Genomic DNA, 72,089 nt, shown 5'->3' with positions numbered 1-72,089 from the left:
CTACCAAAAGACAAAGGAGGCAAACAGTTGCTCTGGGTCAGAGCCCCATACATGCTGCTTCTGTGATCATCTGCATGCCATTCTAGGGGAGGACCCTACCACTACCCCACCACTGTCCGTGGACACCTGCAAGGAGGGAATCTCATGCAACAGGGAGGAGGATTTTGTGGATGAGGAAGAGGAGGAGGAGAATGCACAGCAGGCAAGGGGTGAATCCATTCTCCCCAGCAGCCAGGACCTTTTCATCGCCCTGGAGCCAAAACCCTCCCAAGGCGGGATCCCTGACCCTGAAGTTGGAGAAGGCAGCTCTGGTGAGTGCACATTTGTAACTACAGTACAGGGTTTAAAAGCAATAGTGTTTAATGTTTGATTTGCCCTGAAGACTTGGGATGCATTCACGGCCAGTACAGCTACTGGAAAAGTCTGTTAACGTGTCTGGGGATGGAGCGGGAATCCTCCAGGGACATCTCCATGAAGCTCTCCTGGAGATACTCTGAAAGCCTTTGCAGAAGGTTTCTGGGGAGGGCTTCCTTATTTCATCCTCCACAGTAGGACACTTTACCACACCAAGCCAATAGCAAGTAGTCTGGAATCACTGCAGCACAAAGCATAGCAGCGAATGGTCCTGGGGTTTGTTTGCATTCAAGCAACATTTGGTCTTCATCTTTCTGTGTTAGCCTCAGGAGAGTGATATCATTCATGGTCACCTGGTTGAAATAGGGGAATTTTTGTACAGGAATAGTAAAAGGACCCCGTTCAGGCTGAGTTGTTTGTGCTTGGCTAAAAGGGATCATCCCGGAGAATAGCCACACAGCGGGGCGAGGGGTGAAGGGATCATCCCAGAGAATAGCCATGCGGTGGGGTGGGGGGAGGTGTGTGCTGCACATCCACCCAAAAAACACAGCCCCTCCTTTTAAATGTGAAACCCAACTGGCATTGCGTGCTGTGGGAAAGGATGGCGCTGCAGTTTGAAACCATTCCCACATGTTATGAAAGAGGAAGAAGCCATCCCCACATACGAAAAGGCTTACCATGCCTGCCTGGAAACTGAATTCTGTTGCCCAGCCGTGTGTGATGTGTCGCCACACTGGCAGGCGCTCAATATAAAAGGTAAAATGCGACCTTGTACCTAAAGCACATGTGCTGTCTACTGTGAATTGCTTGATTCACTTGATTGAAAGAGTCTCCCTTTTGTTCTCAGAAATGTATCATCTTAAATTTTACTCTCCCTTTTTATCTCCCCCCAGATGCAAATGTTTCTTTGCTCCCCCTATCATCTCCATCCCTGAGGTTATCGCAGATTAGAAGGCAAAAAAAACGCACTCACGATGACATGTTTTCCGACCTCATGCAGTCCTCCCCCACTGATAGCTTAATGCAAGGAGGCATTCAGTGGCAGAGGCCAGGAAAGCATTAAGTGAGCGTGAAGAGCAGAGGAAGGAGGCGATGCTGAGGCTAATGGGGGAGCAAACGGACATGATGAAGCATCTGTTGGAGCTGCAGGAAAGCCAACAAGACCACAGACCCCCCGCTGAATCCATTGTATAACCGCCTGTCCTCCTCCCCGAGTTCCATATCCTCCTCACCCAGACGCCCAAGAACGCGGGGTGGGAGGCTCCGGGTATCTAGCCACTCCACTCCAGAGGATGGCCCAAGCAACAGAAGGCTGTCATTCCATCAGTTTTAATTTGTAGTGTGGCTACAATAAGCAATGTGGCCTTATCCTTCCTCCTCTCGCACCCCACCCCACTCGGGCTACCTTGTCAGTTATCTCACTTTTTTTTTTAATTAATAAAGAAAGAATGCATGGTTTCAAAACAATAGTTACTTTATTTCCTTTGCCAGCTGTGATCGAAGGGGGGAGGGTGGTTGGATTACAGGGAATTAAAATCAACAAAGGGGGCAGGTTTGCATCAAGGAGAAACACACACAGCTGTCACACCATAGCCTGGCCAGTCATGAAACTGGTTTTCAAAGCCCCTCTGATGCGCAGCATGCTTACCTGTGCTCTTCTAATTGCCCTGGTGTCTGGCTGCTCAAAATCGGCCTCCAGGGGATTTGCCTCAACCTCCCACCCTGCCATAAATGTCTTCCCCCTTACTCTCACAGATATTATGGAGCACACAGCAAGCAGTAATAACAATGGAAATGTTGGTTGCGCTGAGGCCTAACCTAGTCAGCAGACAGCGCCAGTGAGCTTTTAAACGTCCAAAGGCACATTCTGCCACCATTCTGCACTTGCTCAGCCTATAGTTGAACTGTTCCTTACTACTGTCCAGGCTGCCTGTGTATGGCTTCATGAGTCATGGGAACAAGGTAGGCTGGGTCCCCAAGGATAACTATTGGCATTTCAACATCCCAGACCAGAAAATTACCGTTGGGGAAGTAAGTCCCTTCTTGCAACTGCTCAAACAGCCCTGAGTTCCTAAAGATGCGAGCGTCATGCACCTTTCCCGGCTATCCCACGTTGATGTCGGTGAATGTCCCTTGTGATCCACCAGTGCTTGCAGCACCATTGAGAAGTACCCCTTGCGGATTATATACTGGTTGGCAAGGTGGTCCGGTGCCAAGATAGGGATATGTGTTCTGTCTATTGCCCCACTACAGTTAGGGAAACCCCTTGCAGCAAAGCCACCCACTATGACCTGCACATTTCCCAGAGTCACTACCCTTGATAGCAGAACATCAGTGATTGCATTGGCTACTTGGATCACAGCAGTCCTCACAGTAGATTTGCCCACTCCAAATTGATTCCCGACTGACTGGTAGCAGTCAGGCGTTGCAAGTTTCCGCAGGGCTATTGCCACTTGCTTCTCAACTGCCAGGGCAGCTCTCATCTTGGTATTCCAGTGCTTCAGGGCAGGGGAAAGCAACAAAGTCCGAGGAAAGTGGCCTTATGCATGTGAAAGTTTCGCAGCCACTGTGTATCATCCCATATTTGCAGCACTATGTGGTCCCACCAGTCTGTGCTTGTTTGCCGGGCCCAGAATCGGCATTCCACAGTATCAACCAGCCCTGCTGCCACCATGATGTCCCAATTGCCACAGCCCATGCTTTCAGGAATGTCTGTGTCCATGTCCTTATCACAATCGTCCTCGTGCTGGCGTCTCTTAGCCAGGTTCTGCACATACTCCAGGATAATGTGTGAGGTGTTTACAATGGTCGCAACAGCAGCGGTGAGCTGAGTGGGCTCCATGCTTGCTGTGCTATGGCATCTGCATGGGTAACCGAGGAAAAAAGGTGCAAAATGATTGCCTGCAGTTGCTTTCATGGAGGGAGGGAAGGGAGACTGACGACATGTACCCAAAACCACCTGCGACAATGTTTTTGCCCCATCAGGCATTGGGAGCTTAACCCAGAATTCCAATGGGCAGAAGAGACTGTGAGAACTGTGGGATAGTTACTCACAGTGCACCGCTCCGTAAGTCGATGCTAGCTACAGTATTGAGGACACACTCTGCCGACTTAATGCGCTTAGTGGGGACATACGCAATCAACTGTATAAAATCGATTTCTAAAAATTGACTTCTATAAAATTGACATAATTTCGTAGTGTAGACATATCCTTAGGTTGGCTTAATAATGCTGCTCAGGGGTATGGATTTTTCACACCCCTGAGTGACACAATTAAATCGACCCAATTTTCTAGTGTGGACCAGACATAAGTGCCCATGAAAGGGAATTGCACTGATATAATTAGATCAGTTTCTGAGGTCTGGCCTACACAAGGAATTTACACCACTATAGCTAGTCTGTCAGAGGTATAAAATATCCAGACCCCTCAAAGGTGTGGCTATACTGACCTAACCCCCGGTGTAGACAGCTCTAAGTCAAAGGAAGATTCTTCCATCAACCTAGCCCAGGGAAGTGGATTTACTATAGCGATGGGAGAAGCCCTCCTGTCGGCATAGGTCGCGTCTATACCGTGGCTATAGCGGCGCCGCTGCAGTGTTTAAAGTGTAGACATACCCTAAACCAATTTAGTTAAATTGGTACCATTTTCTCATGTAGCCAGGACTATACCAATGCAATGCACCCTTCTAATAAGGGCGTGGCTACACTTCCATTTTATAGCGCTCTAACTTGCTGGCTCCGGGGGGTGAAAAATCACCCCCCTGAGCGCAGCAAGTCAGAGCGTTATAAAGCGTTAGTGTAAACGGGTTCTGAGCGCTGGCAGCTGTGCGCTCGCGTGCAACCACATTCACACTTCAAAGCGCTGCCGTGGGAGCGCTCCCGGGAGAGTGCTTTGAAGTTTCCAGTGTAGCCATGCCACAAGCAAGGCCTCAGTGTTGTGGTGGCTTTGTTTATCTTCCTATTCATGTTGGCTTGCTTTAGCTGTTTGTTTACCTACGAATAATATGTTTAATTGAATGTTTTTAACATTCACTGTCATTCTAAAGGGCTACTAATTACTGATTCATTCAGGGGGATACAACAGCAGGAGGTGTAAAGCACGGAACAACTGTGAATGTATTGGACAGTCCATGCTGGAGAATCAATATAATTGAAAGCTAGTGTAAGGATAAAACAACCTGCTATTTTATTTTTTGCAAAATTCAGCATTAAGAGAATTAAGAGATTCAGAAATTGTTGTAGTTTTCTCAGCTTGTAGAGTAGTCATTCTAAGACCCTAAATTGCTGCTATCATGTTGACAGTGTGATTAGCACTGTATGAGACTCAAGTCCCTGTTGCAACTTAAAGTCTGAATATATAGAGAAGGATCAGGCTCAGATGCATTGGAGAACCTGGAGCAGGTCTAGATGGCCCTGCAGGTGGTGCTAACTTGTGGCCCAATTCTCCAACCTTTACTCGCATTGAGTAGCACTTACTCATGTGAGCAGTTAATGGAATTCCTTGTGACAGTAACGGTGCTCAGTGCAAGAGCTGGAGAATTAGACCCATACGATGCCTACACTGTCATTGCTGTGGAAATTTCCTACCATAGCATGATGCTGGAAGCACGAGTGTAGTCAGCTTAGACTTTTTTTGCCATCACGCTGTCTAGAGCTGCTCTGAGCAGGTGTATGGGACATGCTGGTAAAAATGCCTTGAACCCTGAGTACAACGGTGCTCTCTGCATCACTGCCACCCAGGAAGGGAAGCTGGCTTGATTACTGAGGAGGGCAGTGAAGTACATGCACCCTATTGCCTGGGAAGCTATTCTTGTGTTACCCGACTACACAAAGTGTACCCACAAAATATGGTGGATAAATACTCATTATAAGAAGTTACTGTTTCTAATAAATTTTTTTTTTCTCTTTTTAAGGCTTTTTACATGGATGCCAACCTTTCAATGAACTTGAAACCAGTCCTAACATATCATGAAAAGCAAAGGAATGTAAATGTCCTGCAATACATGGGCATTCAAAGTGCTAACTGTTCTCTCTGACACAGTGTGTTGCAACTCTAGCCTATGAGGCATATAGTTAAATGAGCACCATTGTCTGAGTCTTTTAAGAAACCTGGGCTGTTTCTTAGAACTTGATCAATAGCTGAGATACAGTGGTGAAGTATTTCAGCCCTTCCCCTTTTAATCTTTTTTTTCTTTTCTTTTTTTCCCCTGTTTCCAAGACTAGCTCCTGTGGCTTTACAGTCCCTAAGAAATGGTTCCAGTCTTTTTCCAGATGCCTCTTTAGAAATTTGCACACTTGAACCATTGTGCAGAGCAGTTCCTATTTTAACCTGCTAAAAGTTTGACAGCACTTGAAATACTCTCTCTGAAATCTCTTTATTTTTCCCCACTGTGATTTTGTTTTTTCTTGCAAAGATTTCTTTGTCACATCAGGTTAACTCCAGCCTCTGAGACCTTTTGTTAGACAAAAGAAGAGAAAGTATTTAGAGTGGCCCTTTATATACTTCTGAATTCCAATTATCTCCCCCGTGAGAAACAACATGCTATCTTGGGGCTGCTCAAATAAATCACTTGGGAAAACACTTTTCCTCCTTTGCTGCTGGTTTGGAGCTGTACAAGGAGGAAATATTTGGTCTGATCCTGCTCCTACTACAGTCTAAGTCTAAATTTCCATTGACTTCAGTGAGATCATTCCAATTCTCTCTGTGAATATTGATTCTAGGAAAAATGTCAGTTTTCTTCCTAAATTAGTTTGCCACACATCTAAGATGACTACATCAGAAGCTTCAGGAATCTCATAGTTCTAGAATTTGAGGTAAAGTGGCAAAATTCCCATGATTTAATTATCATCTATTTTTCTGGGGAATAGGAAGCCATCAAATTGGCTTCAATGGAATTATTTGCCCGAGTAGGTGTTCACCATTGTGAGTAAGAGTTGTACAATCTACCACATAGCTTCTGTAAAAACAAATTTTACAAAGCCTAAAATCAATAGAAATGTCTCCATTGTCTTTTTATTTCACTGGAGACTGTTGTTTGTGAAACAAATAAACATTTGCCTACAGTCTTTCCTGGTCAAGCACAGCATCTTTCTAAATGAAACTGACTTCACTGAGTCTTATTGTCCAAGAAACTCAAAGAGCAAATAAAAAAGCCCAGTGTTGATTGTAATCTGGGTTTTAAATTATTCTGTTCTAAAAAGCCAAAGGTGCAATTAGTAACATAGGCTAAGAAATGTGTTTACAACATATGAATTTAACATTGTCCCTTTTATTCACAAATCAAGTGCGGCATGGTGGGAGCCTATTTATGCTGTGCCATCATTGGGCCTCACCTCTGAACTGCAAAGAGACCATACCTAGAACAGTTCATTCCCTCTACCCATGGACTCCTCTTTGCTGCAGCTGCCAAGAAGGGTGCCAGCTAGTGCCATCCGTGATGAAGGTTTTGTGATGTGACCCCAGCCTGTTGGGAACTGCTCTGAGACCATCGATTTATTTCACATCCAGCAGTCCATTGAACAGCTTCTAGACGGTAAGAGTATGTGATAGCTGGTGATCTGCATTACTGACTTAGATGTGAAAGGGCTTGATCCCTGATCTAGCCATTTTTTACTACCCTTAAGCCACAGAGTCTAGAAAACTGCCTTAAATGGGTAGCTAGTGATTCCCCTTATGTAGGGAAATCTCAAGTTGATGTAGAGATGTTTATTCTTTGTTTGTACAGCACCTGGTACAATGGAGTTCTGGTCCATGATTGTGACTCCTAGGTGCTACGGTACTAAATAGTACTAATCAATAATAATAAATATGCTGGCTCTATGCCACTCCCGTTCAGCCCTCTGACGTACGAGTGTGCCAAGGATGATCATGGGCTTGTGGAATGGTCCCTGAGGCAGTGTTACAGCAAGTTTAGGATAGAACAGCCTTGAAGTTTCTTTAATTAATGCTGGAAGCCAAACCAGTCCCCAGCTTCCCCAGGATCAGAGGTTCTCAAAGATGGCTTTAAGTCACTTTTTCCCTGTCCCCCCGAAATTCTGTATCAAATATAGTTTGACCAAACCTGAAGATCTGGTCCAAAAACTCCAGGTCCTACTACTAACCAATCCTCTGAGCCAGCCAAGACCACATTTCATAGCATTTAGTTTTCTATTGTTTATAATGATTGGCTATATAGACGCATTGGGATTTCTGTTCTTGACAATTGGATATCCCAGACTTTTGCAAAGATGAATTTTGCAAATCTTCTGTGTAACTTGGATGACCATCTTATTTTGCTCTTCCATGGGTATGTTTTTCTTTGGCTATCTTGGAGAGTTTTAACAGAAGTTTGCAAAGGGTGGAGGAGGGAAGGCATTGCCCAGAAAAGAGAAGGGAATGAAGCACAAAGAGGTGGGAATCTCCAAAACTAACAACTGAGACCAATTTCCCTGAAAATCCAGCTCCAGGTATCTAAATTACAGCAGCGTCTAGTTACATCCTCAAATGGCAATACAATCATATCGAGCACATCACTGGAAAATCCTAATCTTCACTCTAGCCGCAACGTGGCTATCTCCAGAGAGTTTTCTACAAGCTTGCATTCCAAAAGGAAGGCAATATTAGAGAGGTGTTCCAGGGGACAGGCTATGGAATGCCATCTTAGGAACTACAGATTTTTTATAAAAGTATTGAGCAACCTTTGGTTCAGAAGTCTGAATTTTGATTTTAGGAGTACTGCACAAGAAAAGCTCCTTCTTCTGTTTTATAGGTATGTCAATTAGAGTTTTCTGTTTATTTTAGTATGTAATAATTCATCTGTGTAATAACTATCCAAGGATTTCTGTGATAGTTACACAGGAATTGTGTATGCATGGGGCATGACTTTATACAATCAAAGGTCTCTGTTCTAATCTTAGATGATATGCATCACAACATACCCCTTTCAGATAAACCACTGTTGTCCTGTTTGCACACATGCAGTAGAAGACTGTCCAAATTGCATAGTGGTCCCATATACCTGAAATGTAGAATCTGGTCCCTAATATTTGTGCCTAACACTTTACCAGATGTTGGTTATTTGCCATAGGAGTGACGCGCATACCAATACCAGTGATGTGCATACCAGTACTGCATGAGTGCTTTGACTGCAGACACTATACTGGACAAAGTATGGGTCAACCCACTCTATTGCTTACTCACATTTGTGTTATTTATGAAGGCACCCCTAGATACCCAGAGCTTGGAAGAGAAGGGCTGGGGCAGGCATGCTGATATATCCCAATTCCAAGGGCTGTAATTATGTATGTACATTTTTACTTTGTTAATATGTTTTTCATTAATAACAGTGGGCTCAATGACAGGTTTCAGAGTAACAGCTGTGTTAGTCTGTATTCGCAAAAAGAAAAGGAGTACTTGTGGCACCTTAGAGACTAACCAATTTATTTGAGCATGAGCTTTCGTGAGTTACAGCTCACTTCATCGGATGCATACTGTGGAAATTGCAGAAGACATTATTATATACACAGACACCATGAAACAATACCTCCTCCCACCCCACTCTCCTGCTGGTAATAGCTTATCTAAAGTGATCATCAAGATGGGCCATTTCCAAACCTGGATTTGTGCTGGAAATGGCCCATCTTGATGATCACTTTAGATAAGCTATTACCAGCAGGAGAGTGGGGTGGGAAGAGGTATTGTTTCATGGTGTCTGTGTATATAATAATGTCTTCTGCAATTTCCACAGTATGCATCCGATGAAGTGAGCTGTAACTCACGAAAGCTCATGCTCAAATAAATTGGTTAGTCTCTAAGGTGCCACAAGTCCTCCTTTTCTTAGTGGGCTCAATCTAATTCCCACTGAAATCAATGGAAAGATCCCCCCATAGGATTTCAATGAAATGGGCTTAATATGTATATTTTCAAAAATTCTTTCATTTCAGCTTGGTCAGGATAATGATCATCTGACCAGGAAAGTAGCCAAGAGCAACACCCATTCCTATATAAGGAATAGTTTTATTTGCAGGGCTGGCTCTAGGCACCAGCAAACCAAGCACGTGGTTGGGGTGGCACATTTCAAGGGGCGGCATTCTGGCCTCCCCCTCCCCCGCCCTTTTGTTGTTGTTGTTTGTTGTTGCTTGGGCAGTTGTGCTCTTGGAGCTTGGGGTGGCAAATTTTTTGCTTGGGGCAGCAAAAAACCTAGAGCCAGCCCTGTTTGTCTGAGACAGAAGGGTTTGCAAAGGAATAAGAACAGCATATGGCAACGAAGAAGTGTGTTTATGCTAATATAATAACATATCATACAGAATATTCTCTACTAAACTTCTTGAGGGAAATGGGAGAAAAGAGCAGCAGTTAAGTCTGGGCTGGTAAAATGCCTCTTGCCGTGCACTTGCTCTGTCTCTGGGACAGCGGCACCAAGGTATGGTAGGTCCTATTCCCTCCCTCATCTTCACTGTCTGATTATGCCATGCTTCTAAGCAGGTCGGGTGGTCAAATCAGAAGGATAAAATTCAATTTTTTTACAGCTAGTTCACATGTGGACCTTGTCCATGCATTGCAGAGGAACTAGGTGAGCTACACAAGCTTTTAAAAATGGCTGTTGCTAGTAGGTCTCTAGCACAGCTTTCCCACAGCAGTGGGGGCAGGGATCTTCTTTTCGTATGGGAACCATACTGTTGTGAAGCTAATCTAATGGCTTACTATGTGGTCTAGTCGATAGTGTGGTGTAGCTAGCATCTTGGACACAAATACCCTCTCCGGGAAACTGTGCTCGAACTATACCAGCTGCAACTGGATAGCTGTACCTGGCGTGGCTGTGCTGTGGACAAAGAAGGCGCTAAGGGAAACTGGCGATTGTGGTGTTCATTTCAAGGTAGTTCTCCATTCACTTATTGTACTTAGTTTTCTTCTTACATATGGGATTTGGTTTAAATTTTAATTTGCCATTTGTCTTTTTGGCTTTTTTGAGAAGGCCAGATGTATTTGGTTTGTTGGCTTGTCTTTTTTCTTTTGGGGGGGAAAGGAAATATTATTGTCTGGAATGATTTGTCCCCACCACCACCATGCTGTTTTCTTCTGGGCTTTTGAGTTGGGGTTTTGGGGAGGTGCTCTTTTAAATCTTTGTTATGTTGGTGTCTATGCATACTGAGGTTGCTTTTTAGCACAAATTTCCACAAGAGTGTTGCACCACACAGTGGCTGTTTTTATAATTCTGAGATTTCCCTATCGTCCCCAGAGCCCTTGGTACAACACATGGAAGTTCACATCACCTCCCTACTCCCACTTTTTTGCACTCATGCATGCTAGTCTCTGCCTTAAGAGAGGTGACAGTCTGGAAAAGTGGGAGTGAGGCACTTAAGGACAGACCTGCTGTGGCAGGACTGTGTGGTTAAGCTTGCAGAGTCCATGCTTGAACTAGTCTGATTCCTGCAAATACACTTCTCTCTTTCTTACATTCAACAGCATTAAATTTAAACAAACAGACCCCAACTGGAAAAAACAACTCAGAAACGGGTATTGTATATGCAGGTTTTACTCCTCTTGAATAGTAAATTGTCTGCTGCAATTTGTGTCTTCCTCAGAGCAAAAGAAAAATTGTGTGTGTGTGTGGTGTGGAAAAAATGTAGCCATTTTCTTATATGGTAAATTACAAAGAATTCTGCCTATATTTGTAGTAATGCGTCTGTAAAATGTAGATGATTTTCCAATAAATTGCAACCTAAAATCTTAAACATGTGCACTGTGTGACTACAGTACATAACAAACCTGGTAAAGTCAGCTGGCAGTTTCTCCCAGGTCTGTGAAAAGTCCCTCCTGCAGCAGTATCTGGCAGGGCTGTAATATGATGATGTTCCTCTGAATGTTCCAGCTGGAAGTAGAAAATGATGATAGTCAGGGATTTCTTAGATGCAATTTTGTTTAGTTACAAAGATTGTACAAAATCTTGTGTCTCTGAACACAGATGGAATCAATTTCTTTTGCTCGTAACACCCAGAGCACTCTTTTCAGCCTACAGTCCTGACACAAAACCTCTTTTTTTTTTTTTTTTTGAGGGTCAGCCACTGTACTTCCAGCTGCTCCTTTTGGCTCTTTCTCTCTCTCCCAGACTTCTTTCTTGTCCCTTCTGAGTTTCTTTGTGTTATGCCTTCCTGCACACCGCCCCCACCCATAACAGTACTCAGCAAAAGCTCTTGTATGGGTTCACACATCTTTTTTCTTAGGTGGGGCGTGGGGCATATGCTTACAGTTATGATAGTCAAAGAGTGAGTTCACACCTATCCACCTCAATCCTTAACAAGGTTTCACCCATCTCGTAACACTAAATTAAATGAAGGAGACACTGTGCATTCTCTTGGCTGGAGGCAAGGTACCAGTCTGAAATTGCTTCAGCGAAGGGAGAATTGGAAATAAAAAGCAAAAATATTGAAGATATTAGCACTTTCACATGTTGCCAACTCTTATAATTTTATCATGAGTCTTGCAGTAGTTAGTGCTTTTCTTAAAGCCCTAGCTGCTAGAATCAAGAAGCTCAGGCTTTGTCTACACTACCAAGTTTTGTCGACTACACTTAGATTGACAGCCAAAAGTTGACTTAATAAAAATTGGAAAAGCTTATTCACACTAGCCCCCTCTGGTGACAGATCATGTCCACATTGGGGGCATCGTCACTGACAGTGTGAGCAATGCACTGTAGGTATGTATCTCACAGTGCAGCGCAACATCTTCTGTCCCTAGGAGTTGTGGGAAGGCGGAGCTGATCGCGGTGCATCTTGGGACTGTGCTAAATGTCCCATCATGCATTTCTTTGTGTCCCAGCCCTCCACTGGCTTGGCTTCTAGCTTTCTTTTGCACCATTTTTTCAATGGCCATTCTTTGCTGTGCACCCCGGCATCTATAGTGAGAAGGGATGGATCCTGCACTTCTGTCCTATGCTCTGTTAAGCATCATGAGGACATCGTGCATGACAGTGCAGGTAATCGTGAAATTACTGACAGAGGAAGACTCGCAGGCACCCGACATTCTGCATGATATGGATAGCTGCAACTTTAAATTGCTTTTGGCATTCACAGAGCAGCTGCATAGGGTAAAATGTCACTTTTGGGCTAGGGAAACCAGCACTGAATGGTGGGATCGCATTGTCAAGCAGGTGTGGGATGAAGAGCAGTGGCTACAGAACTTTCGGATGCGTAAAGCCACCTTCCTGGAACTGGATGCTGAGCTGGCCCCAGACTTGTGGCACAAGGACACCAGAATGAGAGCTGCCATCTCAGTAGAGAAACATGTGGCCTTGCAACCATCTCAATAGAGCATGAGCTGGCCCAGACTGTGGACCTTCAGGAAGCAGTTCAAATCTTTGCATGGAAGAGGGCATGGAAAGCACCACTTTGATTATTCAAACAGATAAAAATGCCAGTGTTTACTATGTAGACAAGAAAAGTTACATTTGCTGTTCAGGAGTTTGAAAGTTAAGTGTTACTTAAAATTTTTGAACAAGGCATTTTAAGTTGTTAGTTCTCCTTTATTGGGGTAGGTAGCAGAGCAGTACCATGAGAGGAGGAGAACAGGAAGAAGGCAGAATTGAGACCTTTCAAAGTTTTGGCCCAAGCGAGGGAGCATGGGGGCATCATTTGAGCTCCCCGCCTGAGGTGTCAAAATGTTGTGGGCCGGCCCTGAAGAACATTTCTTCTTTGCTGCATCTTGGCCTCTTTCTTATCTGGCAGAGATGGTCGCCAGGGGTGCATGGGGTGTTCCTGATGGCCACATCTGGTGAAGCACAGGGGACAGTGCACAGATGTGGGATTGTTAAATTCAAGCACATCACTGAAACATTTCACTTACATGCACCTTTTGCAACATACCAATCACTTTCTCACAGACCCTTGCTGTTTTGGGCAGGGGTGGGTGGGGTGGGGTGCTGCACCTGGACTGAAGAACATACAGTCTTTGCAGGGGTTGCGATGCAGCTTAACAGGTAAATAATTCTAAAATTATCCCACACTATTCCACAGGCAGATATCATTCTACCAGACTTCTCACTGCTGAGGGTAAGCAGGGAAACCAGGGTACAACTACTGCATGCTCATGGCTTCCGCCCTGCTCTATATGCAGCTCACCTGTGTGCTGCTTTGGTTCCTGCCCAAGTGATTGCTGAATGGTGCGGGACAGTGTCCTACAATGGGGGAAGGAACAAAGCTGCACTACCACAGAACCATGCGGCAGAAAATTACTGAGTTCCTCCAGGAAACTTTCCTGGAGATCTCTCTGGAGGATTCCCATGAGATCTCGGCATGCATCAACACCCTGTTCTGCCGTACTACACGGGGACATGTCTAGCCCACAGAAACACAGCCAGCCTCCCACATTTCTATGCCCTGAACCCACCTCTGCCCTACAAACGCCACAGCCACTTACCAGCAGGGGCGGCAGGTTTGTGTAATTTTTGGTGGTGCCCAGAAGGGTCGAAGTCCTGCCCCCGCCCCCACGCCTGCCTAAGGCTCTGGAAGGGAGTTTGGCTGCGGGAGGGGTGAAGGCTCTGGGAGGGAGTTTGGGTGCTGGGTGCAGGATCTGGGCTGGGGCAGGGAGTTGGGGTGCAGGAGGGGGTGTGGGCTCTGGAAGGGAGTTTGGGTGCGGGAGGGGGTTTGGAGTGCAGGCTCTGGGAGGGAGTTTGAGTGCATGAGAGGTGCAAGCTCTGGGAGGGAGTTTGGGTGTGGGAGGAGTGCGGGCTCTGGGATGGAGTTTGGGTATGGGGTGCAGGCTCTGGGCTGGGGCAGGAGATTGGGGTGCGGGAGGGGGTGAGGAGTGTGGCGCTTACCTCAGGCGGCTCCTGAAAGCAGCCCGCACACCTCTCTGGCAGTGGCCCCTAGGCTGGGCGACAAAACTTGGTAGTGTAGACAAAGCCTGAATGAGAATTTCACCTGAAAAAAGTTTATAGCCCTGATGGCTGCAGAGAAAAGCTTGAAAATTTCACTCAAATGCATCCTAATGGCTTAGAAATTAGAATGCAAATAAAAATAACATTTTTAAAAATCTCATGGTTTTTAAGCCAATTTCATAATTGTCAGGACCCTGACTCATAACTCTTGAATGCTTTATGTTGGCAGTACTGCATCCCAATTACTTTTGAACCAAGGTCAATATGGAGAAAAGTCTGAAATGGAGAAGTGATTAACAGAGAGCAGAGTTAGGAAGAATGCCTCTGTCCCTCCCTCCCCTCCAAAACACAGATTGGAGAGCAACAGGGACACTGTGATGCACTGTTGAATAGGTGGAGAACCAAGGCAGAAGAAAAAGAAAAGGAATACTTGTGGCACCTTAGAGACTAACCAATTTATTTGAGCATAAGCTTTTGTGAGCTACAGCTCGCTTCATCGGATGCATGCCGTCATGCATCTGATGAAGTGAGCTGTAGCTCACGAAAGCTTATGCTCAAATAAATTGGTTAGTCTCTAAGGTGCCACAAGTACTCCTTTTGCTTTTGCAGATACAGACTAACATGGCTGCTACTCTGAAAAAAGGCAGAACAGTAGATCGAGCAAAGCTGCCTGTGATAGTTTGATTCTGCTCCACCCACACCAGCTGGTATGGAAAGAGACTTTATTTTTTTGAGTAGCATGTCCCCTGAGAGACAGCCACCTTTCTAAATGAAGGCTGCATGCTCCCTTTCTGTCCTCCTGTAACAAACCCAAGGTATTTTATATACACAGACACCATGTTCAGCAGCAGGGTGGGAACCCAGGATCTTCAGCACCAAAAGCAGAAGCCTCTATTACTTCAGCTAAACAAATAACTTTGTTAGTAAGGCTATGATATAATCACAGGTATTTTTAGCAAAAGTCATGGACAGGTCACAGGCAAGAAACAAAAAATCATGACCCAAGAACTGTCCATGACTTATACCATAAATAGCCCTGATTGAATCTTGGGGGGGGAGGGGGGAGGGAAGGAAGCCCTGGGGGGCCCGCTGCCGCTCTGGCCGCCACTGGGCGGGGGGAACTGCTCCGGCCACCCTGGGACTGCTGCCAGGAGCCACTGAGCTGCAGCTGCTCCTGCCGCCCCTAGGAACACTGCTTAGGCGGTCTCTGGGGCCAGCCGCACTGGCCGCTGCTTGGGAGGTCCCTGGGGCCAGCTGCCCAGGGCCACCAAAGCAGCAGCCGGTGTGGCTAGCCCCGGGCCACTCCAGGTGTGCCTGGCTGGGAGGCCGCCTGAGTGGCTGGCTGCAGAATGCCTCCAGTACCAGCCGGTGTGGCTGTCCCCAGGGCCGCCTGAGCTTAGGTGGCTCTGGGGTCAGCCACACCGGCTACTGCAGAAGTCATGGAGGTCGCAGGAAGTCACGGAATCCATGACTTCCGCGACTTCTGTGACAAACACAGAGTCCTAGTTATGAGTATGTAGGAGACTTGTATCCTTGGTGCTAGCCACTAAAGGGAAACATGTTCCCTCAGGTCTTACTCTGGCCTGTGTATTGGTCTCTACTGTCACCACTCCCAGTTGTATCCCAGCAGTACCACTGTTTTAAAGAATTTTTTTAAAAGGGAAAAGTATATAAACAAACCACAAAAATCCCATGTAATATATCTATAAATGCATTTTATTTATTGGTTCTCCACTTGCATTTTTCTTAGGAAGGAAGTGAGGCTCCCACTGCATATGACTAAGCATAAAATTAAAATGTAACATCAAGATGGAAGAAGAAATGATACAAGGCACTGGTGGGTGGGTGGCTGGTAGGAAGAGAATAAGGAGCAAGTGCAGGATTCCAAATCCTATATTTGCTTAGGACAGCAATGCAGCTATGATCCCTTTTTCTCTCCCTTGCCCACCATGGAGGGAAGAGCGTAGCCAAGGCATACAGTCCAGCCAGAATCCTGTACATCTGAAATGGCACTTTGATGTACAGATCAGATAACTGCAGTTGACATCCAAATTGTGAAAAAATGAAGGCCAGTTGTAAATCTAAAAAGCAGTAAGCATAATTGTTAACGAGTAGGGCTCCATGTCTGTCGCGAATATTGTGGAAGTCATGGATTCTGTTACTTTCCGCAACTTCCATGACTTATGTAAGGGGCCAGGGTGGCTGACCCCAGAGTCACCTGAGCAGCTGGCTCTGGGGCCAGCTGCTCAGGTGGCCCCCGGGACAGCCACACCAGCAGCTGCTCTGGTAGCCCCCGGCAGTAGTCCTGGGGCAGCCGGAGCTGCCGCAGTCCATGGCCCCAGGCAGCAGTCATTGGGTGGCCATCCGCAGTCCGTGGCCCAGACCAGTCTGCAGTGGTCCCTGGGCAACTGGCTGGAGTAGCTGTGGTCCGCAGCCCCCAGCAGCTGGTGCCACTGGCCCCGGGCATCCCCCCTCAGTCTCTCCCTAGCAGCAGCCCCCAGGATGCTGCCCCCCAGCACCCTCTCCCAAGATTTAATCACAGGTATTTTTAGTATAAATCATGGACAGATCACGATCTGTGAATTTTTGTTTATTGCCCATGACCTGTCCATGACTTTTACTAAAAATACCTGTGACTAAATTGTAGCCTTTTTAATGAGGTATTTGGATGTAAGAAAAGTAGAGTACTTCATTGGTAATTTGCTGGTTACTAATATGCTGCTGTGCAGAGATCTTCATGCTCTAGGGAGGTGAGATTATTAAATCTTCATTCTCTCTATATATATTCCCAGCCACATACTGCAAAACATGTCAAAACTGAACTGGAGAATAAAATGAGTTTGACTGCCACCCTAGTATATTTCACTATTGTCAAATGAAGTGTTCTTTCAAATTATTCTTCTGATTTCTGAATGCTATTTATTTATTTCTGAGGAGCTATGTTCTCAGGGAAGGAGCAGGGCAAAAGTTTCAGGAACTGTGGGGCTGTGTACAATAGTTCCCAGAGGATCCCTGGGTTCTGTGGGTCTTACACTCCCAACCCTCTTCCTCAACAGGGGAGCATGTGAAGGAAAAGCTCATGGAATTTACTGAGCTCTCTGTCTACCTCCTGTGGGTTTGACTGTGGGAATGTACCATGTGGCCATTCCATCACAGAATGAGTTTGACCCTTCCCTCCCACTCTAGTGTCTGATGTAGTTTTTTGAATGTAGCGCAAAGGCAGTAATATGGCAGTATAGGAAATGCCAGACTATGGTTCTGATCAGTCTTGAAATTAGATCCACGTGTGCATCTGGGCCCACTGAAGTCAGTGGGCTCTGGATGGTTGTGTTGGTCTGCCTGCTTGAAGAATCAGGGTCTGCTTATATCTAATTGAAATGGAGGAATTAGATTTCAAATTCTAGAAATAAGAATGATTCCAGGTTTCCCCCCACTCCCGCATGGAATATTGTATTGAAATGTGAGAGAAGAAATCCAAGTGGTTAGTCTCCTAAAATGTCAAATGAAAGAGCCCTGTGTTAATAATGTCGCTCAAATCCACTGGTGTTAGCAGCACTGGTCCCTTGGAATACAGATAGGCTTCTGGAAATCTTTTTGTCAATTAAACCTGCTCTAAATAGGGTTAGAAGACACAGGGCCTTGAACCAAAGTCCATGAAAATCAGTGGAAAGACTTTCATTGTCTTCACTGGGCTTTGGATCAAGCCCACAATGTTTAAAAACACTGATGACTTGTCCATAGGAAGTCTCCCAATATTTCTAATACCAGTGGAGCTGACCCATTGTTAGCAACAGTGGAAACTTTTTGCAAATTTTCTTCAGTTTTTAGACAGTATTCTGAATGTACAGAAAGTAACAGAAAACATGGCATTCAAAACAGAGAGAGAATCTGGGTAGTGATACTATCAAACTACAAAAGAGAGAAATTTTTATAATACTCTCTCTGCTGTTGATGCTTGATTAGATGACCAATTGTTTTCTTATTCATGGACTACTCAAAATAACTTACAAAAACACCAATACAATAAAGGAGGCAATAGAACATGAAATCAAGAGCAGAATGAGCATTCTGAGGGGGATTCTGTGCTTAGCCAAAACATTCACATTTTGGATCATAAAGCACAGTACTATTCTATTCTCGCTCCCTCTTTGTCTCTCCATTTGTTTTTCTTTGCTTTGTTTTTCACTTCTGGGAATCCTGCAGGGAGTTAAAAAAGGAGCCTTTGTTTTAAAAAAGGGTCAAACCAACAGCAGCCAATTGATCATAATTAAGGCTAAAATAATACACTTTTATTGGCCTGTTTATCTTGAATCGAAAGACCTATGTGCTATGCCTGCGGCACCTTCAATCTGCTTGCAGGTCCAGTTTCTTATCACTCTGTATCATTTTCTAAGTCCCAAGCTTATTGGGGGCGATGCTTAGTGCCCAAAGCACCTCCGTTGTTACTGTTCTGTGGTCACTTTTTTTTGTCATGTATCAGTGGGTAGCCATGTTAGTCTGTATCCACAAAAACAACAAGGAGTCCGGTGGCACCTTAAAGACTAACAGATTTATTTGGGCGTAAGCTTTTGTAGGTAAAAAAACACTTTCAGCCTGCATCTGTAATTTTCACTCCATGCATCTGAAGAAGTGGTTTTTTACCCACAAAAGCTTATGCCCAAATAAATCTGTTAGTCTTTAAGGTGCCACTGGATTCCTTGCTGTTTTTTTTTGTCATACATCCCTTTTATACCAGTGTTACTAATGAGACATATCACTGTCCCCAAGACAGTCTCTTCATCTGTCAGTAATTGCTTTATAATGTAAAATGACCCCAATGTATATAGCAGTAATTCTAGTCAGAACTTTGTGTTTTATATTTAAATTATGCTGGACTTTTAATCTTTCTTTGAATGGGCCTCATTCAAAGCTCACCAAAGTCAATGGCAATCCTTTTACTGATTTCAGTGGCCTTTGGATCAGGCTCTATAGACATATTTTGTATGATGTTGATTGTTTCTGTGGGTTACTTCTATCCTTTTGGAATTTAATTTTCATATGCTGGATAGGGATCTCATGAATCTCAATAGCAAACAGCAGAGAACTATGTGCTCTTGTCAATGGAGACTAGACAGTTGAATGAAGAGGTGACAGAATAGAACTAGGTGGATATTACAAATTTATTTCTATAAATGTTTTGTAGAATTTGCTTTTACTGTTTGTGTCCATTTTGTGCTAATTTTCCAGTGTATACTAGCGCATAAGTTTTTCAGTAGAATGTTCAGAGACAGTGTCTTTTAAGATAACAATGGAGAATATCTGCAGAAAAGCTATTCTGTCTTGTACAAAGGCCACTTTATCTCAGGATTTGATGAACCACAAAGGTGCCTTAGTCCCATTTCTGTTCCTTCCAGACTTGTGCAGAACACAGCTCAGCCAGTCCAGAGGCCAGTGTCTGGTGTTAAATGGAATATTTCAACCTATAGGATTAAGTGGTAAAGGAATGATTGTAACAGGCTGTTGTGTAGTCTGCTTCCACTTCATCAGGTGTCTGTGGAGTCCATTTTATGCCCTTCCATGTGGAAACTACAAACTTTATTTTAGTTGAATTAGTCCTCAAATACTTTATTCATAGGGAAATGATCTCTGCATCTTTTGATTGACAGGAGCTATGCAACCATAAAGCTACCGAAACCGAGCAGTTACTTCCTCCTTATAACTTTTTACTTGATGTCTTTTTTATATTACATAGGCACCTCCGATTGCCCAGTCAGGCTCATTGGAAAAGGGGTGGGGATTCACTGTGTGTGCTCAGTGAATTCTTTAGCATCCTGAAGTGTATGCTGAGTTTCAGGTAGTGATGTTTTAGGGACAAATTTTCAACGGGGTCTTCACATGTGTGTATGATTCTACACATGAAATATCACTGTGCGCACAAAAAAATATAATGGGTGTGCACAATGTATTTATGCTTAAGATATCAAAAAAGTTTAATCCTACATATTATTTCTGTCCTTTACATACATAAAAAGAAAAGGAGTACTTGTGGCACCTTAGAGACTAACCAATTTATTTGAGCATAAGCTTTCGTGAGCTAAGCTTATGCTCAAATAAATTGGTTAGTCTCTAAGGTGCCACAAGTTCTCCTTTTCTTTTTGCGAATACAGACTAACACGGCTGTTACTCTGAAACCTTACATACATAAGTAATAGTACACAAACATTTTGCTTACATAGGGCTGCATGTGCAGAGGGGTGTGTGCACAGACTACATGCTGAATACTTGGCTCTTGAGATCGTTGCTGTAACCGAGCCTAATGGATCTTTGGCTGAGAACTCTGTGATTAGAGCCAAGGCGAAGGCTCCATTTGGAAGAAAATTTTCATCCCCTCTGGCCACACCTCTGCAGGGGTGAAATAGGAGGTTAGATTTTTAGAACAGGATTGCTCTACAAGAAAAGCTAGAGTGTGTGACCCCCTCAATCTACCATTTCCAAAGATCAAGATCAGGAGTATTCTCAATTGCCTCCTTGAGGAGATGGAGGGTAGAAAACATACTTACAGCTGCTCTAAAACTTAAGTTTTGGTTTAGGACAAAAAAAAGGGGCCTGGTCCTGGGTTAGTCTCATATTCCTCTCTCCTGTAATAGGCTATGGTAACTTGCCTTGGGTTCATAGACAAGTGGGTGTTGAAAAACATTGGGTTCAGTATATGATATGGAGATATTAGATAAATAAGCACTCCGCTGTGCAAACAGTTCTGCAGTTCTTCAACAGGGGACTGACTTTCTCCCTGTTTGAGGGAGTGAGCAAGAGAATCAGCATATATTGATTTAAGTCAGTAAGTAGGAATTTTATTTAAATCAGTTTTAATCTTGTTTTACATTTGTACTGGTTAGTCATTTTCTTTAAAATGGTTGATTGCTGGTTAGCAACTAAATCTAGCCTGTACACTAAATGTGGTACTTCTTTTGGCTAACAAAGAGGATACACTGTATGTGTATTTATTTAAGGAATTATATAACTTTACAAATGTAAACATTAAGGATCTGAGTAAATGTAAGTGACCTTAGAAAATGGTGACTGATGCACTTCTTGTTTACTAAGTGATTATTTACTTGTGATTAATGTCAAGCTTTATGTGGATGGAAGTTAAAAGGCACAACTGTATTTATTTTTTTTATTAAATAGAGCTACCTTCCATGGGCTGGATACCTTAAAAAACAAAAAGTTAACCACGCCATTGTTTTGCATTTAAAAGTGATTTAATAAACAAAGGCCTGCTCTTAGGCTATGTGCCAGACTCAAACATGGCCGCCACCAGACGCCAAAACGGCCGCCGCCTAGTCAGCCAGTGACCTACATGGCCCTAAAGAACGATGCCCGAAACAGACATGGCGGCGCCCACTGCTCTTCCCCTCCGCGTTGCCTTTCATTTCTATGCCCTCTCGATGGTCTTCACGCCCACGGATCGTCACGTGACGTCCCTAACGTGACCAATCGAGGACCGACGTCTCTGTGGGGTCGCTCCAGTGCCCCGCCCAGCCTCGTTGTGGTTGAAGGCGCCATTGAGAGAAGCTGGGGTTGTCGCTGTCTTGGTCCCAAGGAGGCCTCCACCGATCCCGACACAGGGCACCGCCGCCGTTGCCATGGATTACGGGGAAGGTGAGGGCGCCCCCCGGAGCGAGGGGAGAGTCCCGCCGCCGCCTCCTCCTCAGGACCCGCCTCTGTCTCAAAATGGCAGCGTCCGCTTTGTGTCGTGCAGCGGGGACGGGCGCCCCCGGCTCCGCCTCTGCGCCCGGGAAGCCGGGAGCGGGCCCTGAGGACCTGCAGCCTCTGTTCAGGGGACGGCACGCGGCCGGAGGGGAGTGAGGGGCCCCGGGGGCGAGCTTGTGACAGGAGCAGTAGCTGCCTCGTGGCAGCGCAGCCTCAGGGCATTCCCACTGGCCCGCCCCCCCCAGCTCCCAGCTGCGGCTCGCCAGGCATTCCCTTGCAGTTATGGTGTGAACTGACACAGCGGCCCAGTTTCAGGTGTGAGCAGCAAAGCCAGTCCAAAGCGATCTGGCTGAGAAGTCACTGGTGATAATAACAAGGTTATTCGCTTTAATGAGTATAATGCGGGCTAGCTGTACACATGATCGGGATCCAGATTAATTGTAATCAGCCAGGAAAAGGTGTTGAGTGTCTGCGTGGACATATCAATGCAAACCTCTGCTCGTTCAAAAAAAAAAGGGGGGGGGGTGGGAATAAAATGTTGAGCTATTCAAAGAATAGGATGGGAATTAATGAAAGAAAAAAATAGAATGACATTACTTGGCATACTGTGCTCAATTCTTGTTACTCTGCATCACAAAGGATATAGTAGAAATAGAGCAGGGTTTGTTGTCATCCCATTTTTACGGGCATGGAAAAAACTTCCATATGAATAAAGATTGGGATTGTTTAGTTTAGAGATGACTTGAGTAAGAGGGGACTTGAAAGGGATCTGAAATAATAAATGGTTCAGAGAAGGCATCTTGTTCTTGTATTATGAAAAAGGGTTTTAAAAGTGGGACCACAGATTTAAGTGATGAAAGTAATAAGTGTTAACAGGATGCACAATTAAGGCTACGTTTTAGTCACGAGTATTTTTAGTACAAGTCATGGACAGGTCATGGGCAGTAAACAAAAATTCACAGCCTGTGACCCGTTCATGACCTGTTCATGACTTGTACTATAAACACCCCTGACTATCTCTTAGGTGCTTCTGGTGCGCTCCAGGGCGCCGTGCCTGCTCCAGGAATGGTGGGGGTGGCCTGGGGGCTGCCGTGCCTGCTCTGGGGAAAGGGTAGGGGGCGCGCTTGCTCCGGCGGAAAGGGGGCGGCGGCCCGGGGGGCGCTGTGCCTGCTCTGGGGAAAGGTGGGGCAGCCTGAGGCCTCATGACTGCTAAGGGGCGGGGCGGCCTAGGGACACTGTTGTTGTTCTGGGCCGCTGCTGCTCTGGCATCCCCTGGGGAAAGCTGCTTGGGGCTGCAGGAGCAGCAGCCCATGTGTCTGGTCCCTGGGCTGCCCCAGCTGCTCGAGCAGCTCTGGGATCAGCTGCACGGCAGCTGCAGAAGTCATGGAGGTCCCAGGAAGTCATGGAATCCCTAATCTCTGTGACAGAATCACAGCTTTATGCATAATTAATGTGTGGAATTCGTTTCTACAAGAAGTACAAGGACAAGAGATAAGGATTCAAAAAAGGATTAGACATCAATAGTCTCATTAACTATATCCACCCTTACATTAGAATGGCTTTTTTTAAAAAAAAAAAAAAGTTTTCTAAATCCTTATGCTTCAGTACATAAACAATCCACTAAAAGATTGGGATTCAGTGTGGCAGTTCCTGTGGTATGGTCTTTCAGCCTTTGGCTGTACGTACGTATGTATTCCCAATAAATCCAAAGTTTGATTATCTTTTATAGAAGCCAGAATAACCAGTTTAAAATCTTTCATCTTGATATTAAGTTAAAATGCCCATCTTTAGTAATTTTTATTTTTTTAGTAGAAAGTGCATTGTCAGTGGAAGAAAAATGCAATTTTTAAATGGGCATTTAAAATATTTATTAAAACATTCAGTAAAATCATTAACCAAATGGGATGGCTCTAAAACCTGTCTGACGAAAAGTGCTATAAAAGATCTGGATGGTATTTATTTATTTATTAATTATTTTTATAGTGAATCCAAAATCAGTTTTCTCTCTGAATGAGGGATAGTGGCAAGTTGTATATATCATATCATTAGAATTAACTTTAACATGCTTCTAAAATGGTTTAGCTTTATATTAGTTAAAATAAAACAGAACACTTTAAAAAAGTACTAGAAGAAATCAGTTGTGATGCTACAGACTTGTGTATAGGATCAGATCTTAATCCTTGCCAGGTATGCTGTAGAAGGGGATGGGTGACCCATGGTTGCATCCAGATTGGGTCAATTCTACCCTACAGAGCAGTGTGGATTGAAAGTTAAATTGTAAATGTCCAGTAGATGGCAATAGAGGACACAAACGGCATATAGTACAGTATATGGACTTTTTCCTTTTCCTCAACAATTAAGTCTGGTTTGAGCTTTTGGCAAGTTTCTTTCTGATGGAATTTTTTTAGCCAGTTCTAAGCACTTTTTAAAGGGTGACTGATGACTGCTGTAACTCTTCAAGGATCTATAGCCTGGTCTGAAATTATGAAGAGACAGTAAAAAAAACTTGGAGTGGTTTGTGGAATAAATTAAAACGATAGTAAATTAATGTAAATACATAGACTGCTGTAATCAATTTCATTTTAGTCTGGAAAGAAAATGGAACTAGATGCATACATGTTCTAGAACATACCTGAATGTTATCTGTTACACACATTAAATATGCTCATGTCTGCATTCAGTTCCTGAATGTTTTATGTGCACATAAACCCTGATTCCACAAATTCATCCATATGGATGGATGAGGCATTGACTTGAGTGGGGCTCTGTATTCACAGAGGTGTGACTTTCTGGATTTAATTGAGGGATAGTGGTCTTAAAAGGGACAAAGTCAACTTTAACACACAATTTTTGCCAGAAAACATTGGACTGACTGTTGCACAACCAAGACTTAAGATTACTGTAGGCAGTTCTGGTTGTAAAATGGCAAGATATCAAATTTTGCCATCTGAAATGGACAGAAGTTGGTCCAGTAAAAGATATTACCTCACCCACCTTGCCTCTCTCAAATTCTGGGACCAGTACAGATACAACAACACTGCATACAGGAATTGTCAGTCAAGTGGAGTCCCTTAGCTCAGATTTTTAAACTTAAAAAAAAAAAAAAAGGGGGATAGTTTCTTTAAGGATGGCTTTGAAATTGTTCACAAAAAGATTCTTCTTTTCCATTAGCTGTTTCAAATCAGTGGTAGCAAGAACTTTCTTTTTCTGTCCCTGCTTCTTTTGACTTTATTCTTCACAGTTATCTGTGCATGAAAATGATGCTGGTCCTTTTGGTTCTAAATGTATTTTACTCCCTAATTTTATGTTGAATGCCTTGAAAGGGCAGGCCTCCATTAGGGATGACGTCAGTTAGGCATTCGCAAACTCTTGAGCTTTTTATTAGCTCAGCAGATTTGTGGGTGTTTTTGTGTATGTGCTTCAAAAAAACAAACAAACCAGAAAATAATGCAATAGCAATTTCAAGCTAAAACTTATTTTTAGGTATTTTTTTTCAGGTGTTATGTCTAAAAGGCTAACTTTTCTAAGGAGCTTTAAAATAAATTAATAATCTGAATGAGCTGATGTTATTCTATTTTCAGTGGTATTCTGGAATATTGCTTTATTGCAGGGTTTTACATTTACTTTTAAAAAAAGTTTACATATAACTTGTGCTGTCCTAGGAGCAGCTGAGGTGATAATTGATTTTTGCCTCAGCTTGACCCTCCCTCCTTTGTCCCCTAACACACAGATGCATCAGTGTTCCCTCTAATTATTCCCACGCATTTGCAGAATGGATTTTGTTACGTGAACCAATATGGAGGTGATATGTGACACATCACCTCCATATTGGTGCACATAACAAAATTCATGTGGTGGGATGGGGTTGAGGGGTTCAGAGTGTGAGAGGGGGCTCAGGGCTGGGGCAGAGGGCGGGGGGGGGGGTGAAGGCTCTGGGGTGGGGACAGGGATGAGGGGCTCAGGCCTGGGGCAGAGGGTTGAGGTGCAGGGTCGGGTGAGGACTCCAGCTGGGGATGAGGGGTTTGGGGTGCAGTGGGGTTCTCCAGGGGGACAGTGTGGAGAGAGGACCCCCCTCCAGTTCTCTGTTCCCACAGCAGCACCTGGGCTGGCGGGGAGAGGCACCTCTCCCCCAGCCGCGGCAGGTCCGTGATGGGCCGGGGGAGGGGCGCCTGCCCCCTGGCCGCAGGAGGTTTGGGGCTGGGTCGGGGCCCGGGGAGAGGCGCTGCGGCAGGTTTGGGGAGGGGCATCAGCCCTGAGCGCCTGCACTGTGCTTAGAGGGAACTTAGCTATGCATTTGCCCCTGTTGTGGTAGGGCTGGGAACAGCCACAGTGGTACTTACCTGGTCTTGACTCTCCCGAAATCCCCCTCCCACCCAAACGAGGAATGAAAAAGTGTAAACATGAAAAGGTTCAATAAAATTTCATTTTAATAGCTAAATTACTTCTTGATTTTAAATAAAGTAGGCAAAATGATTTGTGTGTAAATAAAGAACAGCAAAGGTAGCAAGAATTAATTTTGATTTGCAAACAATATGATATGGAGGTCACTGTAACAATCAACGTAGAACTTGATGTCATTTAAAAATCACTCGTATGACAACAGGTTCTTAGTCCCAGAGCTGGATAAATTTGTGGTCCACAGAGTTAACATCTTTTTGATTTTTGTAAAATGTTTTCCTTTGAAAAATTCTAAGTGGAGGGCGGACCAACCTTTAATGGGGTTGTCATTGCCATATTCCAGGTATTTTCTACAGCCAGCAATAATTCCATTTTACCCAGAGTGAACCTAGCTGACTGTCATGCAAGCACCAGCCTTTGACAGGCAAGGACACTACACAATACAGTCTTGATCAAAAAGCTGAAGAGCTGCATGTCATCTGCATGCTCTACCAAATCTTCTATGGATATCATCGCACAGATTTACTTTACCTGTTTCTCAAAATAAACGAAAACTTCTAGTAAGTGTTTTTCTTGTTCTTTTAAGAAATGGATCGTGACTATGGACATGGAGCTTATGGTGGCCCAAGATCCATGGACTCTTATCTAAATCAATCTTACGGGATGGAGAGTCATGGAGGAGGAGGTGGTGGAGGAGGAGGAGGAGGTGGTAACAGGTAAAATAATCATTCAGTTGTCTCAAGAACTTAAAAAATCCAGTTAAAATTTTAAAGTATATCTTTTTCCAACTTAAGTGTTCCTTAGGCATGTTGTGTGAGATAGATATATATATATATATATATATATATAGCGTTCCATTCTCTATAAGTCTTCATATTCAATAAAGACTGGAAAAGTTATGCTATGACATCTTGACAGTCCAAATCAATACTTCTGTGGATAATTCCTGCAATCATAATGACATACTTATTTTTTTTAACTAAAACTTACAATGGTCTTTTTGTATTTAGTGACTTTAAGCAGTCTGTACCTGATTAGTAAATTTAGACTGGTTTAACGTCTCTTAATTTAGCAGTCTATAGCTAAAATGTTTTAATTGGTTCAGTGCTTTAGATTGAGTCTAAGAATGGAATCAGCATTCCATTTCCAAGGAACATTTAGGAGCTATGCTTACCCCTTCAATTGTAATGTAAACTGTGAGAATGTTCACTGGTATTATGACTTAAAGTCATGTCCAGATTATTTTATTGGCAGGTACTAATTACACCAAAATTGCGCATACTGGGTTATTTTGTAAAATGGATTGGTCTAAAAGTAAAATTTCTGGTGCAGTGTTGCATATTTAATACTCAAGTGTTCCTGATACTCTTTCAGGCTAAATTTACACATACAGTATATACCAACTGGTTTATTTCAGGTTTTAAAATCCTGGGCAGAGTAGTTTGCTTCTAAGAGCAGTGTTTCAACTGGAACAAAATAAAACTATAAGAAAATGTAAATAACTTGTTGGTGTCCTCATTTGCACAGTTGAATCCTCGACTGGAGGTAGCAGGACTACTGTATGGTAACTGTATGTAGGCATGGCAGTGCCATTGGGAAAGGACAGGTGGGAGGATAGAGAAAATGCCATTAGGCAAGTAGGGAGAATAGAGAAAATATACTTTGCAGTTTTGTTAGACTACTAGTTGATGAATATTAGGATTTGCAAATGATAAATCTTATGATCAATTAAAATCTGTGCACAGATCCAGGAATAAGATGTACCTACCATTTAGTAATCTGTATATGATTGAGGTTGACTGGAGACTTGAACACATTAAAATGTCTATTGCCATAAAACCTTGCAATTGTGCATGGACTGTTTCTGTAAATAGTGTCATTTTTGTGTGTAGTTTTGGGTCTTCTGAGACTAATGTATTTAAAATGAAGGCATTCATGTTACCATAGACATGGGAAGCAATTGAGTTTGTTTTATTAGTTTGTATTTCTGTTAGTAAAGGGCTTCCCTTTCCCAATTTCTGTGGAATTGCCCTATTTTAATTCTCTGGGGAGACTAATGAGCTCCCCATCCCAACGTGGTTAGAGATGATAATGATTCCTTGCCCCGCCTCCTCCCTACCCCAAAAAACTAAAAACAAAACAAACCCCAGTGAATAACTAAAGAGTTCTGCTACTTATCACTCTACCTTGAGGTTCCCATGGACCATCTCCATGTGTAATGTGTACATATTTGTACAGATTTTCCAAATGCTGAAGTTGCTAGACTTAATGGTCTACAAGTAAAAGATGGAGGGGTATTGGTGATCATGATCTCTGTGACTGGAAAATTTTACAAAAAGAATGTCCAAAAATACAAATGAACTATAGATCACTAATTTTCTATTTTTTAAAGTAAAACTATGGGGGTGTAAAAATCACCTCTGTTGTATTATAAATACTAAATATATTTTAGCTTAATTTTCAATTGGGAAAATAGGCCATTTTAAATGCTGTTTAATTGTTAAAATGTTAGGCATGACTTTGAAAAAGAAACAGTTTGACTACCCTGTGAGCTTCTGCAGGTGATTATTTTCCTGAGACTAGGGCTGGGCTCAAATAATGTTCAGTAAATACTGCTGAGAAATTAAATTTAACAAAGTTCAGACATACTGAACTTTAGAATTGTTTGTACAGAAAATGGCTCAGATAGTGTTCTATCTGGTCACAGCTTGAATTGCCCAGCCCTAATCAAGATAAAAACAGTAACACAACCGTACAAACCAGTATAGTATAAATTGATTTTAGTTGATAAATGTCAACTGATAACTTGTCTTTTGAAATGTATAACACTAGTAAGCTTACTTTTTTTTTTTTCCCTCACTGTGCAACTTTTCCAGGTTTGGACCTTATGAGTCTTATGACTCCGGGTCTTCTCTGGGTGGGCGAGATCTGTACAGATCTGGCTATGGTTATAATGAACCCGAACAAAGCCGCTTCGGAGGTAGTTATGGTGGTCGATTTGACAGCTCCTACCGGAATAGCCTTGACTCTTTCGGAGGTAGAAACCAGGGCGGGTCTAGCTGGGAAGCACCTTACTCACGTTCAAAATTGAGGCCTGGGTTTATGGAGGACAGAGGAAGAGAGAGTTACTCTTCCTACAGCAGTTTTTCTTCACCCCATATGAAGCCTGCACCTGTAGGCTCTCGGGGGAGAGGAACGCCTGCTTATCCTGAAAGTGGATTTGGAAGCAGAAGCTATGATGCTTTTGGAGGACCATCAACAGGCAGAGGCCGAGGCCGAGGAGTAAGTACAGAATCTTTTCAGATTCTTTTCACTAGTCACTCTTTTAAACCCTTTCAAGACCACAGCTTTAAAACTAATACACTGTTCATCACAGTGTACTTCTGACCAAGCAAACTGTCATAGTTGATCAGCCTGGTAATCCCTTTGAAGTTGATTTATGAAGAAGTACGGAGACCCTCTGTTTTGGAAGTAAAGAGCAATATAAGATTAGTTGATAAGGTTTTGTTAAATCTCTCCTTTTGTTTGAAAGGTGAAGATAAAAGTACTAGGTTTGGTCTAAAAGGGGTTAAAAGGAGTTGCCTTTTTCCTTGTAAACACTAGCATATTTGCTGGTGGGAAAGTTCTTGGATAATTATAAAAGGTTAACTTGAACCTTTTTGAAGTTTTGAGTAGGTTAAAGGTGCAATGTATATGTAAAAATAAAATGTTAGGCTGTGTATGCCATAAAACTGTTTTTTTTTTTTTTTTTTTCTTCTTCATATGGGCAGGTGAAATTTTAGCTAATTCTTTATTAAACACATGCTTGACCAAACAGGAGGTCTCATTTTTAACTTAGTTCTTACTCTAACTTGTATCTGGGGAAAGGGGCGGAAATGTCAAAGGTAGGTGGCAAGCAGTTATAGTGGTTTTCCTTAAATTTAAAGTATTGTTTAAAAGGATGTCATCAACTTGAAATCTAGTCATCTTAAAAGAAATTAAAATGAGTTTCATATACGACATCTACTTATCCACTACCTCTGCCAATTTTGTTGTACTTACACATTTCCCATGTTATGTAAAAGAGCCAGGCAAATAGGGAAACTGACTGCACAAAGTACAAAAGCTGAAAGATTGGAGAAACATCTCTACATTTTTCAGTTTGTTAAATCTGAGATGTTATAACAGTAGGGAAAAATATCCAGACAGAATTGATATTTAAGTTGATGGTGTCTCTTTAACTTAATTTTATAATTCCATCTTTGATTTTTTTTTTGTGCAAATAGTTCACTTACTGAACATTTTTTGCCTATACCTTAGAGGTATCTTACTATCTTATAAAATTTGTAAACATACCATGTTTCTTTATGAAGCAGTTTTGTTATAGTAAACTATATAGCTTGTTTGTAGCTTAAAATGTAGATGAGAATAATTTGTATTGGGTCTTCTAAATGCCTGTGTGTTTTTTGTTTTTTGTTTTTGTTAAAAAGGATTACTTACCCAATATTCTTAAGTAATATAGGTGCCACAATCAGTTTAGCACAGAAAACTTACACAGAGCTGCTAGCTAACAGGTAGCTTAATTGAAAGAGAGTCTAATTTTTATATCCCTCTGTTTGTCAAACTGAAAGTGGTGGGGTTTTAAATTCAGATGCCCTCCTTTTAGAACTGTTTCCGAGCTAAAAGTTCTGTCTAAAAATATAGTAGAGTACTTTTATCTAAACTTTTTCTTAAAAATTAATGTTATCAGTTTTACCCTTCATAAAGGAATTATTTGAGGACAATATAAAAGCTAAACAACTTTCCATATGTAAAATGCATTGCACCTTTAATAGACGATGGAAATATTTGCTTTTAAAAATGTGGATCACCTGGAAAGACTGTTTATTCAAGTGTGTACTTCACATCAAATTTAAATACATGCAGTATGAACACGTGCTAGATACCTTTGTAGTAGTACCTTGATAATTAAATAGATAAATTGGAATTACTTGAGAATTTGTGCATGGACTTTTATTTTTTTTAAAACTGTAAATATACCTATTTAAAATACGTACTATACTCCAGCCATGTGTGTTTAAAATATATTCACTGTTTATGAGTATATATTTTTTTCATATAGTACGTTATACTAAATGATTGTAAGGTACTCTTAATTTGAGTAGTAAAACATTAGTTTTGTTTTCATGACATTACAGGTATTTCTGCTTATCTGATTCATCCGTCCAGTCAGGTGGGCTTTCCTGTCTACCCTCTGTTAATCAAGTAAATGAGCCAATAGGAGATCAGTTTTGTGCTGTTACGCCTTGGTTCCTCCTCTTCAGATTACTCCATTGCCTCCAAAGAATTGACTGTCACAGATACAACTCCCCAGATGTCTGTACATTATACGGTCTCTTTCAAAGACAAGACAGAAAGGAATTAACGGACTTGTCATCTAGCCCAATTCCTTGTCCCCGTTGCTGACTTGTATGGATGTTTTTGCCCCTAAAAGCAATTTTTTAAAGAAGTCCTAAATTCACTGGGTTCACTGTCTTAAATCCTCTTGACAGGATAAAGTTACTAGAGTATGTTGGGTGTTCTCCAGTAGTCAGTGGTCCACACTGGACAACTTCTATGCTTTAAGGTTGCCATCAAAATAGAAAAATCTTGATGGTCATCTCTATTTCCTTGTCCCAAACCCACAAAGAAAACTTATTTTCTGGCTGTCAGCTGAGTTCTAAAGGACTTGGATGGCTTTCTTGCCAGAAAAGAGAACAGACATATCAACTAGAGAATCTAAAGAGAAGGAGCTGAAGTGTACTGAGCTGTGAAATCTGATAGGCATACTCATAGCCTGGACTAATGGTTCTGAATAAGCAGAAACCCAGTTCATAGGTGCACATTTAATCTATTAGTGAAGCATCAACAAAGTCATTAAGCACCCAATTTCGATGTGTTTTATTTTAGCAGTGTTTTGTTCCAGAATGCAGATTTTTATCTGCTTAAATGTATTTATAAATATTTACATGTAGCAATTGTGTTGTTTCTGTTGATTTCATATACTGATACTTTTTCTTGATTTCACAAATTTCCAGCATATGGGAGACTTTGGAGGGATGCATAGACCTGGAATTGTTGTTGACTATCATAACAAACCCAGTTCTGCAGCAGTTGCTGCAAGAGGAATAAAGAGAAAAATTATACAGCAGCCATATAACAAACCTGGTGGGACATTTATCAAGAAACCCAAACTGACAAAACCTATTATGATGAACCAGAATAAACTACCTAGTAAGTAATTAAATGAAAAATAATACAAATGGCATTGTTTAATTTCCTTTTTTTAGACACAGGCGTTTGTGATGTTTTGCAATTCTTCATTCTTCAGCACTGAAGTACTCTACTAGGGCTTGGTGTTGGCACAAGTCAAAACTTTATTAACTAGGGGCTTGAAAAACTATAGATAGTCATCTTGGTGTGTAGATATTATGGGCATGTTAGAAATGCATAAGTGTAGAAGGTAAGTCCCTTCAGGTGTATCTTTTTTTCTCCAACAAATTGTTTATTTAAATAAACTTTCTTGCTCTTTTATTGTGAAGATAGCTTATCAAATGAGAACAAGTGTTGTGATGGTGTGTTAAATAAGTATTGCAGAAGACTGTCTCTAAGCAAACAGTATCACGGCAAATTTGTGATTTAAATAATTCCCCTTCATTATTTAAAGTAATTTCAGATCTTAGGGTGCAAATGCAAATATTAAACCTGGAAGTCTGACATTCAGCTTGAACGTGGGCACTCTTTTTAAGTATTGAACCTTACTTCAGGTTTCTTTTCCATGCTTGGCTCTGAGGCTGTAAGAATGGGATTGTGCATACCTTTATCCTTGTTGTGTTAAAATGTATTCCCAGTATACTAATCCTCTGTGGAAAAACTGCAGTGTGACGCATCAGTGCCTGCGCAGATGCTGAGTTCACTAAAGATGCATGATAAATGCTTGCTGTTCCATAATATTTTGTATTGTAGCTGTTGAGACTTGCCAAGTCCTAAAAAGTGCATTGTTGTATAAGCCAGAGGAATGGAAACTTGACTCCTGTCATGAATTTTTCTACTGTGTTTTACTTCTTGTCAGTTGCCATAACTGGGTGTCCTCTTTTTTTTGTTTTTTTTTAATGTACTTGACAAGGATGAAAGCAGTTTCCTTCTGCTTCTCTGTAAACCAAGTCCCACTGGTTCTTTACTACAGTGCTCCATCAGAGTGGTTCTCAAACTTTTGTACTGGGGACTCCTTTCATACAGCAAGCCTCTGAGTGCGACTCTCCTTTTAAATTAAAAACACTTCTAAATATATTTAACACCATTATAAATGCTGGAGGCAAAGCAGGGTTTGGGATGGAGGCTGACAGCTCATGACCCCCCATGTAATAACCTTGCAACCCCCTGATGGGTCACGACCCCCAGTTTGAGAACCCCTGCTCTATCCCTACCTCATTAGCAACTCCTGAGTATCCCTTTTGTTCACACCACAAGAAACTTATCTACAGTACAACTGAAAGAGTGGCAGAGGTGATGGGTGGGGAGGAAGAGGGAAGGGGAAACCAAGGGAGTGAGGAAGTAATGAAAGTCATTAAAAGGTAAATGGGAAGGGAAGATGTTTGTGGCTTATAAAAGAAGAAATTCATTAATGAAGGAAAAGGAGACGAGTGAAGGAAAAAAAAAGAGTGGCAAAAAGCAGAAATTGAAAAGAAGAAAGGAGAGACCAAAGCAAGAAAAGACAACCTGTATAGCAGCTGGCTTAGTGAAACTTATTTTTATACCTGTTCATTTTTAGCAGTTCATTTCTCCAGAAATTCTGAAGTTACTGGAACGAGGTAATGACAGAAAGTTGTTAATGGAACTTGACTTAATTGTTTGCTTTTGCAGTACGTGAATTTAAGGATCAAAAATCTTAAGTTGTATGTCCAGCAGTCACTTTTCTTACACCAGAACTTTAAGTTCTAATTGCATACCTGTTTTTGTATCCTTGCTAATTTGGTGGTGTTGATGGATCTGCAATGTTTTCTGTAAATCATGTTTTCAAACTACACCTGCAAAATAAGTTTAAAAATCGTCTTATAAACTTGTGAAGTAAAGTTAATATGCAGATTTTGGAGAAACTTCCACATGCAAGCCATTGTCTAATATATTGACCTTGTAATAATACTGTGAATTGCACAGCTCTGGATGGACAACTGGGAATTACAGATATTTGTCCCCTTGCCTTTCGCTTCAGGAGTGCTGTAAAACTTTTCATGGACTAATTGCAGGGGGTGCTGAGGAAATATTCCTATACACATTACATAGGAAACAGTGTTGCTTGACTTGTCCAGAGTTGGGTGTGACAGAACAGGTCTGTAAAATACACATCCAGGTACTTCCAAGCTGTGCTGTACATCTTAAAGATCTCCTAATTTGTCTTTGGAGCTGCGTAGCCCAGTTGTGCTAAGCTGGCGTTTGTGGAGGTGATTCGATTCTAGAAATTTATATTCATCTCATTCCTGGGTAAGTGGCACTGTAAGAATGATAAAGCATTCTTTTTTTTAAAACATACAAAAATAAGTAAGTCTAGTGTTTTGAGAGATACTATATTGACTGAACTAGAAAAGTGAAGTGCACTATTTCAAGAACAGATACAACAGCAGCATTGAAAGCTTACACGTGCATGCACAAACACTGGCCCTGCCGTGGTATTTTGACCTTGAAGGACTTTTATCTCGAGGTTGGATAGTCATTCGTTCTCTCTGATCATTCAATTTGTGATCTCCTTTTGGGATCGCTAAAAAGTAACAATTGTAATGTGAAGTTTTAATCATCTGGAACTAGAGATCCCCAAACTTACTTTACATAGGCCACATCCATCAAGTAACCGGATAGGTTAGTAGTGACAGTCAGGCCATTGACCCTAAGTTATGACCTGTTCATTAACAATATTCTAAGATATCCATTTCCCTTAATTACTGTTCTTTTATGCCATATTCAGATACTCAGGTATACGTGCCATATTCAAAATGTTGCTAGTCCTTTTGTAGGGAAAATGTTTTCTTGTCACAAATCCCTATGGGTCTTTCTGCAGCTGAACTGTTTCCAGGGCACATTTTAAGAGAGATCTTTACTTTCCCTGTATTAGTCATATCCTCAAAATTCAATCTTTCATATTTAATTTAAGTGTCTTGGTGTAATTAATCCAGTTGGGGGTGCGGGTAGGGGAACCTTTCTCATGACTACAATGGAAAAGTCTTAGTTGCTGCAAATTGAAACTTATTGCATCAAGCACAGATACTGTATTTGGTTAATCTCATTTATAAATGTCAGAATGTATTTTAAAATTTCCCCCATTGTAGCTTGCTACCTCTTTACTTTCAGGTGTTCAAATAGGTTACTGAGCCCACATTTCCTTGTGTCTGCTTGTATTTTTTTCCATTTATTCAGGTTAAAGATGTGATCCCTGTGATTACATCTGCATAATAAATCTTCTGTCAGTGGTGCTGGCAACAGGATTGCAAAGATAAAGTTGAGCGGCCCTAACCATTTTTACTCTGCTGCTGGCATCATTACAGAAGTTCAAAAGAGCAGAGATTCTACTAATTTGAAAGAGATTGAAATGAGAGGCAGTCAGGAGATGGAGTTAAGAAACAACACTGTCATACAAAAATAGGTCTGGAGTATATCTGCCTCAGTCTTTTCCTCCACAGCACTGCACAGTTCCCTTCTTCCCACACCCCTTATAAAGAGGCAGATTTTTTTTATTAAAGCTAATATTAAAATTATCTAATACACAAGTTAAGGAAAGAGTTTCTATACATCTGGGTATAATGCTTAAATTATCCGAAAGTACAAAGTTTGGTTTAAAAGCCATTAAATACATATAGTACATAATCTGCAGTATCCCAAATTAAGGTTAATATATTTAATGGTACAGTTAAAATACTGGCATCCAAATATTCGGGTACATCACTCATAAAAAGTTATACTAAGAGTAGCTTGTGGGAAGCAAATGTAGCAATGAGTGTAGATTGTCCCTCAATAATTTAGGATTTAGGATGGGTTGTCCCTCAGTAAGTACAGTCCATCAGAGAAGTATTTCAGTTATCTTTCCTGACTTCACTTCTCAGCGGCACTCCAGCTCATCTCTCCTGATGTTGTTGCCTATATCTGGTGAGATGTTCTAAATAGATGTCCCTTGACCACCCGATGGTGTCCGACACCATAAGTTGCCACATCATCCGAGCATAGCGCTGATCGGTTCCATGTTCTCGCAACACTTGCTCGTTACTGGGGTCCCATGCGTCCAGACTTCCAATGATCAGTGTGTGTGTTTGAACTTCGTACCCCTAGCTCTCAAGGCATCAGGCAGAGGGGCATATTTTTCCACTTTCGAGCTCGGGCGTCGCAGAAGGCCGGAGTCCTGTTCTTAAAGGGAACTGTGATGTCCACCATGACAGTCGTCTTATGTTCCTCTTTAGTGTTGATAATGATGATGATGTTCGGTTGCAGCTGACTGTTCATTCCAGGGATAGTGGAGTTCATGCCAACCTTCCCCATGGGTGGCAGGATGACTTTGACTAGGCGGTCTTGGATGACATTGTGGCACAGCTGATAGGCTCTGGAATGGGGCTAGCAGCTACAGAAGTCGTGGGATAGTCTCTCATTGGCATAGCTGCACTTTTTGCATTGCTTGTTTTGATTCCTGTGGCGGACAGCTCTGTTCAGCGGGACACAGTCGAGCTGGGCTCTGTGAATGAATCTCCAGTCAGCAAGTGGGGTGAAACTGCCCCTAGGGAGGAAGTGGTTGCTGGTGTCCCACTTGCACGTCACCTCAAAGGCCTTCCGTCTCAGGTTTTTCCACATACTGCCAGTGATTGGCATCCTTCAGGGTCGTCTCCAGCATAGTTCTAGTTCTCCCAGCTCCTGATGTTCCTCACACCATGTTCAGTGGTAGCTGACTCTCTTCTCCAGCTGTTGCATAACATTGTGGGCACAAGTCCAAAGTGAAGCAAAGTCTCCCCCATCTCATCCAAATTTGCCTTCCAGGGAGCTGGGTGGCAACATATTGGTTGGAGGGGGTCCTGGCGATTCGTTTCCTGATGGCATCATGCATAGCACTCTCCACAATGTTCCTCGTGTGTCTGTCCATGTTAGAAGGTGGAATGCATGAGTGATCATTGCAACATGACACAGATCACCCATTCAAGGGATGTTGGCGCCACCCTGCTTGTGCAGGATGTACATCAGTTCATTACTGGCCGTCTCAGGAAGAAACATCCACTTCTTCACTCACTGCCTTATGGTGTTGTTCACCTTGTTGAGAGGTACCTTCGCCTTGGCAGATCCCCTCAGGACAAAGCCATGTCCAGAACATGTCTTATTTTCCCCCGATCTTTGTAGACTAATAGCATATTGAAATGGCTTAATGCACTTCCTAAAGTACTGGAGGACAGTGCTGCTCAGAATGGAGTTTGAGGGCTTGTCTACATTGTGTGGCAATGTGTGCTCTGGGAGTATGAATTCTGAAGCACACCAATGTGCTGCACACCAACTGCCCAACGTGGAGCCTATTGGTGCTCATTGGTGCTTTGTGCACAGACTTTCAGTATGCACCAGCAGGGTCTATATGGGCCAGTTAGTGCGTATCATGTTGGTGTGCTTTAGAATTCACACTCCCATAGCACACACTGCTGCATGCTGTAGACAGGCCCTTAGTCTGCCTGCCCTAAGGTTATGGGGAGGGTGGGAAATACCACTTAATTTTCTGTGTGGCAAAATACAAATCATTGGGACATAATCTGGAGGGTGCTCTAAGCAGGAATTGTGAAGTTTTGAAATTAAAAGGTGTGTAACAACGTAATTGAAAATAAATTACACAGTATGGAGGTTTACTTCAAAATGGTACTTTGCAATTTTCATGACTTTCTTTCCAGTATTGTGGAAACTGTCTGTTTGGGGTAAAGATAGAAAAATATTGATGCCTATAAAATGCTGTGTAATGGACTTTCCATTAAACTATAACACTTTTTGTTTGTGTGGTTACTCTGCTTACAAGACCAACTGAAATCTGCAGAACAGTTTCTGAGACTTTCACTCAGTAATTGCAAAATACTGCAGATCGTTAACTTGAAATAGTAAATTGTGAAGAATGGACTGCTAGTTAACCTATTTTGCAGGTGTGCTTTTCTAATGAGGTCTGTATGAAACATTGCAAATCTATGGATCCATCAATAATGCCACTTTAGCAAATGCATGTGAAAATTTATGCAGCTTTTAAAATGAATGCAATGTCATGCAGGAAAGTGGGAGACACAAGTCCATATCTGGACTCAGGCTTCCATTCCCCTGGTCTGGTAGAGGCTGGGCATTTTCAAGGTATCTACTGATCTTGAGGGTAAGCTGTTCAGGCCATTTCACTCCACAAAACTCCATACCAGATGATTTATGCAGCAGTTAAACAAGGAATCCTTTGCCCATTTTCTGGGTTGAAGGTAAGGTGCCGCATTGAAAATTTTAACTCTGGAAGGCTTTATTGGGAAATGTAAAAAAAAATGATATGGGGGGAGGATACTCTCTTTCCTGCAGGAGCAGAGTAGTATTCAGACCCTACATGAAGGGTGAAGAGCCTATTCCACAAAATAAAATACAAAAAGTCTTTGGAGGCCAATAGGGAAGCACAGCTTTTCTAAAGTAATTATGAATGTTTTGAACACTTAATAATACTTCTGGGCCCAGCAAGCCTTTTGAAATTCTCTTCACTGGGATGAGTTTGTCATGGGAGTGTGTACACATTTTCTGCTATTGTTTGGCAGGACACACATTTCAGGGGAAATGACCTTTCTTTAAAGTTGACCTGCAAAAAGAAAAAACAAATTATACCACCTTACTTCTTGTGAACGGTGGCCTGAATGATTTTTTTTTTTACACACTCATAGAATTCTAGAGCAGAAATATAGAACTATTGTGATTGATAAAAGACTGAAAACTGAGCAGTTAAGAAAGGAAGGGATTTTTAGTCAGACATTTTAAAACTTAGTTTCTTGTCAGCATATTCTTACTCAAATGCCTGAGAAACACTTGACAGAATTTCTTCGTTTAAGATTCTACTATCCCTGCTAAGAAAATTGATCCTCCACTACTCTAGCCCTCTAGCAAAAACCAGGAAGATCTATTATTTATCTTTAAGCTATAAGCCAAAAGTGTGTGTGGGAGGATTTCAGATTTGACATTCAGTGCCTATACATCATAAATAATCAAAAAGAAGCATTAACAATTGTCTTTTTTCCTTGTAGATCATCTTTGTATTCATTTCCATTGTATAAGCTATCTTCACAACAAAAAGGGTGGCTAGAGACTGATTTCTTTTTAATAAATTATGTTTTATGCAACAGCAAATATTGCAGTGAAACACTAAAATTGTGGGGTGTTTGAATAATTGCAATTTTTCCAGTGTCCCTCCTGGTCACTTACTTGGAAATGCCTTTAGTATCTAGGCAAAATGCGGTTGGGTTGGCTTTAACTCTGAATTTCCTCACTTCTGAGATTTTTAGTCAGGCCCTTAACCACTAAACTTGCATTGAAATATTAATGTTTACTGATTTCTTTAAAATTAAAAATACCCGAAACTTATAGATGCCATTGAAACACTATGACTTGAATTTATTTTACATTTTGGGACTAGAAAAGATGGTTGTGAAAGAGGTAGGGGAAGTCAAGCATTACACTTTCTACACTCTGGATTTTGGAGATATAAAATGTTTAACCCAATTCACTATGTGTTAAGGTACCAAACCAGAGGTCAAAAGTGAAGAGGAGGAAAAACGTCGAATTGAGGCAAGAAGGGAGAAACAGAGGCGTAGAAGGGAGAAAAACAGTGAAAAATATGGTGATGGATACAGGTTTGTGCTGTTGTTGTTTTCTATTTAACATCTGTCATCATTCCCTAGCACCTTTTGCTGGTCCCAGTACTCTCTATAGAGGAATACATCAAAGGGTGCTAGGTATACAACAGTGTTTTTTTAAAAAAAAAACAACAAACAAACAATTTTGTCTTGGAGGAGAGGAGATTGCTCAACTAGAGAACTTGAAACATTTTGAGATATAGTAGCATTAATATTTCTGAAAATATATTCGTGCACAACACTACTCTCATGAGATGTTCAAATAATCATCTTTTATAGTGGTACCATCTTCCAGTACTACGCCATATGTTTATAGTACAATTAGATGAATCTACATGCTGAAAGGGTATTCCTGCTATCCTTCCTAAGCTCCTCAGGATAGGAATTGATCTTATTCTGTGTTTCATGTGTCTCCATTTTAAGCATTACAAAAGTGCCAAATTATGTGGGAGACCTGATTTTCACACAAAAAGGCAATACTTTTGTAAATAAGAGGAGTATTCAGTTTCAAGTATATTCCACTAAACTGTGCCCCAGGAAAATGGATTCATTAAGGTTATACCGTGATCTCAAACTCTCCAGAGTGCAAGGGGAATTTTGATGTAAGACTTCAACTTTGTAGTAAAAATAAATTGAGATCTCCCTGATGTGATCTCGTCCTGAAGTGGGGTTTTTTTGGTAGTCTTGTGATTGTATAGCATTACGTATTATATGGGTGGAGGGAAAGAAGTGCTCTTGAGCTACATCTGTTCCTCAAACAGTCTCCATTTTTTTTGGTCCTCTTTCCTTTTCCTGCTGTTTGTACCTTTCCCCACCAATATGAGATTGACACACTTGACAGTTTCACTATTGCTAAACACTGACAGTGTTTTTGAATATCAGCAATAAAATTAACCAAGCTGTTTCATTCTACAGTTTACAAAATGTTGAGTAACAGTTCAGTACATGCCTATTTGAAAGTTCAAATAGACATCAGTAGCTGGGTTTGTATTCGGCTCACTTTTGGCCCTTACCTTCAGAACCATAGCACTGCAAATTTAGCTTTCTTTTATGTAAATATCATTAATAAAAATTATAGAAAAAGTTGGCTTAATGTTCTACACTTACTAGGGAAAGCTTTCCTACTTGCCACAGGTGACTGGATTTAACATGTCCCCACATAAGCCATGTAGGTAATTCTTGAAAAACACTGACTTAAAAAAACGAACAGAAACTTATTGAACAGTAACACCTTTAACATACGTGTTTTTCCTGCTAGAATGGCATTCACTTGCTCATTTTGTAAATTTCGAACCTTTGAAGAGAAAGACATTGAAGCTCATTTGGAAAGTGCTGCTCACCAGGAAACATTGGATCATATTCAGAAGCAAACCAAATTTGACAAAGTAGTGATGGAATTTCTGCACGTAAGTTATTATGTTCATAGAATCATAGAAGTGTAGGGCTGGAAGGAACCCCAAGAGATCATCTAGTACAGCCTCGTGCTGAGGCATGACCAGGTAAACCCAGACCATCACTGACAGATGTTAGTCCAACCTGTTCTTGAAAGCCTCCAGTGAGTCTTCTACAATCTAAGGCTATTCCAGAATTTAACTACCCTTACAGTTAGAACATTTTTGTTAACATCTGACCTAAATTTCTCTGCTTGCTCTAGAGTAAGCCCATTATTTCTTGTCCTCTCTTCAGTGGACATGGAGAACAATTATGGTCCTCTTTATAGGTGCACTGACAGTGGTGTGTAGAGTTCAGTCATGGCATGCAATGCTAGCACCAGTATAAATACAGTGTATACAGTGAGTCATGGCTTAAGTAGAATAGATTAAGTGCCCTGCACCCTGAACCCCTAGGGTATATACCCTACATGGCTCTCTACATGCTGAAGCTGTGCCTCCCATGTCTACGCTGCAATTTTTAGTAGTGTAGTGTCCAGCTGTCTCCCCACTGCCAAAGCCTTTTCCCATGGTGGAGGAGAGGAGGCAGTGGGGAAAGGCTCTGGCGGGGGAAGGAGCAGAGAAAGGCCCTGATGGTGTGGGGGAAGGGAGCAGGGGAGGCAGTGGGGAAAGGCTCTGGTGGTGGGAGGGGGAGGGAGCAGGAGAGATAGCGGGGAAAAGGCTCTGGCGGCTGAAGGGGAGGGAGGGAAAGGCGGGTGGTGGGAGGGGAAGGGAGCGGGGTGGTAGTGGGGAAAGGCTCTGGCGGTGGCAGGTGTCGAGGAAAAAGGGAGGTAGTGAGGAAAGGAGGAGGCAGTGGGGAAAGGCTTTGGTGGTGGGTCGGGGAGGGCTGCTGGAGCCTTTCATTGCTGTGTATATCTGTAAACCTGCCTTTCACTGCGGCATGTAGCTACATGTGTAGTGCCTGTACTTTACGTGTTGTTGTAAGTGTTGACATAAGCTATAACAGCCCTTAACGTATTTGAAGTCTGTTTTCAGATCCCCCATATTTTTCTTTTTTCAAGACTAAATATGCCCAGTTTTTTTAACCTTCCTCCATAGGTCAGGCTTTCTAAACCTTTTATTGCATTTCCCTAATTTGCTTATGAGAATGTCAAGTGGGACTGTTTCAGAAGCCTTACTAAAATCAGATATATCTCATCTAGTGCTCCCCTCTGCCCACTAGGACAGTAACCCTGACAAAGAAGGAAATTATGTTGGCTTGGCTGGATTTGTCCTTGACAAATCCATATTGGTTATTCTATATAACCCTATTGTTCTCTAGGTTTAACATATTAATTGTTCAATAACTTGTTCCAGTATCTTTCCAAGTATCAAAGTTAGGCTGACTGGTCTATAATTCGTTGGGTCATCTGTTCCCCATTTTGAAGATAGGTACTATATTTGTCCTTCTCCAGTGCTGTGGGACCTCACCTGTCTTCCATGATTTCTTGCAGATAATTGTTAATGGTTCTGAGATTGCTTCAGCTAGTTCCTTAAAGACCTGTGAATGAATTTTGTCAGGCCTTGCCAACTTGAATACATCTAAATTATCTTGATTTGTAGGTCACTTGCATATTGGAGTTTAAATTGTACCATTTATCGTCTTCAAAACATGTACTTAATTTTTCATTAGATCATTTCACTTAGGAAAAGGGTTGTTCACAGTAAACACTACTGAACAGAAAGGCAAGTTCAGAATTTTTGAACAGTAGCATTGCTTCATAGCTAGGTAACAAAATACGCCGTTATTGAAGTTAATAGCTTTGAATGTCTTTGTTAGTCATTATGCCAGAAAATTCCCTTGGAACTAATAATAGTTGATACAAACAAACCTAATAATCAAGAATAGAAAGAGCTGGGTAACTTTCAAAATTTAGTATGTTTCTGATTTGGGGTGTTGTGTAGGTGGAGAAATACATCAGTCATTTAAAATTGATGTTCTGTTTCCTGCATTCAAGGAGTGTATGGTGAATAAATTCAAGAAGACAGCTATGCGCAAGCAGCAGACCAACAACCAAACTGAAAATGTCCAAGTTGTTGAAAAAGATGTAATGGAAGGCAAGTAACAGACTCCATGTGAAAGTACATGTTTTGGGAATATCCATGTCTTTTTTTTTTTTTTCTTTTCTTTTTCATTTGAACATGCTGATCTGATGTTCGGATTAAAATCAGTTCCAGTACACTTTATAAAATCTGTTGGATTCTTAAGACTCTCTTTAAAAGCTATTTACTCCAAAGGCAAGTCTCCTCCTTTTAGTTCTACAGTTCTGGTCTCCAGTACATCTGTAGTGTTAGAGGTCTCAAAACTTTCCAAAAATAGGTATTACTACTAAGATTTTGAGTCAGATTACATATCACTTTTTCCACACCCTTCCTATTTTGGGATGAGATTCTGTTCTGGGCCTTTAAGAAGTGCAGCACTAAACTCGCAACTTGGGGAGGTGGTGGGGCTAAAATGACTTTTAAGCCACTGTTGTTGTAGCCATTCTGGGGCTGTCCTGGGGCTGGAGAAGCCCTTGGTGTAACTTAGCCCTAGAGACTTTTCTGAGTGACAGTGTCCTCCCTGCCTTATGAGCTGCAGTATTGTGTAAGCAGCCCTGCCCCAACACCCCTCTCTGTCCAGGTGGAGCTTCTATGCTGGGTCTTACAAGGGGTTTTCAGGAGGCAGCATTGTGGCTGTTTTCCAGAGTATGTGCACTAAGAAGAATCCTCCCTCCTGCTACTCTGACCCTTTTATAGAGCATATACTGGCCAGGATCTTATCCTTGATCTTTGTCTTGTGTTAATTAGCATAGTACTTATTAGATAAGACATCCACTGGATCAAAGATCCACACGCTTCATGTGTAAGTAAGCACTTAGACCTTTGGTCCAGTGGATGTCATATCCGCTAAATGCGGTGTAAAATACAGTGTACTATAAAACATGTTAAATAGTTTAAATTAAACTATTTACAGCAGTTCTAAAAAGTCATCCCCTTAAATTCTTGTGTGTGTGTGTGTAGGAAAATCTTTTCATGTTAACAGAAAACCTTGAATGCAAATATTGTAAGTTTTTAAGTAGAATTCGAGTCCTGCAACTTTTCCTGTCTGGGGGGAAAAAAATTCATATGTCCTTAAGTAGGGCAGAGTGGCAATTCATACAGCTACTACAATAGGATCAGTCCTATAGAAAATACTTGGGGTTTTTTTGGGTTTTTTTTTTTTTACTTTAAAAATATCTAAGTACCCTAAATAAAATTAGGTTCTTCTGCTGGTGCTGGTCCGTATGTGTATTCCACACATGGGTACCAATGCATGCCATGTGCCCGAGTCTGGAAATTCTTAGTAAGCAGTGTCTGGTGGCCTTCACGTGTGCACTTGCTGTCCTTGTTCTGCAGACCGAGGGCATAAGAGGCAGTGCAGGCTGACACCTCTCCCATTCCTTCTTACTACTACATGGCCTGACTCAGAATCCTCTGGGTCCACAGTTTTCCCCAGCTTCTTTCTCATCAGCCTGTAAATATATATTGTAAATAGTTTTAATATTTAGCATAGTTAAAGTTTTGTGATAATATAGTTAGTTCGGCTCAGTTTTTCCCATTGTAGGGAGTCCCTCCCTGTGGATTGGGACTAGGCCTGGTGTCCTAGGGTTCAAGAATTGCATATCTTGGCCTCTCTCTTTCTCCATGAGCAGTTACCATCTGTGCTGCCACTACTGTCTGGGTAAGATGCATATCTCAGCAAAGTGCAGTATTTACAGTTTGTTTCCCCCATGAATATGTGAAGTTCATGATGTTCAGCTTGGGAAGCACCTTATGGAGAAAGCCATGAGATCTCACTTGGATTCAGGCAAGGGAGACTCCCCTGTACATTGACCTTAACTGACGAGCAGTGACTACTCTCAAGCTCATCTTTAGAGGGAGCCTAGAGCTGCTAAGCCCAAGGAATTGTCACCATGGGCTTTGCATGGGAGGGGCGCACTCATTGATACAAGGACAGATCCCCATCCAGGTCTACTCCTAAAAGAAGAGACCCCTCCCTGACTCTGTCAAGGTCAGGTGAGCCTTCGCTCGCAATTCTGAAGGGCTCAGGACCATGTAAGACCCCCGGGCAGGTGGTTAAAATGCATAAGAAAAAGGATCTGTCAGGACTGTCTTTGGTTCCGATTTCTAAACATAAAGACTGTCATCCACCAGCTCCATTTAAGAGTTCTAGACCTGAGTCTTTGGTGTTTTTTGTTTTTTTTAAATGAATCATATCTTTGATATTAAAGTGGGTTTGATTTATTTTCCCAGGAGCATCTTTGACTTCTTTCAGTGAAGCAACTGTGTCTGTCTTTGACAAATTTAATTAGCGTGAACTGAGCTTTGTAAATGTTTGCTTGTGTATGATTGATATAGACCAGTGGTCTCCAAACTTTTTTGATCGCGCACCCCATCAGTAAAAAATTTTTGAGAACGCACCCCCAATATATGTATAAATTATAAATTGTATACATGTACTACTGTACTAATATATTATGTAAATTATAAAACACACAAAAAATAGAAATTAAAAAACAATGAGATAAAGAATAAATAAAATAAAAAAATTAAAAATATTGTTTATTTCATAACGGTACAAAAAACCTTTTTGCTCTCACTAAAAAAAATTATTAATATTTTTAGTGAGAGCAATGTGATAGAATATGCTTTATTATTTTTGAAAATCTTGGTTTAACACTTTGTGATACAGCGGGCGTTCAGGGTGGGGTGCGGGGTCTGGGAGGGAGTTAGGGTGTGGGAGGGCGCTCAGGGTGGGACTGCAGGAGGAGGCTCAGGGCTGGGGCAGGCAGGAGGTGCAGAGCACTTACCTGGGGCAGATCCTATTTGGTGCAGGGGGTGTGCAGGTGGCTCTGTGCAGTGCAGCACCACCCCCATGGCCACAATTCTGGGAGCTGCCCCCCTCAGCAGGCAGGGCCACCCGGAACGCAGGGGCTTCAGGGCCCTGGGCTAAGGGGGCCCTGGCCTGCAGCTCTAAAGCCCCTTTCGGAATGCGGCCCTGCGAGCACGGGCCGGAGGACTCAGGAGGAGCAGGGGCAGCTGCGCAGCCAGCGGCTGGAGAGAAGTGGCGCTTTCCCGTTCAAAGCACCGCTTCTCTCCAGCCGGCTTTGAAGGGGAAAGTGCCGCTTGTTTCCGGCCGCTGGCTGCATGGCTGCCCCTGCTCCTCCACGGGCCGGAGGACTCAGGGCCGCCCCTGCCCCCCCCCTTTTTTTCCCTCTGGCGGCGCTCCTCCTGTTGCGCCCCCCCAATCGATCGTCTTGCGCACCCCACTTTGGAGACCACTGATATAGACAATAGAGCCTCATAATTGTGGTAATGTCTTGTTTTCTTTGCTAGGCGTTACTGCTGATGACCACATGATGAAAGTTGAGACTGTTCACTGCAGTGCTTGCAGTGTGTATGTTCCTGCACTACACAGTTCTGTTCAACAGCACTTAAAATCTCCTGATCACACAAAGGGAAAGCAAGTAAGATTTAATATTTTATAAATGTTCATAATTACTTGTTCTGTGAACTGCTGAAGGTACAGTCTAATCTGAACAGAAAATAGAATGCAGGTTTCCTTTTTAACTTTAGAATCTTCTGTTTTGATACTGGGCAGCTAATGAGGAGCAATAAATTCAGACCTCTTATCAAATAGACAGCTTACATTGTGATCTGTTGTTATGGGGTTTTACAGTTTTCTTGTGATTCAGTGTAAGATTTAGGTTTGTTACTAAATGGAACAATCATTTTAAGTTGCGATTTGATGAGAGATTTATATTCTGACTAATGAGTATACACTCTGATATGCTAGTTTTCTAGTAAAAGTAATGGTTTATGAAGGTTCAACTTTCCAGTAACAGTGTATACATTAATAATGTGTTTTATGGCTGCCAATAAGGATCAAAAGAAAATCAGTGGTGACATACTTCTCTGTTAAATTCCTCGCTCTATTAGAAATTGAAACTAGTAAGAAAACTTACTGCATTAAATATTAAGTAGTACTAAATACTGTTCTTGGTTGAATGCATGAGATAAATGAAAGGAATTGTTGGAACAATAGTTATTTAAGTCTATAAATAGGAGTTTAGAGCATTGATTTAGGTAATTATTTATAGTGATATTGCAATAGTTCATTGTCCGTTCCTGTCTGTATCAGACTTTAATGTATACCTAGTGCAAGGCCTAAATTCATATATTTTGGGTGGTGCTGCTGCCATCATTTCCTCTGCTGGTTTCATGTAGACATACGCATGCCACCTCACTGTTTAAAGCCAAGGTGTGTGTTCTGATTGTTAAGCACTTTTTTAATCAGAAGGAAAAGTCTTATATAGAAAGAATTAGAACAGTTGAGAAGTAGTAGTGATATACAGAAACAAAATTTCCATTGCAATTTAAAATGCTGCATTTTTAATTTAGCTAATCTACTAAAGTGATTGGTTGAAAGAGGAACATGACTGGAAAAACGGTGGTAGCTGGTGAGTGTGGCTTGGAGAATAATATGAATCTGCAGTAGTTTGGACATTCCTTGTCCATTATACAGTTACTGAGATTCTGTATATTTTCAATAATTATAATACATTATAGAAAATGATATGCAGGGCAATCTGCTCTGATACGAAGATGGTAAGTCAGAGAACTTTTTTGCATTAGCGGTCAGTGTAAGTTTAAATGTGCATTAAATACATTCAGAGAAACCAGTTACATGGTTGTAGTTTGTAATATAGATGAGGGCTTAACTGTGTCCCTAGACGAGGCTAAAGACAGGGGCCAGTCCACTCTCCCACATACAGATACAGCTGTGTTGTACCCATTTCCTCTTATTTCATTTATTGTGCAGGTTGGACCTTTTATGCCAAGAGTTAGTGTTTCCTGCTTTGACAAGTAAATGTGTAACAGCTCTAATGTAGCAGCCTTAACCAATAGAGCATGAATTAAATTTGTATCACACAACTATTTAAATAGATCAGATTTGTAATAGTTACAATTAAATCCATTTCATAGGCCTACAGAGAACAAATAAAAAGGGAGAGTGTACTGACTGCCACCAGCATCCTGAATAACCCAATAGTGAAGGCACGATATGAGCTGTATGTCAAGGTAAGATATGAAAGGAAAAAATGATACTGTCATCTCTGATCTTGTTTATGGTGTCACCCTGTTCCTTCTACATTCCCCATTGATGCTAATCTCAGTGCATGTTTGTCTCCTCTGCCTTCTTACAGACCACCCCAATCCATGGAATACCCTCCCATCTTGATTCACTGAGCCACCTCTCTACCCTCTTTTAAGTACCTTACAAAAATTTTGTGATGCTAATAAGTCAGCTATTAACATGTTTTGTTTTGTTTTTTTAAATCCTTCTGTATTCCCATTTTGGGGTGTCCTAGTTTGTCCAGTCTTGTGTGTCCTTTTTACTTTTTAAGCAGAGACTCATGTTGAGTTTGTAAATTAGGTGCATTGTTGATGCTTTATTAGTAAATAACAGTATGTATGACACTGACTCTTGCAGAGGTTGCAAATCCTGTGACTTTGTATTAAAGCTGCGGTAATCCTTTTGCTGAAATATCCTCCATCAGTAACATACATGCAAAGATTCCATTGAACATCTCATAACTGTCATACTAAATTGCTAGTATGTCCACAGACCACTTGATTATTCCACTTCTGTTTGCTGCAGAAGAAAATGACTAGTTTGATATAGTTTATTTCAGTGTCCAAATAAATCAGCATTGCCAATAGCAGTCTATGCTACCATAAACTTAGAATTAAAGAACCTTTGCAACCCTTGAGCAGGACATCTGTTGGGATGCCTGTGAATGCAGTTTCATGTATAATGCACAATTTTCTGGATCAACTAAATATACCATGCTTTGATATTTAAAGTGTAGTGAGAGTAACTATAAGTAAGTGTCAAAATAGCAATAATTTTGTCCATACATAGGGTGTCAAAATAATACAGATTTTTCAATCTATACTGACAAGAGTAAAGTCTTCAGGAAAAATTACAAGATTGCAATCAATGTGCCAAATAACCAGGATTTAAAATCTCAGATTGTTCTCATCCTGTGAGATTTAGCATAGATGCATCAGTTGAAGCCATGAGCTCTAGCCTCCTGAGTCTTTAATTAAATTCTACAAATATACAGAATTTGGACTTATAGTTCAATATCCTTAGCAAAACATTTCTAGCTTGCAAACTAAGGTAGTTGGGGGTGAGGAGGAGAGAAGAGTATAGAGGTAAATTTGTTTAGGTGACTTTAAAATGACTGCATTTCTATACTTGGAATTTCCTGGTTTTCTTGCATTTACTTCTTAAAGCTGATAGTTTAAAATGTCTTTTCCTGAAGTTGCAAATGTAAGATTGAACATATACAACAATTTAAAGAAGGTTTGGAATTTTGAGTTATATACACTTCACACTTATTGATTTGTTAAATATTCATTTCACTACTACCAAAGACGAGTTGTGATTGTACCTGGACATAATAGCAACCTACAATTGACCTGCAAAGGAATTTAAAAAAATAAACAAACTATAGTTTGAGAATTCATATACACGGATCCCACCATAGGTGTGTGCACATAAACCTGAAATCTTTTAGCCATAAATGTCCCTTTGGGCTGCACAGGCAACCGGTGTACGTTTGCACCTCTCACAGCAAGGGTATAAAAGGCAGAGAAGCACCAGCTGCCACTCAGTTCCTTCTAACTGCCTGTGGTTGTGAGTTGGGTGGCCAGCTTGAGTCCTTCTCAGGCTCATGTTGGCCATCCCTGAGCTACATGCCATTGTAGGCAATTTCATCATACCATCCCTTTCATAAACTTATCAAGCTCAGTCTTGAAGCAAGTTAGGTTTTTTGCCCCTACTGCTCCCTGTGGAAGGCTGTTCCAGAACTTCACTTCACTTTGATGGTTAGAAACTTTCATCTAATTTCAAGCCTAAACTTGTTCATGGCCAGTTTATATCCATTTGTTCTTGTGACCTTCAACTTAAATAATGCCTCTCCTTCCCTGGTATTTATCCCTCTGATTTATTCATAGAGAGCAATCATATCTCCCCCACAGTCTTATTTTGGTTAAACCTAACCTAATTTCTGCGGTAGGGTTCTGCAAAGATTCAGCTACTAGTTGGTACTGTATTAGTACTGTATTGGTACTAGATTGGTACTGTATTAGTAGGCTGTGTGTGTGTATCTTTGTCTCCTCATTGATGCCTAAACATGATCAAGACCAAAATAAATAAAATTTTATAATACGTTACTTTGGGTTTGTAATTAATTATGTTATGGAATACTTACTGTCTTTAAAGCACTCAGGGCTTTTAGTTAGCTCTGTTAGGGTCCATCTGGCCGCAGATCAGCATATAATCCATATGTTGATGGTCATTAGATTTTCCTATCACCCTATGTTATATAGGTTTTTAAAAGGCTTAATTCATATATTTCCACCAATATTAAGGAACCATTTGCTACCTGGGTCTTGCGCGTGGTCCTTAAGTCTGACGGACCCTCCATTTGAACTTGTCATGTTTTTTGTATCACCTCTCTATTTAAAGTGATGTTTTTGGTAGCCATCACCTCAGCACACAAGGTGAGCGAAATTCAAATTTTGATGTCTGGCCCTCCATATGCTGTTTCATAAGGACAAAGTTACACTCGGGCTACATCCAAGATTTTTACCAAAAGTAGTTTTGGACTTCATGTAAATCAGTTTCTTCCCTTACTGGTGTCTTTTCTTAAGTCTCATGACTCTCTTCTGTGGAGACTAAACTCCACACACTTAGACGTTCTTAGGGATATGCCCTTTTATCTTTTCACAACGAAGCCTTTTTGTAAATCATCTAGACTTTTTTTGTAGCTTTGGTAGTAAGTCTGAGGGGTGGGTAGGTTGTATCCTCTCAGACTCTGTAAATAGGTTACAGACTGCTTCAAAATTCCCTGTTCTTTTGAATAAACTACCTGTTCCCCCTCAAGTTAGGATACACTCTTCTAGGATCCAGTTGATATCTGTGGCTTCTTTCAGAGGGCTTCCTATTTCTGAAATTTGTAGAGCAGCTACTTGGAGTTCTGTTCATATGTTTACCAATCACTGCTTCATTGTGATAGGTTCTAGATCAGGTGCCAAGTTAGGTATTGCTGTTCTACAGTCACCATTTAGATAGGACTCTGTCACCCACCTCTTTGAAGGATAATTGCTAGTTCTGTAGTTGGATCCAGGTGGATAAAGAGAGGTTACTTATGTTACAGTAACTGGAGTTCTTCAAGATGTTTTTGTCCACATGGATCCCAGGATGCACCCGCCTTCCCCACTGATACAGAGTTCTTGGATTTCTGAATTTCTGAATTATTGAAAGAACTGACTGGAAGTTTGAGCTGCTCTATACCTTTCCTGTAAGAACCATCCATAAAGGTACACAGGGTGAATTCACAACCCCAGTGGACACTTGCATGCCTTAGGTGCATGTGTCTGCATTGGGATCCATGTGGACAAAAGCATCTTGAACTCCAGTTACCGTAAGGTAAGTAACCTCTGTTTTCAGGCTGTGTGTGTGTATCTCAAAAGAGGGCATAAATCCAGATTTAAGTGTTGCTTTTTTAACCTTAGAAATATTGAGGTTATCAAGTTCCAGTCATGTCTGGTGGTGTTGTCCTCCTAAGTCGACCTTGAATAACACCGTGGTGCTTGAAAAAATCTTAAAAAAATAAACAAACTCCAAACTTACATGGCTTTCTTTGCACATCATAAGCAAAAAAGGCAGAAGCCCGATATTTTTTCCTTTTCAGATCACCTTTAAGTAATACTCTTGGAAAACTAGTTGTGCTTTAATTAGCAGCTTGTGCAAAACAGCTGTCTACATTTCATGTAATTCCATTGTTTTTACTTACTGTTAATACACAGTTCTTAAAGATGTACAGCAAAACAAAAATGTTCTGTATTGAATGTCCCTACTAAACAGGGAGAGCATTCATGAGAAAATTAAGTTTTGACTAATCTATTTAAAATAAACTTCTGTCTGAAATCTGCTTGCTACTTCCTGGTTCAGTAAGGATAACCAAGAATATGAATTTCAGATCAGACAATTTCAGTGACCATTAAAAGGTTTATAATTCTGGGTCTAACTTGGTTTTAATTTTGCCTTAAAGTTCACCTTTAAAATAAAATTGTCTTCTTGAGAATGAATAGACTGACTTAGGGCATGGCTACACTTGCAAATGTAGAGTCCTTTGAGTTAAACCAGCCTTCGTAGAGCGCAGTAGGGAAAGTGCTGCAGTCTGTCCACACTGACAGCTGCAAGTGCACTGGCATGTCCACATTTGCAGCACTTGCAGTGGCATTGGGATCGGTGCATTGTGGGCAGCTATTCCACAGAACACCTCTTCCCATTCTGGTGCTGTGGGTTGTGGGAAGGGGGCAGGGAGTGCGGGGCATTCTGGGTCCTGTCTCAACGCCCCATGATGCATTGGTTCGCATCCCAGCAGTCCCTCTGCTTCCATCCACAATTGGCGCTATCTTTCGACGTTTTTTGTACTGCGCACTCTTTCTTCCCTTTCGGTCTGTGGGAGTGGAGCCCGAACTGCTGAGGAATATGCTGATGAGTCTCGCCAGCACATCACGTTTGGCAGTCGAGTTACTCCTTAAGATCCAAAGTGACAGTGAGGACTCCGATAATATCGACACGAGTAACGCATAAGCTATGAGATTGCTTGTGGCATTCATGGACATGCTCACCACTATGGAACGCTGCTTCTGGGCTCGGGAAACAAGCACTGAGTGGTGGGATCACATCGTCATACAAGTCTGGGATGATGAGCAGTGGCTCCAGAACTTTTGGATGAGAAAAGCCACTTTCATGGGACTGTGTGAGGAGCTCGCCCTCACCCTGCAGCGCAAGGACACAAGATTGAGAGTTGCCCTCATGGTGGAGAAGAGAGTGGCTATTGCAATCTGGAAGCTGGCAACTCCAGACAGCTACCGATCGGTCGCTAACCAGTTTGGAGTGGGGAAGTCGACTGTTGGAATCGTGTTGATGCAAGTTTGCAGGGCCATTAATCGCATCCTGCTCAGAAGAACCGTGACTCCGGGTAATGTGCATGACGTTGTGGCTGGCTTTGCACAAATAGGTTTTCCTAACTGCAGAGGGGCGATAGATGGCACGCATATTCCAATTCTGACATCAGTCTACCTAGCCTCTGAGTACGTTAATTGCAAGGGGTATTTCTCTATGGTTCTCCAGGCGCTTGTGGATCACCGTGGGCGTTTCATTGACATTAACGCAGGCTGGCCCGGAAACGTGCATGATGCACGCATCTTTCGGAACACTGGCCTGTTCAGGAAGCTGCAAGCAGGGACTTTTTTTCCCAGACCAGAAGATCACCGTAGGGGAAGTGGAAATGCCCATTGTGATCCTTGGAGGCCCCGCTTACCCTTTAATGCCATGGCTCATGAAACCATATACGGGGAGCCTTGACAGCAGCAAGGAGTGATTCAACAACAGTCTGAGCCGGTGCGGAATGACTGTGGAGTGTGCTTTTAGCTGTTTAAAGGGCCGCTGGCGCTCTCTGTATGGGAAGCTGGACCTGGCCGATGACTGCATCCCCACAGTTATATCCGCGTGCTGTACCCTCCATAACTTTTGTGAAGGGAAGGGTGAAAGCTTCACTCAGGCATGGAACTCGGAGGTTCAACACCTGGAGGCTGAATTTGAACAGCCAGAGAGCAGGGCTATTAGAGGGGCCCAGCGTGGGGTTGCAAGGATTAGGGATGCGTTGAGGGAGCAATTTGAGGCTGAAAGCCACCAGTAGTGTCTGGTGCCCTGCACGGGAGTGAAGTGCAGTGGTTCCAATGTTAGTAGGAATTTGTGTTTGCTACGTATGATATACTGACTTGCAGTGCCTGTTGCTTTCCTGGACTAAGGTATTTTTTACTTTATGCAATAATAAAGAATGTTTTCAAAGCAAAAAAAATCTAATGAAAAGAAAATGCATTTATTGAAAAGAAACACAACTGCTTGGGAAACACAAAGGGCAAGGGGGTGGGGTGGGGAACGGTACAATCACAGGTTTGCGTATGTTCTGTTATCATACTCAAGCCTTCCTGTTTGGAGTTCTGTGCAATGAGTGCTGCACTTCAGGATGGCTACATTGCATGGTGATGGGGGTTGAGTGCAGTGGGTAAGGGTCATAGTTTTCAGGGCTGGGTGGTGAAGCTACAGGTGTTGGAGGCAGCTGGTGGCGGTAAGAACCTGGATGTTGGGGAAAGTGGGTTGGAGGTGACATGGGGCACAAGGGAAAGAGTTTTGGGATGAGGGCGGTGGTGGGGGGGAGGTGGGCGGCCATGGTAGTACTCTGCCTGCATGGCTACGAGCACCTAGATCGAGTCCGCTTGGCGCTCCATGATGCTTATCAGCTGCTCTGTGCTTTGGTGCCGGCGATACACATTCTGCTGGCGGACTGTCCTTTCACTCTCCCGCCACTCCTGCACTTTTTGATTTTTATTAAGGGAGTTTTGCATGACTTCATGCAGCATGTCCTCTTTGCTTCTACGTGGCCTCTTCCTGATTCTTTGCAGCCTCTTGGCCGGTGATAACATGGATGGCTGAGATCTCAAGGTTGCATCTGTAAAGGCAAAATGCAACACTTAACAGGGGCAGCATTGTTCACACCAGACAGAGCAGTGATTCCACCGTACTTAAGGAGGGTGAGCACAGTCTACACAATCTCATAATTTGCCTGTCCCAAAGCGAGCGCGCACAACCCCCAGGAGCCCCAGAATGGTGAGTAAGCACAGGGTCAAGGGGGACTGATTCTTTCATGGCTGTACTGTCCTCTGGGTTTCTGTGCCTTGGGGAGAGTCAATAGCTGAAGGGGACCCTATACTGAACACTGTTCCCACATTTTCAACAGGAGTTCGTCCTGGAAGATATCTTGCTGCTGAGGGTGACCTGGGAAGCAAGGGCGGGTCTTCTACTACAATGCAGCTTCCGCCCTGGCCCATATGCAGCTTGCCTGTGTGCAGCAAGGGTCTCCCCGCCCCTCATGGCACAGTGGTGTGGACATGTTAGACTGACTGGGTTAAGGACCACAGTGGCTCTCCCACAAAACCTACGCAAGCGCATTGCCCAAGTTCTGGATGAGAGCTTTGAAGAGATCACTGAGGCCGATTACCACGATGTGAGAGAGCACATCAGCGCCCTATCTTGCATCTAGGCATGCATGCAGCCATAACCCTCCTCGTCCCAAGAGCCCACACTGAATAACTTCCTTCCCAAAATAAAAGCCACTTACCGGGAACCTCCTCTGGTGTTTGTCCTTCCCCAAGCACCGGCCACCTTCCTCCTGGCTTGAGAACCGCTCCTGGATGCATGCATCTAGGGATGCCAGGGTGTCTTCCTCCTCCTCAGCACCCTCGCTCCCGCTTTGCTCCTCCTCCTCCTGCCTTGTTGGACTGTGTTCTGAAGTGTCCACGGTGATACTTGGAGTGGAAGTGGGGTCGCCCCCAAGTATCGTGTCCCGCTCTTTGTAAAAATGGCAGGTCATGGGTGCAGCACTGGAGCGGCTGTTTGCTTCGCAGGCTTCGTGGTAGGCATTCTGCAGCTCTTTCACTTTAACCCTGCAGAGCATCCCGGTCATGGCCCCTTTCCATCATGTCCCTTGATATCTGCCCGAAGATATTGTAATTTCTACAGCTGGAGCGCAACTGGGACTGGACAGCTTCCTCCCCCCAAACACTGATGAGGTCCAGCACCTCACCATTGCTCCATACTTGGGATCGCCTGGCACGTGGAGGCATGGTCACCTGGAAAGATTCGCTGAGAGCACTCCACGCCTGGCTGAGCAAACAGGAAGGGGATTTTCAGAATTCCCAGAGAATTTAAAGGGCTGGTCTGACGGTTGGTCACCTGAGGGCAGGGCAGTAGAGTTCAAAGTGATGACCAGAGTGGCTAGAACAGGCATTGTGGGACACTTCTGGAGGCTGATCAGAGCACATTAACAGACCATGGCATCCACACTGGCACTGCGGCGCTCCAGCGGGGGCGCATCAAACACTATTCCACTCGCCGAGGTGGAGTACCAGCAGCGCTCTACGTGCCTTGCCAGTGTGGACGCGTTGTGAGTTAGAGCGCACTGGGCTGCATTAATGCGCTCTAACTAGCAAGTGTAGCCGTGCCCTTAGTGTGAATAAGAGAAGGTAGAAGGAAACCAGCATTTTCAAATTCACCTTTCAATCCAGGAAGCAAAGCTGTTGGATCTACATGAAGAATTGCTTTTTTGCGAAGTTTAAGCATGCTGTTTTATCTATTGAGTTGTTAATGCTGAAGTGATACTGAGGTTTTATCTGCATATCTAACACATGGGTGCTTTCAGTCTGCATCAGCTCAAACTGTTAAGTGCCAGTTCTGATTTCATTAGAGTCAAATATTGAGATCATGATTTCGAACATATAGAGATTTGTACTTCTGTTTCTCACTTTATACTCATGTGGTGGCTGTTTAAATTATAAAAATTAGATGTAGCTCATCATGAACCTTGAAAATCCATTTTTTTGATCTCCATGTGTTGCCGCAGAAATAGTGTAACAAATTCCAGCATTATTTCAACAGTTTTTTCTCTTACATGACTTGACAGTGCATGTTTCTGCTAAATAAAATTAAGGTTTCATTTTTAATGTCTTAGATTTCAAAATATTTGAACAGTTTAATTTCTCTATTTTAGGGTGAAAATCCTTTTGAAATTACTGATCAATCTCAGGATCAGCAGGCAGGGGAGGAAGAAGAAGAAGAAGAAGAAGAAGACAAGGCTGATGAACCTGCTGAAGAGGAAGAAGAAGAGGAAGAGGAGGAAGAAGAAACAGAAGAACAAACTGACTTCACCCTTGACCAAACTGAAGATAACTAAATGCATGAAAATGAAAAAATTCAAGTTGAAAAACAGCTTTTTACTTCTGTTCTAAAGTGGCTCAATGCAAGACTTTGTAATAGTTTCACAGATGAGACTTGTGTAACATCCCCACCCTATGCATGCATTCCATTATGCAGATAACTTGTTTATATAATTTCTGTGTTTCCCATTTGTTCAAAATGACATTAAGACCATTTTAGTTGAGCTTTTATAGCAACCAAACTGTTAGAGCTGATTAAAACATTTTGTGTTGTATATTTTTTTAAGCTTCCTTTTTCTTTTTTTGGTGTTGAAAATTGGCTATATTATTAGTGTTTGTTCTAATCACTTGAAAAAGGTAGTTTGAGGGTAAATATTCCAAGTGCTGTGTGACATAATACATTATGCAGCTCATAATATTTACCCCTTAGGGCTACGATGCATAAATTTAAAAATTGTGCTGTGAGTGGCTATTTTTTTGGAGTGTATCGCACACTGTATAGTAGTGTACATGTTATAAACAGGCCTTGTAGCTTTTTGTGATAAAATGTACCAGTTTGTAGTAATAAAATGTTTTAGAAACATCGGTGTTCTTATTTTTTGTAGTTAAATACTAGCAAAAATTAATTTTTTTCAATTGTTGTGAAGAAATGTCTGTAAGTAAAAATTCAAATATAAATCCCACTAACCCAATTTGCAAACCTATTATTCCATTTGCAGTTCAGTGATTGACACAGCACCCTTTATTGTTTGACGCTTCAAAGTTTCAGTCCTCACCTATCAATATGCATTCCATGCTTCCACCTGCTTTGTAGGTGCACATGGGGAGTGTGTGTGCGTTTGTGCACACTCTGCATACAGTTCTATCCAGTTGGGGTGTGAAAGCCCTGTGCTAGCCTGCTGTGGAATATTTGTCCTTGTGGACCCTTGTGACGTGCATTAACATTTAATATGCTTTGATCTAGTCCTCTTTTGAACTGAATTAATCAAAACACATTAACAAACTGTTAATTTGTAGCTATTTCACTGCCATTTTTATATTACAGAGAGGGTTGAGATAAAGGACCAAGGGCTAGGGAGAGGAGGGAGGAAAGTAGTTGTGGTGGAAACTAAGCCCTGGTCTACGCTGCCGGGGTGGGGGGTCGACCTAAGATACGCACCTTCAGCTACACGAATAGCGTAGCTGAAGTTGGTGTATCTTAGGTCGACTTACCTGGCCGTGAGGACCGGTGGCAAGTCGACTGCTGCCGCTCCCCCGTCAACACCGCTTCCGCCTCTCACGAGCTGGAGTTCTGGAGTCAACAGGGAGTGCATTCGGGGATCGATTTATCGCATTTTAGACGAGACGCGATAAATCGATCCCTGATAGATCAATCGCTACCTGCCGATCCGGAGTGAAAAGGTGAGCAGGGGTTGGCTGAAAGAGAATTTTACTTCTTGCGAAATATAAGGTAGGTGGTCTGTGAGACTAAAACATATTCAAGATGTGATCATTGACACTGACACTGTGCTCCATAGTCTTTATGAAAATATGCTTAAAATATGGATATGACAGATATACTTTATGCAAGATGGGTCTTGTAAGGTATCATTGGAAAGGTTATGAGTTACTGAATGTGATTATCCAATTCATATGTATGTATCATTTCTATACCTGAGCTTAGGAATATGGACTATGTAACCATTACAACTGGGTGTGTATTGGGAAGACACCCACCCGACGACAGGCCATCAAATTTGATGGGCCATCAGGAAGGAATAACAAAACCATGAAGATACTGATCTCTCTCCCTCTTCGGAGGTGTCCGGGGACGTAACTGTGACACTACTAGGTCAGGTGGTCTTGTCACCTGATTATCTCAGAGTGGTAGCCATGTAAGTCTGTATCAGCAAAAACAACGAGGAGTGCTTGTGGCACCTTAGAAGGAAGGGAGGTCAAGTTTGGGAAACAAAGGATTCCCGCCTTATGTAAATCTTATTTAAGGGTGGGGAGTAAGGCAAATGCCCAAGAAGAAAGACTGCTAAAGACACCTGAAGGGAAGGCAAGGGGGGAGTCCAGACTGAAAAGAAATATAACGAGCTCTAAACCACAGAAATTTTGCAACCTGCCTAAAATAACATTTAGGGTAAGAAATTATATTTTGTAACCTGCTTCTTAAGTATATTGAGCTTAGCTTGCATATTTTGTTTTATTTGCTCAGTAATCTGCTTTGTTCTGTTATGTCATATTTACTTAAAATTCACTTTTTGTAGTTAAGCTTATTTCTTGTTTATAATATTATCCTGTTAGTACAATTCACAAAGCGGGGTGGGGGGGGGGGGGAGAGGCTGTGTATACCTTCCTCCACATTGAGGGAGGAGGCAGATTTCATAATATATCTTTGGGTCTGCACCCCAAGGGAGGTGGATACCTGAGTGCTGGGGCAAGTCCCTTAAGCTGAGCTTTCCCAGAACTGTTCTGTGTCTGTTTCGTTCTGCAGTTGGGAGTGGCCCTGCCTGTGTGTGTATGCTAGAGGAGGCTTAATAGCTTGGCTCATCAAGACAGGTAAAAAGGGTGCCCAGGCTGGCATAATAGGCGGGCTCAGCAGTATCTCAGCACATCAGGTGACATCCTAAGGGGGACAACCTGTCACAGATACGGTCCCTGAATGCATGTATTACTGAGATATGTCTAAGCTGCTATTGGCCCAAATATCTCATCAGGTACAAGGGGCAGTTTGAACTGAGGGAAAACAAAGGCAGGCATGGCTATAATTGTTGCACCAATCTGAATTGCAAACCTCCTTTTCCAAAGCTGGATTTGGTCGAGTGTGTCCATTTTGTGAAAGTCTCCTGTAATGGAGTTAAGATGGAATGTGGTATTGGGAGATTGTTCATCCCATTGCACTTCATAGCCTCACGTGAACTGGCAGAGTTCCTTTCTGGGATGATTGTTGCAGAGCCTGATTATTCTGGCCAACTTTAATGTCTGAATGAACAGCCCTTCAGGGTTAGCGTGGGATCTCTTGGCTTTCATGGCAATCATAAGACAGGTGTTTAATAGGGAAGGGTAGTTTCTGGCTATCTTGGTACACGTGGTCCCCATTACTGTAGTTTGAGTATTTCAAACATTAATTACTTTATCCTCTCTATACCTCTACGAGCTAGGGAAGTATTCCCATTTAAACAGATGAGGAAATTGAGAGACAGAGAGATTTGTGAGGAATTCTGTGGTTTAGCCAAGAATTAAACCCAGGTCACCTGTATCCTAGTCCAGTGCCTTGGTCATAGGACCATGCTTTTTATCCCATTCTCAATAAATATAGGTGACCACATTCTGGATTTGGGTTGGTGCTGGAATTGCACTGGTGTGGAAGTAAAATTCTTTTGTAACAGAATGACCATTCACGTACCTTTTCTATTTTGATGCCAAGATATATCTTTTACTTTGGCGTGCAAGTTTTCATTCCCACACCCCCACACCAGTCGCCAGAAGGATTTTCCCCTAATGGTACCTGTCGGGTCAGCTGCGAAGCTCCCTGGAGTCGTGCCTTCGTGGCTGTGTATCTGGGTCCCTGCCAACCTGCCACCTCTTCAGTTCCTTTTTACTGCCAGTGACGCTTGTTGGAGCAGCTTCTCTCTTGCAAACGGCAAGCAATCCCTTAGTCGACTTGTTCAGTGTGTCCTGTAAATAGTTAAAATCTTATAGTTAGTGTAAATAGTATAGTGAGTTTAGATGGGTTTTCCCCCATCCCCATCATGTTTCCCTCCCGGGAACCGGGGCATGCCTCTGTCTCAGGATTTCAAACCGTGCGGGTCCTGTCTGATGCCCATGCCAAAGGGAGAGCCACATGACTCCTGTCTGAAGTGCCTGTGTGAGGCACACCAAACAGATAAGTGCAAGATCTGCAGAGGCTTCCGATCGAGGACCAAAAAAGAGAGGGACTTTAGGCTGAAACTGCTGCTCATGGAGTCAGCCCTTTGTCCCCAGCCAGCCCAAGCGGCGTCCAACCCCAAGCCCAGCACTTTGATGTGAGGTGGCTGCAATGCCGAGAAAGGACTCACGCTCCAGAGACCCTCAGTACTGACATTCTCCGGTGCCAAAGACCTCTTCCGGTGTGAGTGCCTGGCACCGCTCCCATTTGCTGGTGCCGCGCCAGCAGAAGAGAACGGACAAAGGTCGCTGTCCCACTAAAGTAGTGGAGTGAGCAGGTACCAGCGGGGTGTGTCCCACGTCAGGACACCGTGCTCCGGCTGTGACTCTGCTGGCACCATTGACTCCCGCCTCGCAGGAAGGTCCGTCGAGTGTAGTTCTTGTGGACTCCCTGGTGTGGGAGATTCAGGAGGAGGACATAGACCTCCCTTCCACACTGGACACCTTTGAGGTGGCTTGGGGCCTTATTGCGATGATGGTGCAGTCCCCTGCACTGGCACCGGCGCCGCAAAGAGGCTCCATGCCCTCGAGAGGCAAGCTGACTGATGCAGCACCTCTTGCCCTTGCTGCAGCGCTGTTGCCCGGCACAGTCTGGGTCCACAGCACCCTGGTCGCCAAGGTCAGACTATTCATCAGACTCTGAGGTGGAGTCGTATGCCTCTAGGCGCAGCCGGCACTGCTCCCAGCACCATTCGAGGCAGGAAGAAGTGCAGCCGCTTCCCGTGATATCTTGGCCTCCACAGTGGCAGGCGCCGGCTCAATGGCCCTTCTGGACACCGTGGACCTACCACCAAGCCCAAGAACTGGGATCCAGATCCCTGTCAGTGGCTTCGGAGGCTTGGGTCCCTCCATCAGCTACTTCAGTAGCCCGGGAGCCTCTGTGAGGGCAGGAGATGGGCACACAGGTTGGCACTGATACCAGTGCGGGTTCTGGGACCGAGGCAGGCCCAGGCCCGGGAACCAGCACCGGCACCGCACAAGGTGTCTTGACGGGAGGGATGAAGTGGTGATGGGCAGTTCCACCACCACTGCCTGCCATGGACACCAGGGCACACCAAGAGCTGCTCAGGAGGGTGGCTCAAAATCTCAACATGCAGACGGAGACGGACCCTATGGTGGACATTCTGGTCCCAAAGGGGACCTTGAAGGGTGGCTTTGCCACTAGTTAACACCACTAAGGTGCTATGGCAAACACCCACCTCTCTTTCCCCCCCATGGCAAAAGGGGTAGAGCTGAAATATTTCATGCCATCCAGAGGGTATGAGCACTTGTTTACCCACTCTCAACCGGGTACTCTGGTGGCGGAGTTGGCCAACCAGAAAGAGATGGAGAGCTGGGGCTGACCTTTAAGTCTAAAGAGACGAAGAGGCTGGATCTCTTCGGTAGAAAGGTGTATTCTACCGGAGGGCTCCAGCTTCGCATTGCCAACCAGCAGGTGGTCCTAGCTACAATTCCTGGAACACATTGTCCAAGTTCCAGGAACTGCTACTGTCAGAATCCCACTCCAAATTTGTGGTGGTTTTGGAGGAGGGCAAGATAGTCACAAGGACCTCCTTACAGGTCTTCCTGCACTCAGTGACTCGGACTATGGTAACCGCGATAGCCATGAGGTGCAGCTCATGGCTTTAAGTCTTGGGACTCCTGCATGAAGTCCAGAACACCATTCAGGACTTGCCTTTTGACTATTCAGGACTCTTTGCAGAGCGAACAGACACTAGACTCCATAGCCTGAAGGACTCGCAGGCAACCCTTAAGTCCCTGGGCCTGCATACGCCAGCCCCCCAGAGAAAGCCATTCAAACCACAACCTGTCCCTCGCTTCTACTCAGCTCCTCCCAGGCAGGACTGTAACAGTAAGCGGGGCAGGAGTAACAGGAGGAGGTCCCCTCAGTCCTCTTCTGGTCAGGAACAGGGCGCAGCAAAGCAGCCCTCTGCTGCTAAGCCAAACTTTTAAAGGTGCGCCTGGGGGCAACACACCAATTCAAATCCTGGATCCTTCCCCTCCCTTTGTGAATCCTCTATCCCATTTCTACTGTGCCTGGGCTCAAATAACCTCCAATTGATGGGTCTTGAGCATGGTAGAATTAGGATATTCTCTCTCCAATTCTGTTCCCTCCTGCCTTCCCACCCGCCCTCCCCATCCCTCTTCAGGGACCCCTCTCACAAACAACTTCTACAACTCAGGATGGTAGAGGAGGTCCCTCTGGAGTTCAGGGGCAGGAGGTTCTACTCCCCGAGGCCAAGGCTGGGCTCAGGCCTATTTTAAACCTGCGAAACCTAAACAGATTCATGAAGAAGTTAAAGTTCCACATGGTCTCCCTGGCTTTCATCATTCCCTCCCTGGATCCAGGGGACTGGTACACTGCCTTCGACTTTAAGGACATGTACTTTCACGTGTCCATAATTCCGTGCCACAGACGGATCCTCCAGTTTGTGGTCAGCAACACACACTGTCAGTTCACGGCCCTCCCCTTTGGCCTTGAGGTGGCCCTTCGGGTGTTCATGAAGTGCATGGCCGTCGTGGCAGCCTTCCTGCAGAAGCGGCAGGTACAAGTATTCCTGTACCTAGACAACTGGCTAATCAAGGGCCACTGCTGGGCACAAGTGGAGGACCACATGAGCCTGCAGCGGACAACGTTCCACAGGCTCAGCCTCATTCTGAATGTGGCAGTCAACCATAACCCCACTCAAAGGATAGAGTTCATCGGAGCCCTCCTGGCTTCCAGGCAGGCGAGAGCATTCCTCCCGGAATCTCGCTTCCTTGCCATGAGCGCCATCATAGAGGATCTCAGAAGAATTCCTACCACTACAGTGCAGAATTGCCTGAGACTACTTGGGCATATTGCTGCTTGCATGTATGTGGTACAGCATGCCAGGCTGTGAATCTGGCCCCTTCAGGCTTGGCTACAGTGTGTACAGGCCGAACTGGGACCACCTACACTGGTCACACTCACTCCTCAGGTCCTTGAGTCCCTCAGGCTTGACCTGCAAATAGTATGTGTGGGAATACCCTTTTCCAGACTTCAGCCATTGCTGTCCCTAGTCACTGATGCATTGTTGATGGGATCGGGGGGCACATCTAGGAAAACTCAGGACTCAAGGTCTTTGGTCTCAGGCAGAACTTTCGCTCTGCACGTCAACGTCAGGGAGCTGTGTGTGGTGCGCCTTGCTTGCCAGACACTCCAAACCCATCTACAGGGCAGATGTGTATTGGTATTGACAGACAATACCACAGCAACGTTCTGTATAAACAGACAGGGTGGTGCTCGCTCCTCTCCCCTGGGTCAGGAAGCCCTCAAGCTGTGGGACTTCTGCATCGCCCACTGGATATATTTGAAGGCATTGTACCTTCCAGGCTCACAGAACAAACTGGCCGATCACCCCAGCAGGTCTTTTCATGGCCACGAGTAGTCTCTCTGCCCTGATGACTCAATCAACATTTTTCAAAGGTGGGGATTTCCCCAGATAGACCTGTTTGCGATACAGTGCAACAGGAAGTGTCAGCAATTCTGCTCTTTCCCGATTCATAGCCCGCGCTCGCTTGCGGATGCCTTTCCTTGGAAGGGGCGCCTGCTGTATGCATTTCCACCTTTCCCGCTCATCCACAAGGTCCTCCTCAAGGTCTGATGAGAGGAAGCATCAATAATCTTGATAGCATCAGCGTGGCCACGTCAGCTGCTAGACCTGTCAGTCTGCTAGATGTCTATAACTCTGCTCATGGTCCCAGGCTTGATAACACAGAACCATGGTCACCTCCAGGATCCCAATCTAGAGTCTCTTCACCTCACAGTATGGAACTCCATGGCTAAACCTGTTAGAGCTTGCATGCTCAGACTTGGTTAAGGAGGTTCTCCTTGGCCTCAGAAAGCCATCCATTTGGGCCACTTATCTGGCTAAGTGGAAGAGGTTTTCAATTTGGTCTCTGCTGAAGGGCACTCCTCCGTTGCAGTCATCGATTCTCTTCACCCTGGACTATTTACTTCACCTAAAGTAGCAGGTCCTGGTGGTATCGTTGATAAAGATGCACCTGTCCGCTATTTTGGCTTTCCATCCCGGCTCAACTGGATGGTCAGTATTCGCTAACCCCATGGTTGGTTGCTTCCTCAAAGGGCTAGATAGACTGTACCCGCAAGTAAGGCAACAGATTCCCTCATGGAATCTCAACCTGATGCTCTTGAGGCTGAAGGCCTTTGAGCCCCTAGCAACATGCTCTCTCCTTTACCTTTCTCGGAAGGTGACATTCCTAGTGGCTATAACTCAAGGCCTTCACGTTCAAGCCCCCTTACACTGAGTTTTATAAAGACAAGGTGCAGTTGCGGCCGCACCCAGGTTTCCTCCCGAAGTTGGTCTCACAGTTTCACATGAACCAGGACATTTTTCTTCCAGTATTCTTCCCTAAGCCACATGCTAATAACTGGGAATGGATGCTCCATTCGCTAGATGTCAGACGAGTATTAGCTTTGTACATTGAGCGGATAAAGCCATTTCGGAAGTCGACACAGCTCTTTATTGCAATTACTGAGCAGATGAAGGGGTTCCCAGTGTCATCCCAAAGGATCTCTACATGGATCATGGCATGTATCAGGGTGTGCTGCAACCTAGCAAAGGTACTGGCCCCAGTATTAATGCGCACTCCACAAGAGCGAAAGCTTCATCTGCAACGTGTCTGGTACAGGTTCCTATTCAAGATGTCTGCAGGGCGGCGATGTGGTCATCTGTTCACACCTTTGTGTCACACTATGCCATTACACAGCAGGCTAGAGATGATATCGCATTTGTCAGAGCAGTGCTACAATCTGTGACTCGGTAAATTCCAACCCTTTCTCCTAGGGACTGTTTGGGAGTCACCTACTTGGAATCGACATGAGCAATCACGTGAAGAAAAAATTGTTACCTTTCGTAACTGTTGTTTTTCGAGATATGTTGCTCATGTCCATTCCAAGACCCACCCACCTTCCCTCTGTTGGCGTATCTGGCAAGAAGGAATTGAAGAGGTGGCTGGTTGTCAGGGAGTTATATATATACCTCCATTAAGGCGCGACTCTAGGGGGTTCCACAGCTGACCCGGCGGGTACTGCAAGGGGAAAAACCTTCCGGTGACTACACACAGTGTGCACACGCCTACTTGAAATGAACATGAGCAATGCATCTCGAAGAACAGTTACGAAAGGTAGGTAACTCTTTTTTTTTTGCTTGCAAACCAGTGGCCCTGCTTAAGTGGGATCAACAGGCAAATCAAAGAAGAATTTGGCCCCTGGTAAAAGGCTCCAACAATAATCTTTAGCAGTAGTGGTGGAAACTAACAGGAACTGTGGCAGCATGTCAAAACCCATTCCCCAGATAGTTGATGAGAAAACTGAGGCATTGTGCTGCTGATAGATTTCTGTAAGCATCTTCTGCCATGTGCTTTGCACATGTATTCTTAGCCTGGTTCAGAAAGGTCAAGAAGCTGCTCCTGTTATAGGGTTAGCATTCATAAGCCCTTCTAAACAAACTCTCAATATCTTTCTCCTTAGTTGCCACTGCCACTACAAACTCTAAGGATCTCTTTGCATCTTTGAACTTAGTGGCAATCGAAGTACCTGGGAGACAACTGGGAGACAGCATATGGAAAACAATTACGAGGCACACTAAGTGGCAGCCTCAACCCAACTTCAGAAAGCTCAACAATGTCATTGCAGATGTAATGCAAAGAAAGAAAAGTGGGCTCTGCCACGTGCTCTTCCATAAAAACCAGGATTCCTTTTTGTATCGGTTTCATCTGATTCAATCAAAATGATCTTCCACCATCCAGAAGAAAAGTATGGCGGTAGGAACATCAGAGACAGAATGTGACTTCAGGCTCCCCTTCTCCAGAAGATGCAAATTGCTGGTATGATTACACACCTACCCAAGAGTGCCAATCTGAAATCGGCTTACTTTACTTCTAGAATCTCAACAAAAATAAACCTAATGACTCTAGGGAGTTTGGGATGGAGATGCTGACACCACCCTAGAATACACCACAAGTACTTACACACTTATCAGGAAGGCTTGTATGCATTTCCCTATCAAAAAGCCACAGGAAGCTCTTCGGGTTTACTTTCATATTCTGTATCAAAGCTCAGCCATTCACAAATGTCCTGCTCACTGTGAGACCAATGTGTACCAGCCCCTTTGGAGTCATTTCTAAATGACATATGAGATGTCAACTATCAGGAGATGCTAGCCAAAGAACTGTGAGCACTTCTGAAACACGCCTTTACCATCAGGTAATTGTACTGCTTCAAGCAGTTCACATGGCGGGAGTTAGATCAGTTAAGAAAGAGAAATAAATCAACTGAATGGTCCCTGAACTTTGGGGAACCAAAGGGAGGAACTATCCACATCACATTACAGGTTATCTGGCTTTTACAACTGGTTGGTAACTGCAGGGTACACCACAACTTGGAGGTCATCAAGTGAGGCTAGGTTGGCAGTTTTGGAATGAGATAATCCTTATTAATATATTTAGAAAGTAAGTGTCATAATTCTAACCTATAGGAGAAGGGTACCCATAGATTTCTTAGGGTACGGAAATAAGATTTGGGTGTAGTAGGTTGGGCCTGAATTACATAGGTCAGGATCCTATAAAATACTTTGTAAGAGAGTTCGGTTAGTTTTTTAGTTAGTTCAGTGCAGTTTGGTTCTGCTAAGTTCAGCTCTTCTAAGTTCTGACCTCTAGCTATAGCTTAGCTTGTGCAGTATAGTATAACTACTCAACATTCCTAACCATTGGGGAAGCCAGCACCATCATGTAATCGGGCATGCCAGGACTGAGGCTGGTGCTTCACCTCCTATTACTGGGTCCTCAAGGAAGGATGTGAGTATGTTAGGTTAAGGTATAATAGAGATGGTACCACCAGGAGTTTTGGAAATCTTTTACTGTTTTGCTGTTATAAGTTTCATAGCATTTCTTATTTTTATGTTAATTTCAATAAGGCTTTATCAATTTAGTATTGTCCTCCGTGTACTTGTTCTTGCCGAGCACCCCAAGAATCCTCTCCCAGTGTAGAACTCTGAGTTCTTAAACTCTGTAGTCTGAATTGGATAAGAACATATAAATCTTCTGGCTGGGTGCGATCAGTGGCGAGCCACCACAACTAACCCATCAAATTCAGGTCAACAAGACAGCCACTACTGTGTGATGCACCATAACAACCTACCTCCCACTAGGCAAGGAGGCACAAAGGGAACCAAGCTGCACGAACTTACGACTTAGTTCCCTTTGTGCCTCAGCTGAAAGAGAAAACACCCAGGAAAGCCACTTGGGTCTTCCAATCGATAGTATCTGAGATTGGAAAACTACAGGTCGATCAGTTTGCATTAGAAACAGCGGCAAGACAGATTTGCAGCTTTAGAGGGACAAGAGAAGCAGGCATGGTGGACGTGATGTTGCAATGTGAATTAAGATGCTTTCTTTATTTTCTCCAATACTTTTCTGGTTTAGGGCAATTTAGAAGATTTGTGGTGGGAGTGGGAAAGAATTATTAGTTTAAATGTGATCCCATCCACATCCCCATGCACACACCTAGTCCAAGCAATTTGACTTCCTATTAGACACAAGCCTGATCTCTCACAGTATAGCAACTGAATAGCAAGAGAGGACTGCCCAGGGTACGTGGAGATACTTGAAGGATAGATGGTGCTCACTGAATGTGTAGCTATTCAATATTTCTTTTTATCTTCATTGATTGTGTGGCTGCATGCTTTATTTACTGTTCTCCATCAACACAGTGTGCTAAATGCAGCACTGTTAAATTCCTAATAGGCTTTTCTATGGCACTCATCACTAATGTATCTGAGTCCTTCCCAAACTTTCATGAATTTATTTTCACAACAGCACTGTCCCATGAGGTGTTGGCATTATCAGCATTTACAGATGAAGAGACTGAGACAGAGAATAAAGCCAAAAGTGTCAAGTGTCCACTAATTTTGGGTTCCCAACTTGAGATACCTGGAACCTGATTTTTCAAAGTACTTGCCATTTTGATAGCATATGTTCAAAACAGTTCCCACTGACTCCAGTTGCAGATGAGTGCTCAGCACTTCTGTGAGTTAGACCCTAGGGTCTCAAGTTGGGCACCCAAAAAATGAGGAACACACAGTGACCACCCATGAAAAGTTTTGTTTAAGTCACTTGTGAAGCATCACACATGGACTCTGACAAAGATGGGGTGGAAACCAGTTTTCCAAGGTAGCATTCATCTGCCTGAATCATGAGACCACCCTGTCTTTTCCTGCAATCCCTTGTCTCATTCACTACACACCTCACTTCTGCAACAAATAAGCAAGAGGGTCCTTGTGATGGGGGTATCCACCCCAGATAAAGCCTGAAGGGGTTAAGGTGGCTAGGTAGGCCAACTAACTGCCAAGACTGCACCTGGAGAAAGAACCAGGGAGCAGAGATTAATTAGATGAGGCTTAGCTGGACAGGAACATGAGGGGCTCTATAAAGCCCAGGAGGAGCTGAGAGCAGCTGAGGCTTCATGGTTCAGTAGTTTGCAGTCACTCCATGGGAGAAGGGAGGTGTGTTGGGGGCTACAAAGGCAAGTAGCCTACAGTTACTCCCTGTGAGGAGCGAGTGTGAGGTTGGGAAACCCAGGGAAGTAGGGAGAGCCAGAAGGTAAGGAAAGGCTCAGCAAAATTCAATTCTGCTTCAAATATCAGTCTATTCTTCCAATATTTTCTAGAAGCCAATATGTGAAAATTTGATGAGCAAGCCTTAGAAATTGTCCTGTTACTGCATATTCTTTGTAAGTGACCCTAGGATATGAGTAACACAGCCTCTCTTCAGATAGGTTTGCTCCACCTAAATGTAGTCTTTGCACACTGCAGTTGTTAGAACTCTAGGGAAAACCTTTATCAGAAAAGATTCCATACCAGCCAGAAGCAGAGTCTCTTTTCCTGTCTTAGAGCAAGGGAAGGCAGAAACCAGGCCATAGGTAAGTCCCTGTGTTCTCTGTAGTGAGCCTTTGAATTTTTGTGGCTCGCTGGTGTAGCAGACTTGAAATTCTGCAGCAGATTAATTTAAATAAAAATGGAGATTTGTCATGAATTAAATATGAAAATGAATGAATAATTTATATTCTACATAGTGGTATAGTAGCTCCTGTTTATTCTGATATTAAATTCATTTTTAATTTTTTTGTCATTTTCAGTTTTCAGTGTTGCCCATACAGGCTTTTGTTCTGACCATGCATGATTGCATTGTAGAAGATGGGGGGGGAAACTGGAGATTTTGGAAGCTGACTTGGGGACAATCTGGGTTTTTTTATGTTGACGTTGTAGGATAACACATTAGGTGAATGTTTCTCTTGAAACAGGAATGAAATGGTTAATATTAACATTTTAATTGTCATTAGGCTTGAGACAACAACTCATGGACATTAATGGGACTGGTCATACCTCTGAGCATTTGTTTCAGACTGTCTGCAGACTTGGGAAGACAACACAGTGTTGGTTTGCACTACTGTTTTCAAGGTTACCTTCACGACCCTGTAGACTGTAAACTTTTTAAAATAAAAGGGGTAGCTTAGCTTGGGTACTGGAGCACAATTCTTTGGCAACAGGTAGATTCTATGACAGAAAGGGATTGTTTTTTGCTTGGTCGTTGTGGGTCAGGGGAGTTAGGTGAAGCAGATGGACTCTTAAGTCATAAGAATTGTAATACATTTCAGCCGTGAGTGCCTAAAATTCTAGGCATCTCAAGTCATACACAGTAAGATAAATAAAAGTAGTTCTATTTTTAGAGGAGCTGAGCATCTACAGCTCAAGATGGTCCAATTTAAATAAGATTCTGAATGTTTTTAAATACAGTCAAGTGCACATAGAGCATGGGGTAAATTTCTTCATATATAAATTATAATAAAAATATAACAAATTGGCCTAATGCCTATAATCAAAAAGTGTCTTATTTCCCTCCACAAAAGCACTCTCCGATCTCGCTCTCTTGTCCATTCAACTTACCCCCGCAAAAAGCCTGAGCAAACTTCCGAAGTGGGACTTGCGGGTCAGGTCACCAAATCGGCTTTGTAGAAAAAGGAAAAAAATCATCCCACTGTCGAAGTCTTCCTCCCCTAGAACAGCCTGCCCCCAGTTCTTTCTGGTTTAAGCCAGAGGACTGTTTGCTTGGGTGCCTCAATTGACCACAGTAACCATTCAATGGGCTTTTACAGTGTACAAGTACACTAACAATTTGGGGATAGTTCCCCATTTCCGTTCACAACCCCCTAGTATTAAGATTTTCATTACACTGCAACTTGATTTTTCATGCTAAGCATGTGTCTCTCATTCTGGGGACTCTTCTTTCCAATGCCAGGAAAGAAAGATTTCTCCTCCTTGGGCGGAGGAGGCTCTTGGTCATGTAACTTCATAGCCTTTGATTTCTTTTTTTATTCATTGGCTTCTCTGTGGTGTTAATCAAGATTGGAGAAGACTCTGAGGAACTTCAGAGGCACCTGACAAAGCTAGGGGGATAGAGAATACAATGGCAGATAAAATTCAGGGTGGATAAATGCAAGGTAATGTGCATTAGAATGAATAATTTGAGCTACTCGTACAGCTTCCTGGGTTCTAAATGAACTAAAACAACTTAGGAAAAGATCTGGGCAGCGCTGTGGGCAGAGGAATGAAAACATCTGCTCAATGTGCAGTGATGGCCAA

The 72,089-nt window shown here is 43.0% G+C and overlaps 1 protein-coding gene across 1 annotated transcript; it reads left to right on the top strand.

The window, feature by feature from the left end:
• Positions 1–21,654: 21,654 nt before the first annotated feature.
• On the top strand, positions 21,655–58,078 carry ZNF326 (zinc finger protein 326). The gene is made up of 10 exons (XM_037906544.2): positions 21,655–21,848; positions 26,884–27,013; positions 29,174–29,579; positions 32,354–32,549; positions 40,063–40,177; positions 41,439–41,586; positions 43,569–43,668; positions 46,969–47,099; positions 48,619–48,714; positions 57,330–58,078. The coding sequence occupies exons 1-10, from the start codon at positions 21,833–21,835 to the stop codon at positions 57,510–57,512; spliced, it is 1,521 nt and encodes a 506-aa protein (XP_037762472.1). The 5' UTR covers positions 21,655–21,832; the 3' UTR covers positions 57,513–58,078.
• The last annotated feature ends 14,011 nt before the right edge of the window (positions 58,079–72,089 follow it).

This window comes from Chelonia mydas, chromosome 8 (genome assembly GCF_015237465.2).
Source record: "Chelonia mydas isolate rCheMyd1 chromosome 8, rCheMyd1.pri.v2, whole genome shotgun sequence".
Lineage (NCBI taxonomy): Eukaryota > Metazoa > Chordata > Testudines > Cheloniidae > Chelonia > Chelonia mydas.
The sequence above is the reverse complement of the archived record's forward strand: the minus strand, read 5'-3'. Positions and strand labels throughout refer to the sequence as shown.

Coding starts and splice junctions, on each gene's coding strand:
- ZNF326 (XM_037906544.2), top strand. Junction 40,178..41,438: donor AAATATGGTGATGGATACAG/GTTTGTGCTGTT, acceptor TTTTCCTGCTAG/AATGGCATTCACTTGCTCAT. Junction 43,669..46,968: donor TGAAAAAGATGTAATGGAAG/GCAAGTAACAGA, acceptor TTTCTTTGCTAG/GCGTTACTGCTGATGACCAC.